The sequence below is a fragment of the Xenopus tropicalis genome, chromosome 8 (assembly GCF_000004195.4).
Source record: "Xenopus tropicalis strain Nigerian chromosome 8, UCB_Xtro_10.0, whole genome shotgun sequence".
NCBI classification, from domain to species: domain Eukaryota; kingdom Metazoa; phylum Chordata; class Amphibia; order Anura; family Pipidae; genus Xenopus; species Xenopus tropicalis.
The window spans coordinates 80,974,948-81,035,895 of NC_030684.2; the positions used below are offsets into that span (position 1 = coordinate 80,974,948).

Genomic DNA, 60,948 nt, shown 5'->3' on the forward strand with positions numbered 1-60,948 from the left:
AGCTGTATTAGTCCACTGCTCGACCTGATAAAATGCTTAAGTGCTGAAGGTCCTCAGATGCGAAGACAACTTCCGGGTCAGTACACACAGGAATTCAAGCACCCTTTGCCTTTTCGCCTGCTATGAAGCAGTTTATGAGTAAAATTCTAAATAAAGCATTTTAAAAAAGAAGGGGGATGTTTAGAGATGTTTTTTGGTGAATAAGGTAATCAAATATTTATGTGTTACAGTTCCTTTAGGGCCCCTGTCCGTGAGTAAAGGCGACTAAGGAGTGTATGTGTGACAGGTCTGCATTGATTTGCAATTCTGTTCCTGTTTGCCAGGCTTGCTTTTAAAGATTTGAAATAATATACAGTATATAGTACATTTTCTGCTGACATTAAACCTAACTGAACACTGATGGCATGTTCTGCTGGAGTTTCCTTCATCTGTATTATTATATATGTAACAACACTCATTTTCCTATTCACAGGTTGTACTAAAACAGAGCCTCTGGTGACCAAATTATCATCATTATGAAATGGTGGCTAGGCTTTGTCAAACAATTCTTGTGCTTGTGCAAAGCATCCCTAAGAAATGGTAGTACCTAAGAACCTAGTGATTGTCTACATTTTTTTCCTGGTAAACATTGTAGTGCTAGTGTAATTGCTTTGCCTACCTGCTCTGAACCTGTAGGAACATTTCCATTGACAACATTTTGCAGTGTAATGTCTGTTGCTTTGTTGTAGCAATTACTGTTGAACTAAGTATATAAATAAAGCATGCAGCTATGAATTCTGCAAAGAAGAGGACTGCTCAAGAGGTCCGTGAAACTCTCCATGAAATAATGGATGGAAATTATCCCTAGATCCCCAGTGAGCCAGGTTTCTGAAACCTATTTAACCATTTCCAAAGACCTCTGTGTGGATTGGGAAGTGTCTCTCTATACATCAATATCTCTTTTTGTAATGTCAAAGAATGTATATATCCATGGGGTCCCAGGATACAACTGTAAATACTACCAGTTCCATTTCAGGGGGGAATTATTTTATCCCTGGGAATAATGTCTCTTTTGTAGTGGGAATTGGTTAACCTTTCTCTTTTGTTTGAACAGTGGCCACTCACTGGTGGTTATTTACTGGTCTTATTTCAAGCTACTTTTTACAATGCCATATCTCTAAATGCAAATCTACTTCTCTATATCCTAATATATTTTTGTTTTTTAAACTCAAAAATACATTAAATTTATGCTTAGTTGTTATTAGCAAGGAACCCAAAGCTTTCAATCAAGATCAAATATTACAGTTTTTACCTTTGTTTAGTAAACAGTTTTCAAGGTTATTTCATAACCAAAGACTTATTAATAAACAATTCATACTCTTTTCTATTGAAGTGTTTAATCTATCTGCAATGCAACTGTTCATTCCTCTTTCTTAGTCTAAAACACTCCATAGAGTATAAACACCGTATCAGAGCTTTTCAATTTTTTTTGTCATCAGCTGACAGCAAGGCACTGCTTTCAATGTCGCCTTCAAGGTCATGCATTAAGAAATATGTAATAGCTGGCAAACCATGAGCAAACTTAAAGGGAGAAAGCCTTTGGCTTTCCTTCCTCCATGCCATTTGCTTGTATAAATACCCCTTCGCTGACAAAGTCTCTCATGCCCCCTGCTGGTGAATTCTGAAAAGAAAGAAGCGCTAGTAACCTTTCCAAACTCCCAGCCTGCCGAATCTTTCCTCTGTTCTATTAATAAATGTGTCAGGTTCAAGCTGCTGAGCTGTGAAATGCTGTTCTCATCCTGGCAGAGTTGTGCAGAGCAGCTTATTGTTGTACAAGGCACAGGCATTGCAGATATGTTTCTTTCTTTAATAACAGGGATATAGCCTATTCATAGCATTTCTATCCCCACAGGCAAGACAGTCCAGTTCATGGTATACACAGTTAAAATGCAGTGGGAAACATTAAAATGGGTACGGTGTTGATTTAGATGCAGAATGTAATCTGTAGCCCAGTTGTCTCAATATATCTTTCATGAGTGATATGGAATTTGTTACTAGGTGCAAAGGGTCTCCAAGTGTTTGTGATTTGTGTTGTGTCTGTGTGCTGTGAAACCTGCTGCAGCAGTAGCATTTTCATTTAAACAAATTAACTCCTATAACTTTTTAATAAAGGAAAAGGGACACAAATCTAGCACTGGGGCCCTATATTTAATTTCTTTACCACTGACTCTCTGGCATCTGGGTCCTGTAATTGACAGCTGACTGTAGCAGGCATTAAGTACAGGACTTTTATGACTACACGCAATAGGCATTTCTGGTACAAGCCAACGTGGCACCAACTGACACATTGATAACCCTCTTAAGAAACAATCTTTTTGCTTCTCTGGAATTTTCAAGGCATTTTACAATTATATAGTACATACTTGTAGTTATAAAATGAAATAAAATGAAAAGAAAAAAGCTCAAATATGTTGTTCGAAGTAATATCTTGCTAACATTTACACTGAAGATGTTTTAAGTTGGGTTGTTCTTTTTTTTTCTTTTGCTGTCTTTGGATAAAAACAGTAGTGAAGTGGGAGTAGAATTTATATATGATATCTCTCTTCTGCCATCTTAAAGTAAGGCACAGTGATATCTTCACTAAGGAAAAATGTTCTTTCAAAATACTGTGGAATTTTCTGCTGGAGGTTGTTTCTGCATAAAAATCAATACCTACCATATCTGTGGAAGCCTTTTTGGTTTGGATGTAAATCCTGAATATGTTTTGCTTTTCTTTGTTTTACATCAAATCTTTTCATCCATGCCATGTTTTCTTGCATTATCCAGTTTTGTCTAATGAGGATTTGATATTTAAAAGTAAAATACTCCCAGCTAATATTAGTGTAACTGTCATCATATGACTACACAAAGGAAAGTAAAGCTCTGAGAAATGTCAGGTTAGGGAAGCATATAAAAAGCAATATTCAAGATGATAGTAACATGTCATGGAGACAGCAACAGGTCAGGACAGAAGTCATGTAATGTCTGTAAGGCCTGCAATAACAAATCAGGTTATAACAGATTTCTAAAAGACCAGTAACATATGAGGGCATTTATATAGTGACATCCAAAGGCAATACAGAGACAGACAGGAATGAGTTGCAGATTATTGGTTGGAAGGTGGTCATGGTGACAGACAGTTTATGCTAAGCTGATGCTGCAAAGCTGCAAAGAGTACAACAGGAGCTGGTGCAATGACTGCCTTGTCACATCACTGCATTATATAGCTGATTTATCATGAAACCTTGTGAGTTCGCTGAAGGTTTTGGGCTGGTACATTTGAATAATTTGTTCCTGCTTTATTTCCAGCAGAGAATTGCTTTGAACAGGAAAGTCTAAAGGGAGAATATAATAAAAGGTGTAAAGTGTGCTCAGACTTTGTAACCCATAGCAACCAATCACCTGCTTACTTTCAAACAGGTGACCAATATGTTTTCCCTACTATTTGGTTGCTATAGGGACTAAAGTTTTACTTTTTATTTCATTAAGTAACATTCTTTTTACGGCATTAGGTAACATACCAATAAATGTCTAATAATCTATGCATGAGTACCAGATCAACTCTGATTATTTGGACTTTTTGGTCTGTCAAGCACACTCTCTTTAAATAAAAGACAGCTGAATGCTATTCTTTCTGTAAAGTAGGGGATATTTATTTAATCCTTCAGGTTTTGCCCATTGATTGACCTATCAGAACTTGATTTAAATGTTACGTGACGGCTTTATTTGTTCCCCCCCTTCCCCCAGCAGAAACGTTTTAGAGAATGCAGCAGATGTTGGGTGTTGGCAGAAAACAAAAGAAATGCAATTTCAGCACCAATGACTACTAGCGCCTTGTGGGCTGCACTGTCCAGATGCTGGGGGTGCCTGAGTACATAGGAAATGCAATTTCAGCACCACAGACAGCTCCCAGTAGTGATATGTGAGACAAGAATCAATAAACAAAACTGAACCCAAGTGCAAATGCCATGGTTCCCCCTGGGACACACACCCAGTAATTATCAGCTTGGTGAGCTATTTGCTTTATAGTATATTAACTCGCTGGAATCATAAAAATTGAACATACTTAAATCAAATGAACACTGTTGAATGCTCCAGTCTGAACCAGCAATTTACAACAGGTGCTTCGCCCTTCTTTAAGTTTATCTGCATGCATATTGCTAGAGGCGTTAAAAAGGAAGCCAGGAGAAAAAAAAAACCTATAATCTGCATGTAAATGGCATTGTTACTGACTGGAGGGAGATTGTGAAAATTGTCCCTTGTGCTAAATAATTCAGTAGCATTTGGAACAAACACGCAGAAAGTAATAATCATGTGGGTGCGATAGAGTAGTACACCAACTGCTGTTAGTATGTCTATTAAATTAGCAAGTGCTTGCTATAGCTGCACTAATACAGAAATACTTACTTCTGTGCCTTTTATTGTGATATAACAGTGGATGAAAAAAGGTGCTGTGGTGAACTGTGTCCATTTAATTTAATTTAATTAGATTACTATTTTCCTCATTAATGTTGTCTTATTTAAGTAGCCGTAGCAGGACCTGAAACTAGCGGTAGGCAGAAGAGGCACATACCTAGCGTTCAATGGGGCAATAGGCACATACCAACTCTGTTGCCTACTCCTAGTCCAGGCACTCATTATTTACTTGACCATCCCAGTGTCGGCACAGCACACATGTTTGTTTGCATGTTCTTATTCTTATGTGTGCATGGGGGAAGCAAGGTGTCCAGCCAGGTTGCCTATGGTTTCCAGCTGGCTTGGCCTGGCGCTGGGCAATAGAACCATCCCTCATTTTGGGCAAAGTACAAACTTACAAGCAGGTAGTTATATAGTGCTACAACTTTTATTTGCATGCATAGAAAGCACTTGCATCTTTTTACTATACAAAATTATAAAAGACCAGACGGCTCATTTAAGTCAGCAAATGCAGTGATTAAGTGCAATTTCAAGCACCACCATTTTTTTACAATAATGCACAATTGTTTCCTATAATTTTCATTTAATTTATGCTGTAAATTGGATGCAAATTTCTTTTTTGCATTTTTGGATATTTAAATCTAAAAGGGAAAGCATTGCAAATAGTAAAATGTGAGGGCTACATGCATTAGTTGCAAGTGCTAACCTGGTGATACTCATTATTATATGATTATTATTTGGTTATCAACCATATCATTGTAACATATTATAATAAAAATAGCTAATAAAAAGATGAGGCTTTAAAACAGGGAAAATAAAATCCCATGGTATTAATAATCAAATATTAGTAAAAGGGGGTGTGAGAAGAAATGTCCTTGGGAGAGGTCAACTGACACTCATTATTAAATGTTAAATAACACTATTTTTTACATTTATATTAATATACCATTTGTTAAAAAAATGTACTGACATAATAATTATTTCTACCCATTACATGTTCATTTTAAATTAAGAAGTGTGTTTGCTATCAGTTCAGGTCCTATAAAAATGTTTTATCTGTTAGCTAAACACTGTTGTGTTCTACTGAAATTTGGCTGTGGGTCGGAAGGATCTGCAAAGCAAACTACAAGTATGCTTAAGTACAAATAGCATGCTTTCTGGAAATTAAGTAAAACTAAAATAAAACTATCCTGATAAATATCAATGGCTATAGACTATTTTACTTTTTTGATCACTAACTCTTTAAGGGCAGTTTCCAAACTCTTTTGTGTGCCCTGAAAATTACAAAATGACTTTGATTTTATATGCAAGGAGTTTTTTCCTTTTGGGATCAGAATGTTCTGTGGAGTTATTCCCCTTAAGTGCACAAAATATGTTTTTGTCTTTTATTTCTTAATGTAATACAAATTCACTAGCTATTTTGTTCTCACGGAATAATAATGCAAATGTGGTAGCCTAGAGCATGTAGTAAGTGGGGAACAAGTAGAGAACTATGAAACGCCCAAGGGCTTAGGTAGTACATAGCCAAGAGTGAGCCAGAGGGCCTTGGGAAGACAGAGAGTTATCGAGAATAGGGTATTCCAACAGCAACTGTGCAGCGCTGTTTGCTAATTCCTCCACCACTCAGTGCTGAAAATAGTGAAACGGCATGGAAAGAGACACAAGGAACATACAGATCTACTGCACACAGACTCTAGCAAGCAATATGTTTTGGTCACTAATATTGTATAGTTAAGGTGGTTGGTAGTATGTTCTTTGCCTCTACTTATACTGTTCTATTATAGGGAACTTTTGCAATATGCCATGGATTCTTAACTTATGGGTGAGGACCCAGAAATGGCTCCCAATTCTATTTAGTGGGGTTGCGCGATCAACTTTGATAAGGAAGGAAGTTTCTTCCTTCTACAAAAATTAGTGATTAGTTGTACATCAAGTTTCAGGTCGCAAATGCCATTTAGGACCTCAAAACTTTCTATGAAACAGAATGGCATCTGCAATGGTATCCTATATTCCTCTATAGTCATTCTAGTCACCAAAGTTATGCACACCCACTGCACATATTAAGCAGTGGGAGTGCCGTGAGTGCATGTATCAGTGTGTGGGGAGGGGTCGATGGCTAGGTTCCTGTGTGTGCCGGGCCCCTCTGAAGATTGTTTTTCAGGGGGGCCACCAGTGGCATTTTTGGTAAACCGCTTCTTCAAGCCTAATCCCTAAGTTTCCTGGGTGCTACAGGGAAAGCCCAAAAATACACAGGAGACATTTGCTAGCTGAGACACATTTGCTAGCATGCACACATTTAGAAACTCCTGGTTGCATTGCTGGTAAGATGAAGGTTAAAGGAACAGTAACACCAAAAAAGTGTGTAAAAGTAATTAAAATATAATGTACTGCGCTGGTAAAAGTTGTGTTGCTCAAGAAACACTACTATATGTTATATAAACAAATCTGCTGTGAAGCCATGTGGGTAGCTATTCAAATTGAAATAGGACTTAATTTACCTAAGAGTGAAAAGATAAACTCTGTAAAACACCATTGAATTCTAAAGAGCTGGGTTTCAGGACCCATCATCCCAGTGGCTCCCCAGTCGTCTGTCTGCCCACACACACCTCTCTTAGAACATACTCCCTACCTTATCCATTGTTTTCCCCCACTTCTTCCCTCTGAAATAGGATGCTTTTTCATCCCCTTGTTCTAATTCCCACTATCGGCTGAGAGAAGCCATGGACAAGGTGATAACTGAAAATTCAACAGGCAATCAATCTTCCATATTAAAAGTGTTATAGTCAGCAGACATAATAACAGCAACACCTCTAATGGCTGTGGCAAGACTAGTAGCCAGCTGTCTATTAAATAGTTAAAGTCATGATATAGCTTAACCATAACTTTTTCCTAGTCAAAGGTTAATTTATTTTAGGATGTTAGGAAAGAATAGTTAAAGATATATCTCCATGTTCTTATAGTGAGAGTTTGTGATTAACTTTGTGATTGTTGTAATGATTTCCATTGACCCCTAAGCTTAGATTGTCAACAGCAGCCCAGGGCTCAATGAGCACGTGCAGTGTCCACTGACACTCAAAAGATGTCCTGACAGAATCCAAGGTAGACAACTTTTCAAGGCATGGATAATTACTGTTATATGGCTGCTGAACCTCTAGGATGGTACAGTGGGTTCAGTACAGTATATAATACAATAGTTCTAGTCACATTTCTTTTTCATTGTTATCAATCCTTTAACAAGTTTTCATAAGAAAGGAGTTAAGTGAGCTGACCTGGATGCTGTAGTAACTTAATGTAATTTTACTTAGTCCTAGGGTAGAGCAAATTCCATTAAATCCTTTTGTGAGTGAAGGCCAGATAAGGATTGGTACCAGGCAGTGGTACCTGTGCTGACACCAACAGTGCTGTACAGACAGGTGGCTGTAATACGGTAGTAAGTATAGAAAGAGATCTATGTCATTCAATGATCCCATGTAGACAGCTTGTACCCATGTACAATTTCTGTGTAGCTTTATTATGATGGTTTAAGAGCTAATAGAGAGAAACCTGTATTGAAGCCTTTCTTGCAATGGAGGTTAATTATTTATGTATTTCATCTATTAATTGTGGAATAAGACTATTGAAAGAAACCAACTAGTATATATGATGGATGAACAAACAAACTTGCTAAATTGTACCAGTGCAGTTAACAGTAGTAACCAATCAAATCTTCACTTTCATTTTCTAATTTGTACTAGACTGTTCAAAGCTAAATGCTGATTTGTTGCTACTAGCAACTGCAGATTAGCAAAGTAGACATATAAATAATAACATCCTGCAAATGTGTTCTATTTCCTAAAATAGGAGACCCTTCGATCCATTGGTTTAATTCAATCTGTTACCAAACATCTCTGTTTGTTCTTGAATAAAGAACTTTTTTTTTTTTTGTGCCTAAACTCTATTCACACAAAATGATATGCTTCAGGAAATGAGGCGCACATAAAGGGAGGTATAAACACAAGAAGAGGAATAAAGGAAAAAGCATTTTACAGCACGCTGCTGAGCAGAACTCCCCCAGGCATTGCCTTTGCAATAAGGAAATCTTTTTATTGCTCATTAATACTAGATTGTGTTCAGTGATACATTGCTGAATCAGCAGCGGGGAAAGCTCTGTGCATGAGCTTTTACTGGAGCATTAGAGAAACCTCTGAGCAGAAGAGTGGCTGCTGGGATACATTTCACATGGGTAGCAGTGCAATTAATATTGACATGAAGCATGAGCTGCACATAGTGTGTTAGCAGAGGGATTACATGCTTGCTTTTAAGAAGTGGTGTCACTACATCACTTGTTTTGTCTTGTTAGTTAATACAAATGAGGGTACATCACCAGAGTGCTGTAGTTTGGCATCATTGGCACCAAGAACCTGCTGGTGCCTACAATCTGCTTGCCAAAATGGGGCTCAACATGAATAACTTCTTGTTCTTGACCCATTTGTAAACCTTTGCTTTAATCAGGGAAATTTGATGGCCTTTGCTATTTTGACTAAACAGGGCAAACAGAGAAACTGAACAGGGATTATCAGTGCACTGGAAACCTTATTATCTACTTCACGGGGAACATGGAATAGCTTCAATCACAAATAACAAATGTAAAGTTATACATAGCAGAGATTTAAGGGCAGATTGTGTGCAAAACTGTCCTGATCTTAAAGAGAAATTAAAAACCATTGTTTCTCTCATATGAAAGAATATTTGTTTTGTGTATATGATATATGATTACCATAGTGACAGCGACGCTTCTACAAGCTGACAACTGAAATTGGAACACTGATTGCTCACAGAGAAATATTTACATATATATTCAAAAAAGCAGTGGGAAGCAAGCACTAAATACACAAAAACTTCAAACTTGTTGATGTTAAGAGAACTTTAAAACCAATCGTGCCAACAAACAACTAAACACTGTTAACATAACCTTGGTAAACACCATGTATAGTACATGGCAAATAAAATTAGTAATAAAAAATTTACAGCAATAAATTAAGACTTGAGCCACAGGCTCCCATGTTGTTTTTGTTTCCCTAATACATGTCTCTTCTCTTCAGTAAAACCTGTCAGCCACCCACTCTCCTTGGAGGCAACACTGATTCAGTCAGCTAAAACTAAGTATCTAGCTCCACTGAACTAACTTCGGCCTAATATTGTTAGACAGGAAATTGTGAACCTCCCGAGGAGCAGTATGACAGGGGCAAGTGTAGGTTTGAAAACCCCAATATCCCAGGTATGCTTAACTACCTGAAATCAATACTTTTTAAGCTATTTCATAAACACAAATATGAATAAGGAAAATAAGGAGCTGCTCCGAAATGAACACTGTACAGGTATGAGATCCCTCATCCGGAAGCCCATCTCCCATAGACTCCATTTTATTCAAATAATTCAGAATTTTAAAACTGATTTCCTATTTCTCTGTTGTAATAAAACAGTACCTTGTAATTGATCCCAACTAAGATATAAATAATCCTTATTGGATGCAAAACAATCCTATTGGGTTTAATTAATGTTTTATTGATTTTTTTAGTAGGCTTAAGGTATGGAGATCCAAATTATGGAAAGATCCCTTATCCGGAATACCCTTGGTCCCAAGCATTCTGGATAACGGGTCCTATATCTGTACTTCTTTTTATTCACATGACTTCCAGTGTGAATCCAAAAGAAAAGCTTCATGGAAACAGACAAATGGGGCAGCATTAACAAATGTTAGGAGGTGGATGCCAGCCTCAAGAGTCATTAAACGTAAAGCTGGTGGCACTTACAATGACTTTGATACCAGCGTGCAGCTTGATGCTCCAGGTAATATAGGCTGGTCCAATTTTTCAATACATTGCCATTGTTTAAAGGAGAAGGAAAGGATAATAAAGAGTTAATCTCAAGCTGCAGGCATACCTTCAGTTGTCTCAATAGTGCCCTTAAGTCTCCCCATATTTCACCTGTTCAGAAGATCAGAAGCCAAACAGGAAGAAAAAACGCCCATAATGCCTCACTCCTGCACAGACACCCAGACCAAGTGAACATGCTCAGTTAGTTAGACTATGGGGCTGATTTACTAACCCACGAATCCGACCCGAATTGAAAAAGTTCCGACTTGAAAACGAACAATTTGCGACTTTTTCGTATGTTTTGCGATTTTTTCGGCGTCTTTACGAATTTTTCGTTACCAATACGATTTTTGCGTAAAAACGCGAGTTTTTCGTAGCCATTACGAAAGTTGTGTAAAATCTTGCGATTTTTCGTAGCGTTAAAACTTGCGCAAAAAGTTGCGTTTTTTTCGTAGCGTTAAACCTTACGCGAAACTTTGCACCTTTTAAGTTTTAACGCTACGAAAAAGGCGCAACTTTTCGCGTAAGTTTTAACGCTACGAAAAAGCGCAAGATTTTACGCAACTTTCGTAAAGGCTACGAAAAACTCGCGTTTTTACGCAAAAATCGTATTGGTAACGAAAAATTCGTAAAGACGCCGAAAAAATCGCAAAAAATACGAAAAAATCGCAAAATACCGATCTTTACGAAAAAAACGCAATCGGACTCATTTCGACCCGTTCGTGGGTTAGTAAATGTGCCCCTATGAGTCAGCTTCCTGCTGATTGGCTCAGATCCACATTTCTAAGGGGGGGGGTGAGTTCTTAGCATTCTTGAGGGAGGGGGGAGCAGGAGAGAGCAGAGAGCAGAAAGCTGCGTGTCTGTGGCACAGGAATTACAGACACAAGAAATCTTATTTTCAGAGAAGTCAGTGCAGCATTTCTGTGAGTGCTTATGGCTGTATTTACATAGACCTTTCTGATAAAGCTTACTTAGTTTTTACCTGTCTTTCTCCTTTAATGCTGTGCCCTGGGTATTTTGAGAAGCTAGCAACATCTGATTTCTGTGTCCTTAAAAGAACAGTAACACCAAAAAATTAAAGTGTATCAAAGTAATTATGTACTAGTGCCCTGCTCTTGAAAAAGTTGTGTGTTTGCTTCAGAAACCCTACTTTAGTTTATATAAGTAAAGCTGCTGTGTAGCCACGGGGACAGCCATTCAAGCTGAAAAAGGGAGAAGAGGCACAGGTTACATAGCAGTTAACAGAAAAGCTGTGTAGATTACCATTGCATTCTGGGCTTATCTGTTATCTGCTACATAACCTGTGCCAGGCAACAATTCTCCCACTAAATGCATTCCCACTGGCAATAAAGTGAATCGCCAGTGACAAAACGTACACAGTGTTTAGTTTTCTGAAGTTTCCTCACGAGGAAACTTTGGGTGACTTCAGAAAGGCAAAGCGATGCATACGTTTTCCATGGTGATTAAGGGCAGTGGCACATAGGGAGATTAGTCGCCTGCTCCCCGACATGCCATCCCACCAACAAGAATGTAAATCGCCAATGGGATGATATACAGATCGCTTCGGTCGCCAGATGTTGCCTCGCAAGGAAACTTCGGGCGACTTCAGGCGACAGGTATACCATCCCACTGGCCATTTGCATTTTTGATGGTAACTAATCTTCCTGTGTGCCACTGCCCTAATATCCCACAATAAATCTCCTGTAATACAGTAATACTCCTGTCACAAGACACTTCTCTGAGTGCTCTAATAGAACTCTTTCCTACCTCTCTACTATTGGCATTGATGAAGTAAATCCAGACCCCCGAGGGGGTAACACTATTAATATCCTAATTAAAAAGGAAACTAAATGGATCTTCTATTTACATACCAGACAACCAGAAGGATTGAATTTTGATTATGATGTATCTTGCTATGTTTAACTTTACTTACTTATAAGCTTTATCTATGGGTTTACAGTTACTCTAAAAACTGAATATTATGTATGTATACCTCTCTAATTTATAGAAATGTATATATTTATACATTGATTAGCACACTGAATCTTCTTAAACTTGTATTTCAGAACTATTGTACTTTAACTTCAATTACGCTTTCACATAGAATGCTATTTGTTCTTCCTTTCTTTTACTGCAAATCCTGTAATTACCAACTTATTACATTGTTCTTACTATTGGTCCGAACTAATGGTTCTCATTGTATGCTATGTTATAATTGGTCAGTACTGCCACCCTGTGATTGGTCAGTCTGACTTTAAATACTGAGTGCTTATAGGATACCATCCAGCCTATGATTAAGTACCCTAAATGGTACGAAACGCGTAAGGCTTCTTTATAGAATGTATGTGTTATTAAAATAAAGTACCTTTGATTTTACTTCAATTTTGAGCTTCTACTCTACCTTTATGGACTTCCGGAGTGCCTGCCCTTCCTACTGAATGGTTTCATATATGGCTCCCCTATGCTGAGGGTCTGGGGCATGAGCACCTGGACCAAACCTGTAAAATGGGTAAGCTTGACCTCCACTACTATACCTTTATACCCTCTCTGAGTTTATATTTGCAGAAAGGTACAGACAAACAACTTTCAAGAAAGAGAGGAAAACTGTCACAGCGTAAGCAATATATCCTAAAATAATTATTTTTAAAATAATTAAAATATCAGCTGATCCAATTAGGACCTCGAATCCTGTACTGCCTTCTTTAGTTCATTTTCATCTCATTATCCAAAAATGTGTTCCCATGAATTTATTCATCTAACCAGTCAACTGTGTGGAAAGACTCAGATTTGTGGTAGTAAAAGCAGAAAACCTTTCTGGACACACCTGATTGTCCTACTTATTTCGGCCTGCATTCCCACAGATTCCCCACCTTGATTTGGTATGGTTAAAGTAACTTTATGGTGGCATTTTTGGCTTAGAGTAAGTCTGATTTTAAACATATTAACTGGAGAATAGAGCAAATGAAATTAAGCACAGGTTCCGAGTCATATTTATCGCTGAAGTCACAGTACTATAAAGCTCCACAGAATTTTTAGAATTAATTTTTTGATATGATGAGTAAAAATGCTATATTTTAGCTTAATATTAACAACCTATACATTTTTAAAAATTCTATTGCTGTAACAAGTTTGATTTATATTTAGTCGCACTGCCTAAATATAGAGTTAGGACTTCCCACCCATAACCACCCCAACAAAGAATGCATGCAATCATATTGATAAGTCGCCACCGAAACCCATGCTAACATTCCTACATTTATCCATTGCCCCAAACCAGGTTTCCCATTATCTCTTGCAAAGCAATGTTCTGAATTCCGTACACTGGAGTACCAGTAGCAGACAGATGTGAGATGTAAACAGATGTGAAGCTCAAGGAAGTTGGTTATCTAAATATTTTATTACTGTTTAAAAATTGTGGCCTGTCCTATACTGTACCTCAAGCACATCAATTATGGACTGTTAAAACTACCTTCAGGATAATTGAATTAGTTTGCTCTATACTTCAGTTAATGTTTTATCTTTTTATAAAATGCTTTGTTGAAAGTTTTTGTTAGCCCCTTATTCCAGAATGGGTAGATCCATTTGCACAGACAGAATCAAGTGACCTACTGGACAAATATATAATGGGAGAAGCACTTTGTGTGGCTCATACCTGGAGGGTTGGTTTTGCCGAGGTAGAGGCAAATAGTATGATGCACATGTATTATAATAACACATGATAGAGTCTATGGGCTGTTTACAGCTCCACTCAGAAGAAATAGTCGAATTAGTATTCTATTGAAATGTGAACGTCACTTTCATTATACCTTATCTAAGTGTAAGCATGGGTCTGTACTGGGTTTCTGGAGTCTAGGAATGTAACCTGTGCAGTATAAGCTGGGAGGAAGCAAGAAAGTTACTGAAATCCTCCTGTTTTATTCTGCAACCATTCTTTGCTAATTAGCTCTATGGCTACTGTTAGGTATAATATTACTGTATAACTATGAATTAGTATAATGTTACTGTATTTGGTAACCTGCTGTATGGCTACTGTTTAGTATAATTTTACTGCAAAGTGCTGTGTAACTGAAGCTATATAAATAAATGATTAGATCATAGTCATTACATCATATCCTCACCTAGATATGCAATGATTGTCATTTACCTATTATAATGGAGCCAAAGCTTAACACAGCCTGTTAACTATAAGATGCTGATTATTAACCCCATTCTTTTTTTAATTTCATCTTTTTTTTCTCTCATTCACTTACTATATAAATATTTAAACAGTTTTTTTTCAACCTCTGTCATGGCAGAATTAAGCAGTATATATTGGTAGATTAATGAGCCACAGACTGTATTTTTGCCCCTGGCTTCCTAATGTGAGACTAATGTAGAATAGGATATTACCTGAGTAAGCATGGAATTACCATTGCCAGTGATGACTGCCCCAGACACCCATTAAATTCAGCACAAAGGTTTCATATATTTTACAGTCTGTAAAAGAAAGAAAATTCTCAAATATTTATGGCTGTTATAAAAACATTTTCAAACCAAAGCAAAATGAATTTTCTGTCTTGTGTCATATTTCCTGAATTTTTTTTTCAGGTTTTCATTTCAAATCATAATTTGTATTCCCCTTTATTTTGTGTTGTCTGATATACAGTGTACCATTGAAGCCATATCATCAGGGTAAATGCTTTAATAAATATAGATATCCACAAGCCTCCAATAGACAGCAATAAAAATAATTTATAACCTGAATTTGACTGTGTCAGGAGCTTGTGTAGGCATTACACAAACATTAGTCATGTTAAGCCACATTCTGCCTGCCCAGTAAACAAGTTGCAGGCAAGAGAGGCCGGCTCATCGACTGAGCATCAGTAGTTACTTACACACACTGGTGTGTGCTTCAATGCTTCCCGCGGCTATACTGAAAGGAAAATTTACTGCTCTCCCAAGTAAAAAGTGAAATAAAGCCAGTCAAATCAATCGGAGCAAACTTGCTCGGCACTGACACACACTACAGATCCTTTTTTATGGAAAGGACACCAAGGAAATGATGCCTGTTCACCTAGCAGAGCTCTTTGATTGCAAGTTTGCTCACATAGATGGCCCAGACTATATTTCTCCCTCTCAACCTGAGTGCCATCATTTGTAGCTTTTATATCTGAATAAAACTAAGCATGAGAGCTTGTGTTTCTGCTTGCTACATCGCTCACTGATACAGCTCTATTGACAGCAAACTCTAAAAATAAACTGCTAAGCAATCTTTCCATTTATTTTATTATTTTAATAGATCACATGATTTAAGTATTCTTCCATTATCCAGCTTATTATTATTACTATTATTATTAATAACTTTTATTAATAAGCTTTTGAGAAAACCTTTAATGGAGGAGTTAGGGCCAAAGGCAATAAAAGGAGAGAGACACTTAATAAAATGTACATGCATACTAAAGTAAATATGTTTTCAATGTTTTGAGCAATAACTTTCCAGTCAGGAGAAAATTCCAGTATTCTGAAAATGTAGATATTAGGACTCATTTACTCAATACAGGGCATGGTGCAAAAAATAGACTCAAACCAAAAAGGTTTTTGTACATCAGCACTCTCTCTCTAGGCAAGGACCTGCAATTATCCCATGAATGCAGTGCTGCCTGTGTTTGGCAGAATTGTATTCATGAGGGGCATGCTGGGGTGGCACGTGGGCATCCCCTGTAATGTCTCCTAACCTGAATATTATTCAAACACACAGGTTATAGAGTGCCAGCAGGCACAAAGTGCCATGCATTAACACCTGCCTGTGGCAGGCATAAAGCAAAAGGTTGCATTGTGCCGACAGCACTGTGCTTTAAAATTCAGTATGATGGTATTCTAAAATAATTTACAATTCGTACTTTTTTTTTTTTAAATTGTTAAAATTTTTTGTTCTGCAACTGTTAGGCTTATCATATTTTGCGAGCAATTAGCAGTTTGCCAGTTGGAATGAAAGACAAATAATAAAAAATATAAATAACAATAGAATAAGTGCCTCACAATACATCAGGTTTTGGAAAATATTATAAAAAGATAAGAGTACAAACCCACGCTTCGCTCCAAAGCCAGTTATAAAAGTTCCCCCAAACTTCCTACTTGTGTATTTCAGCAAACCAGTGCTTAAATGCAGGAGAAAAGAGAAAAAGAAGAAGGAAAAAAAAGAAGAAAACAAAATATAGTGTAGTATTTTTCTGTTAATGCAAACAAACTAATGATATTATTATATACTTATTGTGCTTTTATAATACATTTCTAGTGCTCTATTTACCAATAACACTTTATACAGGGTACTAGCACTTTATAAGCCATTTAGTATCAGAGTTTAGGTGTTGTATAATGTTATTTGTTCTTTTTTTTCTCTGAATCAATGTAGAACCTACATACAGTATAGGTCCAGATTTATCAAAGGCCAAATATCGGATTATTAAAAGTACCATTGCAAAAATTTAGGATTAAAAACGAAAATTTCTGATGTGCGCCAATTGCGCGAAAAATCATATTGCAGTCGTTCGAAAATATCATGGAACGATCCGAAAATTACAAAATCTTCGTAACCGAACGATCGTAAACGGTGCAAAAAACTTTCTGACTTTGATCCTACAGTGCATGGTTTTGGAAGCCTCCCTTAGGCCTCAATGGCACTCTGCAGCTCCAACCTGGCCAAAGAAAACCAAAATCTTTCCAAATCCAGTATTCTAGTTCAGCTACCTCATTCAGGCAGGCTATCACTCCTGTGCTCCTGTTGTAGCACTAATTGCATGTAGACATCATATAAGATAATGGAGGACACCTGACAAGGCAGGGCTCTGCTGCAAATTAGTGTTTATTAGTGTGTTCCACTACATATTTCAGGCAAAGCCCTTTTTCACTTGAAAAACAGTTTTGCCCAAAACATGTAGTGGAACACACTAATAAACACTAATCTGCAGCAGAGCCCTGCCTTGTCAGGTGTCCTCCATTATCTTATATGATGTCTACTGGCCAAAGGAAAGTCACGATACCGAAGCTTGAATGAATAATGAAACTTTCGTACTCGTTGTGACAAATATGATTCTGACGCACAAATTGACGCAAAGAACTGAAAAGTTGCGTAGATTAACAAAAACATCGTAGAAAATACGCACAGTTCTAAAAGTACATTTTTGTAAGATACGTCTAACTTTATAGCAGATTAGACAATATGTATAGAGATGTAGCGAACTGTTCGCCGGCGAACTAATTCGCGCGAACATCGGGTGTTCGCGAACGCGGAAATTCGCGAACTTTTGGCGATGTTCGCCATTTTGGGTTCGCCGCGTTTTTTTTTGCGCCGCGTTTTTTCGCCTCGGTTTTTTCCGCCGCGTTTTTTCGCTTCGGTTTTCCGCCTTTGCGTATACATAGGAATAGCTTGCGTTTTTTTTTTTTAGGGGTTTTTTTTTTGGCGTTATTTCTTGGCGTTTTTTTTGGCGTTTTTTTTACAAAGTATTTTTCAGAGAAATTTTTGCTTGATCCCCCTCCTGCATGCCACTGTCCAGGTCGTGGCACCCTTTAAACAACTTTAAAATCAGTTTTCTGGCCAGAAATGGCTTTTCTAGGTTTTAAAGTTCGCCTTCCCATTGAAGTCTATAGGGTTCGCAAAGTTCGCGAATATTCGCGAGTTTTGCCGAAAGTCCGCGAACGGGTCCGCGAACATTTTTGGCGATGTTCGCTACATCCCTACATATGTATAGAAACAGTAACTATTTTTCATGGAAGATGGAACCATTTTGAATTTGTTTCAAGAAGTATGATTCATGCTTAATCAGAAGAGGGGGTGAATGTTTGATGTTGTCTGTTATTTCTCACAATATTGTATTTCTAAGATGTAGAAAGGGCATTGCAGCCTTCACATAATGTATAGAGATTCTGAACCTAAACTAATGAATAATTAAACTGAGGGTGATTACTTGCTTGACAGGCAGATAGGCTGAAAGGACTGTGGAGGAAGCGCCATTACAGGGTACAGACCAAGTAGTTATGTAATCGAGGGGGTTACACCACAGTGAATTCTAGATGTCAGGCACAAGTTATGGACCAGGAGGAATAGCATGGCGAACAATATTTTAAAGGAGAAAGAAAGGTAAAAACTAAGTAAGCTTTATCAGAAAGGTCTATGTAAATACAGCCATAAGCACTCACAGAAATGCTGCACTGACTTCTCTGAAAAAAGATGTCTTGTGTCTGTAGTTCCTGTGCCAGAGACACCTCCTCTCTCGTGCTCCCCCCTCCCTCAAGAATGCTAAGAACTCACTCCCCCCCCTTAGGAATGTGGATCTGAGCTAATCAGCAGGAAGCTGACTCATAGGGGCACATTCATGAAAATGCGAGTTCGAATCCCGAATGGGATAAATTCGGATTGGATACGAAAATTTCTGAAGATCGCAAATATCACGAATATACTTATGAAAATTAGCCACGAAAATATCGTATCGGCGATCTAAAAAATAACCAAATTTGCAAGGTACGAAATTGTTGCAAAAAATACGCTCATTACGAAAAAATCGCGTTCGGCGTGTTCGGAACGCTCGTGGATTAGTAAATGTGCCCCATAGTCTAACTAACTGAGCATATTCACTTGGTCTCTGTGTCTGTGCAGGAGTGAGGCATTATGGGAACTTTCTTTACACAGCTCAGCGTTTTTTCTTCCTGTTTGGCTTCTTCTCATCTAAACAGGAGAAATATGGGGAGACTTAAGGGCACTATTGAGACAACTGAAGGTATGCCTGCAGCTTGAGATTAACTATTTATTAGCTTTTCCTTCTCCTTTAAGTAGACAGCCATACTTTGTCACCTACTGAGTAGAGGCCTTACACCAACTATCAGCAAAGGCAGACCCTGCAGATCCTTGCAACCTTGTACAATAAAATACAAGGACAGGAACTAATAATTATAGGCTGCAAGACCCCACAAGGAAGGAGTGTGAAGCCTTAGAGGAGACATAAATGGTATAAGAAGCAAAAAAGTCTTAGAAATCTTGGTCTTAGAAATTATACCAGATAAAATGTATGATGGGGACAACCATATCCTGGTGGGCCCTGGGCAAATATCCTTTTTTGTTCATTATGTAAAATGTTTCTGGAGGCAATCGTTTTAAAGGGAGGAATAATAAAAATGTGTCTGCTGTATTAGTGAAGCGAGCAGCAGGACTTTATGCTCATTTCAAACCCAAAGACCTGCGGCTCCCTTTTCGAATACATTGCTAACTGCATTGGGTCAGGAGCAGTCCACATCCACTTCCCCTACGGTGATAAGGACAGGTCTTAGCTATGCCTCCTGATGCTGCTCTCTACAGTCTATACACAGCTTTTGTGTTACCTAGTGCTCCTGCAATTGATGGGTGAAATTGTTCATCAGGTTTTGCTGCAAGTAATGCTACTAGACTCTAATGTATTGTAAAATTTTTGCTAAGCAAAACAGAACAGATTCGCCCATACCTAGCTCTTGCACTTGCAACCCCAGGGGAAGTATATTAGCCTTTTGGGATACTCCAGTTTCTTATGACGTGTGTAGAATGTTATTGGCTACGGTGCTTTTCTGAGTAAAGAGGCCACTCCTCTAAGGCCAACTTCAGGATAAATATCTCAAAACTGAAGTGGAAATAAGCTTTTTTTTAAAGGAATCAATGGTCAAGAATGAGGACCAAGATAAAGGCTATGAGTGAGGATGACCCTTGACAAACTGTTTGTAATAGTTGGCAAAGGCAATAAATCATTAGATGGTTTTGGTGCAGGTAGGTAGAAGCCAGTCTAGGATGGCTTTAAAGGGATACATTTCAAAGTCTTGCTATGAGATTTCATAACTCAGAAAGGAGATCTTTAAAGGAGAAGGAAAGGTAAAAACTAAGTAAGCTTTATCAGAAAGGTCTATGTAAATACAGCCACAAGCACTCACAGAAACACTGCACTGACGTCTCTGGAAAAAGATTAGTTGTGTCTGTAATTCCTGTGCCAGAGACATGCAGCTTTCTGCTCTCTCCCCTCTCCTGCTCCCCCCTCCCTCAAGAATGCTAAGAACACACTCCACCCCCCCCAGGAATGTGGATCTGAGCCAATCAGCAGGAAGCTGACTCGTAGGGGCTGATTTACTTACCCACGAACGGGTCGAATGGAGTCCGATTGCGTTTTTTTCGTAATGATCGGTACTTTGCGATTTTTTCGGATTCTTTACGAATTTTTCGGATCCAATACGATTTTTGCGTAAAAACGCGAGTTTTCCTATCCATTACGAAAGTTGCGTAAAAAGTTGCGCATTTTGCGTAGCGTTAAAACTTACGCGAAAAGTTGCGCATTTTTCGTACCGTTAAGTTTTAACGCTACGAAAAATGCGCAACTTTTCGCGTAAGTTTTAACGCTACGCAAAATGCGCAACTTTTTACGCAATTTTCGTAATGGATACGAAAAACTCGCGTTTTTACGCAAAAATCGTATTGGATCCGAAAAATTCGTAAAGAATCCGAAAAAATCGCAAAACATACGAAAAAGTCGCAAAATATTCGTTTTCAAGTCGGAACTTTTCCAATTTGGGTCGGATTCGTGGGTTAGTAAATCAGCCCCGTAGTCTTACTAACTGAGCATGTTCACTTGGTCTGCATGTCTGTGCAGGAGTGAGGCATTATGGGAACTTTCTTTACACAGCTCAGCATTTTTCTTCCTGTTTGGCTTCTGATCTTCTGAACAGGTGAAATATGGGGAGACTTAAGGGCACTATTGTTACAACTGAAGGTATGCCTGCAGCTTGAGATTAACTCTTTACTAGCCTTTCCTTCTCCTTTAAAACTTAGAAAACACATTTTCAGATTTGAAATACAATTTATTTTTTCATCAAGCAGACATCTTGAACATGAGAACAATGGTTTGTGAAGTCCTTAGGAAAGATTAAAATGACATCTAAATAGACAACAACAGAGTTCCCTAAAAGGTCTTTGCAAACATCATTTATGAACTTTTGGAAAACAGCTGTGACTGTGAAGCACTTTGGCTCTTATAATGATCAAAGAATCTAAAGATGAGTAGGAGAGCATAGTGATTTTTAATCTATTTATCTATTATATCTGATGCAAATGTCGAGACCTCTCTCCTTCTTTTGCATGATGAAGACCCAGCTCGGCATGAGTGTGCGTGATGGCCTCTGGTTTAGACATATTAGGTCTGGTTGAAATATTGGTAGGACTGGACTATGGGTTGCTTAGGGGCATCTTTGTGATTGGCAAGATTTCTGTACTTCATTTCAAGTAATACTGATCAGGGGCGGATTTTCATTAAGGCCTGGGGAGTAAGTAAAAATGAATGAAAACAAACAAAAAACACCCCGAAAGATATTGGCTGGGCTGTGGTCTGCTTACCAGGAAGAAGTAAGTGGAAGGTATATTGCAAGCAAATGGACAGCCACTCTTTCTGCTGCATGACTGGATGGACAGTCTGACAGGTGGGACATCAATGGGGGCTGTGGGGAGAGGGGGGGGCCATATTGATGTTCCTATTAAACATACCTTAGAAATATTGTTTGGGGAATGATTTGAAACTAAGTGATGACAAGTCATATATTTAGGTGGCACTGCCAGTGGCAGTATGATGTTATGAGTTGTATATAAACATATACTAGTTACATGATGTGGGGAAATGTACTGTTGCAAGCAAAACTCAATAGGTATTTGTGTAAATTACATTGTGCTACTGTATGTTGTACTAAAATACTAGCAGCCCCAAAGTAGCAATGTTTTTTTGGCAAATTATATTTCTTTTGCACATAGAGGCATGCGTTTTTGTACAGCAGGTCTGCTACAAATAGGGTTGCCACCTGGCCAGTGTCTTACTAGCCTTTTAAACATATGGGTAGGCCAGTATTTTTTCCTGAAAAGTTGCAGCCTTAGCTGCATAGTAAACTGAAAAAAGTATTTTTCTTACAAAAAAAATCAATAATTTCTGCTAGTGATGAGTGAAAAGATTCACGAAACGCGGAAAATGACGCACGTTGTCGCACACAGGAAAAAAATGACTTTTTTTGCTGCGCTGCACATTTTTTTTCTCACAAATTTTTCAGCCCGTTTTGAGAAATAATCCACCAACGGCAAACCATAGCTAAGTTTACATTCACCCTGCAACCCATCAGTTGGTAATCCCAAATGTGGCACCTTCAGCCTTCCTAATCAAAAATCTCACCTTCCGCCTATGACTGACACCTATCTATGATAATAAAAATGTAGTACAGAAGCCTCTGAAATCGTGGCTGCACTGACCATGTTTCTTTCTTAATTTGGAGTTCTTGAAAGCAGTAATCAACACAGAGCAGTTAAGTGATTGGGAAAATCTCATCCTTAAGTTTCTCAGAAAGTTTCTGCCGGAAGGCTACCAACAAGGCCTTGTAGTTCCAGCCTATTGCTGGGAAGTCCAGAATTTTTTTTTTCTTTAAAACCTTTATTAAAGATTTCACAATATATACAGAGATACAGTATATTGAAAAGATTGTATTACAGCATGGTTTTGTAAAATAAACTGATGCATCTATTTATTGGTAAAGTATTTAGGGGTAGGCAGGGTTCTTTCCTTTTTGGATTCCTGATCACTTGTTACTTTTTAGTACGCAAAGTAGAAAATATTATGTTCAGTAACATTCATAACCATTAATTGTTCAATTATGCATTTGTATCAATAGAAATCTTCCCAGACAGTAGCACAAATTTCTTCTAAGGGTGTACCAGATATAAAACAACTCATACCTCATAGAACATAACAAACTTACAACCTTAATAAGTTTAACAAGTGGTGCCTCCTTTTCACTCCCTATTTTTACTGGCGATGTGAATAATTCCTGTCAAAGCAATTTGTTTTTACATATAGTCATAATCGTGAGGGTTGTCCATGGACTATTGATTAGTGAAGTTATTAAATATTATCCAGAGTACTGGAAGTTGTTTCTTCCCGTCTGGTTATATTGTATCCTTGTTTGCATTAGTCAGCTGGAGAGGAGGGCATGGTTCCTACTGGATGGTGCCAGAATTTTAAGACGTACAGGTTGACAGTGCACTGGTGAATTTGCATGATTTGAGAAACAAGAACAGAGGCATTAAAACCCTTTTAAGAAAGGTGCTGGTATTAAATACAATTGCTTTATTCTATTCCAAAAGCCGATATACCCACTTCAACAAGAATATGTTGGTAAGGCTGAAATTAACTTCAGTGAACTGGTAGTAAGGGAGACCTACAACAGGGTCTGTATGGAGCTTGAACAGGGCTATCCAACAACTCAGCATCATTATGTCAGCACATTGGCACAGCTGGTCTACTTCAAACATATTCTGTATCATTTCCAGAAAAAAAAAATACAAAACAAAACATTTTATTAATATAGAACAGTATTTTACTTTTGCTTTCTAGAGCTATGGCCCATGGGTGGCTCTTTGTTTATGTAAAGTATAAAAGATGTATGCTATAAGTAAGAAAGTATGGAAAAATAATGCAAAGAAATTATGAATACAATTTAAAAGAAATTACTTTAATTAGGCAGAAATAGACAACTCTTTCTGTGCAATTAAACCCCCTTTTTTTCAATAAAGATGAATCGTTATATTGTTTTCTGTTAATGACCCTTAAAATATACATGCTGTTAAGCACAGATTCTTCAGCAGCAGTAGTGCATCTCTATGGTCCATGGTACAGGGTCACATTATTTATGTGAGGGGGCATGTGAGCCCCTGTAAGTCTGTGCATGAAATGGCAAATGCTCTTTTTGCTAAGCAGCGCACAGATGCCCAGAAGATCAAAGCACGGCACTATCCCTAGTGCTGAATCTCATTCCCCCTAACTGAAGATAACAAGCACTTCTCTTTAATGGAACATGCAGTGATTTAGGCAGCGAATCCATGTGTTTATATGGAGCTGCACAGCTTCTCTCAGCAATGAAGAGTTAAAGCTATTTGTCACTAAACTGATAGAACTGTCCTTATCTGGGCCAGCATTTCCCAATGGGAGCTGCCTGTGTGCTGTGTGAGTGGGAGGAATGTGTAATGACTTTTGTATGGATATACACAGGTCAGCCAAAGAAGCCGTAATGTATTGTTAATTGATTGGGCCACAGATCACAGAGATCTCATTACAAAAAGAAAGGTTTTATTATAGTTTTAGTTCAAGCATATTATATACTATATATATAGTGTATATATATATATATATATATATATATATATATACTGTATATACACACTATATAAAAAACAAAGAGCGAGAAAAATTCTTTCCTAAATGCAAGATGGCAATTAGACCAGTCCCTGGATTAACTTGATACTAAGAGAAGTTTTTTAAGCAACCCCAACTTGGCCATTTTTTTTAATAACTGAGACTTGACCATACCAGCTTGATAAAAGGCCACACATGGCCTGAAACGTTGTTGTAATTCCCTAAGATGTGTGCAGTAAAGGCATTTTAAATAAGAATACAAGTGGTGCTGTTCCCGACTGTTTTTGCTTGGATATACCGATGGGAAGTGGCCATTGGGGAACCTGCACTATTTAAAAACAAATTCAAGGTGCCGCGCTGACTACTATCTACAAATCTTAATAACTGAGACTTTCCACACCCCTTTACCAGCATAGTCCCTTTTTTGTACCCCCTCTTAGTGATATCCCTTTTGAGCACTGGAGACCAAAACTGCAAGGCATATTCCATATTGGGTCTTACCAGTGCTCTGTAAAGTGGAAGAATAACCACCCTGTTCTCCCGCGAATCTATACCCCTTTTAATACAGCTGAAAACCTTGTTTGCCTTTGCAGCTGCTGCCTGGCATTGCTTGCTACAGCCAAGTTTATTATCTACAAGGACTCCAAGGTCCTTCTCCATTATGGATTTGCCTAGTGCAGTCCCATTAAGGGTATAAGTGGCTGCATATTTTTACATCCCAGGTGCATTATCTTTCATTTATTGACACTGAATATCATTTGCTGCCTAGATTGCGAGTTGGTCAAGATCCTGCTGGAAGGATGCCACATCCTGGATGGAATTATTTGAGCTGCAGAGTTTTGCGTCATCTGCAAACACTGATACATTACTTGTAATACCCTCCCCATTAATGAACAAACTAAACAAAAGTGGACCCAGTACAGAACCCTGAGGGACCCCACTGAGAACCTTATTCCAAGTAGAGAATGTACCATTAACAACCACTCTGTACCCGATTCTGTAGCCAGTTTTCTATCCACGTGCAAACGACTTCAATAAGAGCAATAGACCTTAGTTTAGAAAGCAGTTTGTGGGGCAGTTTGTGGGGCACTGTATCAAACTCTTTGGCAAAATCCAAATTGATCACATCTACAGCACCCCCCCCCCCCCCCCATTCAGCTTTTTACTAACCTTACACATTTGTCTCACATAAGGATTATAAAATATTGGAAATACTATCCTGTCACAGAATAGTAATGCAGATCCACAAGGCTGAGGATTATCTTTCTATTAGTACAGGTACACATAAATGAAATCACGTTAATAATTATGACCTTGCATCCAAGCAATAAAGAGAACATGAGCTTATAAGGAGCAAAGAACTGAATTAGTCAGCTTAGCCCACCCTCACATGGGGTAGCTAAGCTTGTCAATATTTCTAACTAACAGGCTGCAGTGGTTCTAAATAAGCCCCTTAATTCCTATGTGTGCAGCGTCAGGCCTAGACTGGGATTCAGGATAGGCCCTGAAACAGCCCCCACCAGCCCACTAAGTAGTGACTGTCTATAGCATCCTACAGCAGCCACTTTGGCCATAATGAAATCAAATTCCTTGTTGCTGTGGATTACATCACTGATGCATATTTGCACCTAACTTAGAAAAACAGGGCAGGTGTTATAAAAGGGGGGGAGGAATTTGTAGAGGTTAAGGTGCACAAAAGCCACACTGGCCAGTAGCACTAATGAAAAAATATGTGTTCCTATAAGATGCAAAATGTAAAAATAATTAGATTATTACAGAATTCTACTCTGATTAATCTCCCAGAGCCTCTGTGGCAGCACTGTTAACATTTCTTAATGACCCAATATACAGAAATAAACATAGTAAGGTAGGCTTGTGTAATTTTTAGAAGACAATTTAAAGCAAGACTTCCACACATGGACTTGAGCCTACGGTACCACATTCCTGGCACCTTTCTTACAGAGACAAGTTCTCTGCTGTTTACAGAAGCACTGTGCTGAATTATTCACTTCATTCCAAGTGCTAAATAATTGATGTTCCTGATCCATAGGAATCCTCTTTTTACAGAGCTGAGATTTTTTTCAGTCACTTGCAGCTTTAAGCAAGTGGGAGTGAGCTGGCTGAATTACATATGTATGAAGCTGAAAATACTCCCCCACATCCAGTTTGCCAGACACAGGCTCAGAGGAGGACTGTTCAGCAGCTGCAGAGGAGGCACCGCAGGACTGGAAATCTGTGCTCCGGAATCTGTATGCACAGCAAAGATGAGATCCACAGCTGAGATTTCAGAGATTTAAGGCATCCGCACATGCACAAACACACGTGAGAATTTCTCCAGGGGGCAGAAGGAGACACCTAGAATGTGTCTGGGAATCTGAGACACTGCAAGTGGGCAGGGTACATTTCTTTGTACCCACCCTACCTGTGCCAGGGGCACATATCCAGCTTGCCTGGAGCCATCAAATTGAATGATAAGGCAAAAGAAGATAAATAATCTCAAATCTTGCTCTTTCAAATAGTAGGCATTAGGGTGTAATCCACAGATGAAGAGACTTAACAGTCTGTCTGAAGATCCCCAGCTCACCTTCTCTATTACAGTTTGCAGTTACCTTGTCTGATACCAATCACCCTCCCTTACGCCACCCTGTGTTGTGCACAGGACCTTGTGTGTATTCCAAGCAGGAGCCAGACTGGCTTGTGGTGCAGTTTGGGAGACCACTCTGTACTCTTAAGTGCAGAAACCTCTAGCCCTCCCTCCTGGCAACATTGAGATTCAGGACTTGGCCACATGATGGATTTAGAGCAGATTGGCACTGATAGCCTGAAGCATCTCATCCAGTCTCTGGAGCTTTGATGGAGAAATTGACTCTGAACGACACAATCAGCTCATTAGCCAGTTTATAAGTGATTCATCTACTTCAGCCCCCAAGACTCTAAGTGCCTCTGCATATGGTGCATCTTCTGTCCCTAAAGCCATGAGCTGACACTCAGGACAGGACTGCAGCTGAGTCCTGTGCAGCAATGGAGCAGTGACACACACACAATCACTTACATGTACACACTCACATATACCCATGCAAACAATGTGAGAGGCAAACATCAGGATTTTCAGGATTCCCCCCAGCAGGTACAAATTGATTATATACTCATTTTCCACCCTTCCAAATGCAACCCCCTCCTTATCAGACCCCCTTTTTTGCACATACTTTCAAGATTCTGGCAATGTTGGAATAGCATTTAATGCATAGTTAATTAGAAGGCTGCCAATTCTATTGTTTTTAGGTTGTCAGACTGCTTGGAGAATAGAAATTGTGGTACCTGTATTTTATAGAAGAGGTATTATGCCTACTTTTTTTTACATTATAAGCACAGAAAAGGCAAAAGATTAGTGGAATGGGTTTAGGATCCAGTATTGTACATGAAGCAGTGGGGTTTCTTTATACGAATCGGGTGTCCACTTTTTGAATGCAGGAGATTTTGGCTGCCCCCATAATCCCAAGATAGGGATCACTCCCATAGTGTGGAGGGCTGAATGAATTCCTTTCTTTATATCTCCAAGCCTGGAGCCCACCCTCTGGGTAGAGAGATTATCTGCTTTAATGAATTTAACTGAATCATCTCTTCTCAGCTGAGACTTGCTATGCTCTCTGAAAGGATGGATAGAAGGAGTGAGATAGTAGAAGTGGCACAAGTGAAAAACAGAAATAACACACAGTTAATTAGACTGAGCGTTAGAGAGATAAAAAAGCTGTTGATAAAAATATGATGTGTTTTATACTCCCCAATCTAAAAATAGCGGAACATTATTATAGGATCCAGGCTGATAGCAATGCACCTACTTTTAATTTGGTACCCAGAGTTAAGGGCTATTGGACTGCATCTTGTATGTAAATATCCCTATTTATGAGTGGCTTTTTATCTTCATGATTGATCATTGCTGTCTAAACATAATAGCATCTGACTTCTAACTGAAGAAATGGAACTATGTTATTGTTTGGGAAATAAAGACATGATGCATACACATAAGATTGGAGCAGATGCTGTAACTGCCTAGTTCATATTGTAACATCTGGAGGACCTTACCAGTGAAGGGTTGCAGGGTCTGCTGTATGGTTTGGAGGGAATGAGGGGCGGGTCAAAGAGGAGGGACGGCGCATGCTTGAATTTGCGAACTGGGCCCCTGAATATTTTTTTTTTGGGGGGGGGGTACCAGGCTCTACTTAGTTATGACACTGGACCTTACCAGCTCAATTAAACATTTTAATGCAAGTGTAATGTGCAAAGTGCAGTTTAGCATGTTTGTTTTTAACCCAGAATGCAGCATTATCCCCCATAATTCCAGTAGAATTGCAGCAGGGAAATTGAGTCCGATGCAATTGTGGCCAGTGTGCCAAAATGTGCTTAATTGCATGTGCTCATCTTGATGAACTGGACACTATTATGGTAATAATTTATATTTTTCATGCTCAGTAGAGACTGAAGCCGCTGCATCTAATGAGAAATGTATCAACTATTGTATGAAACCATAAGCTTAGAGTGCTGCAAACTGACATACTGAGCTGCTAAGTGCAAAGCAACCCTGTCATTACCACCATTACCTGGGAAGTGCCAAGAACAGGGCCCCATTGCAGCCTGTGCCACCAGCAGTAACTATCTTACGCATCTAAAGGATGCAGAAGTGCTGACCAGACAGCTCCAGCAAGGTGCAAAATGGTGGATTTGGCTCAGTTTTTGCATTCTGCTCTGCATATAGTAAATGACCCATTGTGAAGGTAAAATGCCCTTTTAATCACTATGCTTTCCATCAAAATGATTATATACTTAGATGGAAGATGGAAGAATAGATGCTAGCATGTAAATAAAAGAGACTAGGAGAATAAAGAGGTTGGGTGGAGAAAGGAGGAAAAATAGTTTCGAGAGTGGGCCTAGGGTCTAAGGTTTTCTGGTGGGTCCCTGAGGGCCCAGTCCAACACTGTGTATGTATGTATGTATGCATGTATTTATCTATCTGCCTAATCGGTTTATTTACTCAGAATTTCAAATTTCCCAGTGAGAGACTAGCAAAAAAAGCCTTCTGATCTTCAATATACCATCTCTATATAAAGCGATAACAGAATTAATAGAAGTTAATGGGATGATGTAAGATATTCATAGTAGACAAGAGTTAAACGTAGTATTTCTCAGGCTTTATTTCCCAGTTAAATTCTAAATTCATTGTGCTGAAGCTGCTATCAGATGCTATTTATAACTCTGCTGATAACGCTAAGATATGCAGGGTGATAAAATCAGAACACAATGTTGCTTGTTTGCAAAGAGATCAGTACTAAGTAAGATATTGTACAAACACAGGCAGATTTCGGAAGTAGAAATAAATCAAATAAAAGTGTTTTTTTTTAGGTAAAGAATTACTAAAGCCAACTTTAGAACAGTATTTAAAATTAGGCTGCAGTAATGCCTAGTAAAATATCAGCATAACTTTAAAACAGAATTCACGATGTTGAGCCATCGCCTGTGAGTCCTACCCGAAGGTATGGGCTCCGATGCTCATGTGTCCAAAGCTTTTGCCAATGAACAGCATGTGCGGGCAGATCCACCTTCACCGAAGCTAGAGTGAGAACCACCAAGTCTTGGCCTAGGGTCAAGCCCAGAGGACTATGACACCTATCCAGGGTGCATAAATCAAACACAAAGAGTGTACAGGTGCAATGCCATTAATCACCTTGGAAAGGCTGCAGCTGGCAGCTGGAAAGAATAAAAGAAAAATACCTCCCGCCCGCCTAATGGCCGTGGCAAGGAAGTGAAGCACGATTAGGCATAATGAGCATGTGCGAAGCCCCCGACAAAAAATAAGTCAGCAGCTCTTCCCTAATGGGAACACAGTCCCTCCACTTTCATCAAGCTTCAGCTTCATCACAATTAGCAATAATCACACCTCGGTTTGACCTCATTGGCTATGATACTGCCACTACGCAAAGCACTTTAAAACAGAATTGCTACACTTAAAGGTGCCCTCCACCCAAAAACAGTTTTTTGCATAATGAAAGTTAATGTAAATGTTTTTACTATTAAGGCCTAAGCCCCATGGAGAGATTAGTTTCCCACAATAAATCTCTGCAACCTCGGGCGACTAATCTCCCCAAAATGCCTTCCCACCAGCAATAATGTGAACCGCTGGTGGGAAGGCATCGCTAAACCACCTGTAGTTTCCTGACAAAGGAAACTTCGGCGACTATTTTTTCCTGTTGTTCATATGCCTCTCTAATCACCCCACAATCCTTTTATTATTAGCCTCCAGTAGTAGAGATTTATCATGGGCGACTAATCTCCCCTTGTAGCATTAGCCTAAAAGCAGTTTCTAACTCCTAGAACAAAGTGCAGTAGTCAGCTAATAAACACACAAGAGCTGACTTCTTCTACACTGCACTGTTTCAAGAGTTCGTCTCCCAATATGCTCACCTATGGTGGGCAATATTGGCATAATTCGAACATTTGGCCCTAGTTATATGGGCCGTCAGAACAAGCCAGTGCAATCCCCGATCTGATGGGAAAATCAAAACTGCCCAACTGAGATCTGCCCAATTTTTGGCCAGACATTGGTTGGGTAGGCCACTTGGTGGTGCCCATACATGGGCAGATAACCTGCCAAATTGGTCTAAAGGACCAGAACCAGCAGCTAAAATCTGCCCCTGTATATCCACTTTTAGAACCAGAGAACAATAAAGGATATATGCACACTGCTTAGAATTAAATTTTCCTTCCTTATGGATGGATGGAAGGTCCCCATACACGGGCCGATAGTAGCTGCCGATAACGGTCTCCCGACGGGCCTGCTCGACCGATATCTGGCCTGAAATCGGGCAGATCTCGATTGGGCAGGTTAGAAAATCTTGGATCTTGGATCTTGGATCAGGGACCGCATCGGCTCGTTGATGCGGTCACCGGACTGACTTTGCCTATGCCCGTCATTATATATTTGCACCTTAAGACTTGCCAAGCGAGCGGATATGCCTTTGTATGGGGACCTTTGGCTATAGAAAAAGATACTCTGGTCAGTTGATACAGTTTGTTTAAAATGTAGGCACTAGTTTATTATAACAATTGGTTGGCTTATTACAAATAGGACAAAGAAGCGCCACATATATAGTAAAAGGGATGAAATAGTAATAAAACCCTGTTGAAAGGTAAGAGGGGAGTCTTAAGGTGCAAATGAAAATATAACAGGGGATTTGTACAAATATTTCTAAATTCAGAATAGTGTATATCACCCCTATGAGGATCATGACAAACAAATACTAAAAAACTTAGCTATACAGGGAATCAGGTGCCACCAAATCCTGCAGGTTGTGTTTTCCTTATGATTCCCTCCTGTTGCTGGGGGTCACTGAGCTCTCTAGCATTTGCCAGGACTGCACATTGAACTGTAGGAGCATGAGATTTCAATGCTCAGTCATTCCCTGTGAGCTTCCAAGGGACAATATGACATGCCATAGCAGATACACTGTAGTTAGTCCCTCATTGGGTCTATCTGCATCAGATCACCATAATAGCAGAAAACTCTCAGAGAAAGAGTCAGTGATCAAAACGCCTGCAACCATTGCTAAAAGCTTTCCATTACATGCTATGGTACTGTAGCCAGAAGGCTTGTTATGATATTTGGGTAGAATACTTATTTGCTGTATTATATATCCTTGGAATAGAAAGACTGATATGCCATTCTTTCATATCATTCACAGTGGTCTAAACACAGCTCAGCAAGTGCTTTGCTCTAAGCTAAATAAAGCACCTTGCAAAATGATTCAGACAACTGACCAATTCTCTCACTTCACTGAATAAAAAATCCTACACTGAGATTTTGTTTTCTGTGATGTTTTTATTTCAAAGCACTAAAACGCAATATCATTTTGTAGCTATAACAATTTAAGGGTAAATGCGCAGCAGCTTTGCAGACTGTTCCTGAGTGATTTAGTCCGGTTATTCCAGGCAGAGTTTTCCTAAGATGCTCAGGTTATTTGTGTGAGGCTCATGTACAAACTGTGAAGCATATTCTCAGCTGGACTGTGATCAGGGCCATTGTAGGACATTAACATTTGTTCTTGAAAAGGAGTCTCTCCTTTGTGTTTTAGCCATGTGTTTGGGATCTAAGATGGACTGTTGCCCAGACTTTATTTTTGTAGCAGACAGAAAGTCGTTTTCTTTCTGTATTTCTCTGTATTTGACTTCATCCATTCTTTTTTCAAAGTTAACAAGATTCCCAGTCCCTGCTGAAAAATAACCCCCAAGCATGACGCTACTACTAACATACTTCACTGTAGGTATGTGGGTATCAAGAATTCTGCATAACACATTATAGGAGGGTGTCTAAAAACAGAAGTCATTACCCAAAAAGAACAATTATAGGTACATTTGAAAGCATAAGAGTGCCATTATTGTGGTGTTTGAAAAGGTTTTGTGGTCAGATGAATTAGAGTTTGTTCTGTTTTTACCCTTCGATCTTTATGACCATAACAATCATATTTGAATGGATAGAGAGCTGTGAAATTTCCCTCTGGTGGACTGTGGTGAGCTCTGTTTTCACTCTCCTATATATATATATATACAGTGTATATATATATATACTCTCCTATATATATATATATATATATACAGGTATATAGCCAGTCAAAGAGCTTTTTGAATTAAATTTTACTAATCCTGTGCTTTTATGCTTACGCAAAACACCTAACACAGACTGCCTCAGAAACATAATGGCATATTGACCAACCCAGTGCACCAAACAAGTGTATCTTGCACTCAGGTGCAAAAAATACCAGCTACAACTAACTATTTGTGGCATAAGCACAATCATGTAAATATGCAGCAGGTCAAGTTTTGGTGCTGCAGACTCAGACTTAATAAATATATTCTCTTTAGATTGACATAAGTACATTACCAGCCTTTGTTGTTTACCAAGCATATTCTACTTGTCACTGACATGACACAGTGGCATCTTTTTGGCACACGATTCATGTGTTTTCTACCCACAGATATGTATTTGTTACTCAGCATGCTGTGTGTCTGTACCACTTTTCAGAAGCTGCAGAGCTCAAGGCCACTAATAATCACTGATCCAGAAAATAACCCATTGACGCTTCATAAGATCTCTGTGACCCCAGTTAGAGCTTTATAGATTCCACAGACTGAAGAGCTGATACTATTAGTAAAGAAACAGACTGCACTGAATAGACGAGGGGAATGGAAAGCATTCTATTAAATCTTTTTTACATGGCTGTTAGGTTTCTTCCCTCTTCTGCATTTTTTTAAAAAACATTTTGCATTTATTTTTCAAGGGAAAACTATACCAATAGAAACAATATTCTATAACAATGAGTGAGGATCCCCATTTTTTTGCTCACTAATAGAAAATGTAATTTTCAAGTAACTTCACTATATATATATATATACACACATATATATTTAAATCATGAATAAAGTACCTCCTTTTGTAAAACATAAGCCACCAAGGAGCTCCATGACTATATATTTATTGCAGGTCATGGAACTCCAAGGTGACTTCTAACATCCTCATATTTTTCAATAGAGGGTACTTTATTTATACACAGTTTCAGTGAGTCATGTGAAATTACATCACTGACCAATAATTCTAACTGATGACATCACCAATCACAATTTATATAGATTAAACTTAGATATATATATATATATATGTAAAAAAGATTATATATATATATATATATATATAAATGTGATAGTTCTACATTAATGTGTAATCAATTTCAAGTGAAACTATTTGTTTATCCTTTTATCCCTAATGTAACAGAAGTCAGTGTAGGGTTGATACCACATGGGACTGTTTCTCTGCCTTCATAATAATGCTTGCCGAGAATTAGCCCTTTCATTGGCATCACCTTCCTACCTGGCCTGCCCCCAGAAGCATTGTGTGCAATTACACATGGCAGATATTGGCAAGAAATGCGAACTCTCAAGTTTGCTGATATCTGACACATGTGCCTGCACACAGTTGTCTGAAATATGTTGTTCTTTTATATAATAACCCTTCATTTAAAATATCTTTACACAAAGTGAAGAGGGTAAAATCATTGCCCTTTTTCCTTTTCATTACCCCTTTTGCCTATTTCAGTATGTAAAAGCCACTCACCCTTGGAAATGTTTGCTTTGTCTTTATCAGAAAGTACAACTTCATCCCTTCTTTCTCTCTATGGCTCCCACGTTGCCTATTTCAGTCTATAGATCAACTGTTTTTTCTCTCACTCTGTGAAATCATCAATGGGAGGGATTGTTTCAGTTTGTACATTTCTCTCTTCAGTCTGTTTATACCTTTCCCTGCTCTCCCTCAGGCTGTGAATCTCTCATTATGTATATCTCAGGCTGTACCCTTATGCCCCCCTACACACCTTGTCTGTAATTATTCCTATAGTCATTCACATTATTCCTGTAGTATTTAGTCTAAGACACCGTTTCAAAGTAAACATTTTTATTTATGTTCTCCTACCTGTACAACCAATTGACATTATCCTTTGCATCTGGGTCCCACTCCCTCACCACCTCTCTCTTAATTGATATATGTATCTCCTGCCTTTAATCCTTCTTTTTACCACCCACATACATTCTATGGCAAAGTGCTTCTTTCCTTGTATTTCTCAGACCTTCCTTTCATCTCTCTTTGTTCCTCATCATCCTATTCTGCATATTATAATATCATTACCCTGGATGCTCTTTTTGTCTGTTCACATCTCCCACCCTTCTCAGTACTTCCACCTGTTTTTCTTTCTGTCTATGCATCACTCCTCCTTTCTTCTCCTATTAACTAGCTCCAGAGGAACAAAATTGCAGCCATTACTCCAAACTCTTCATATTGAATCACATTTAGCTCACAAATAATTTTCTTGTTAGCCTCTCATTACAGGCTTCTGCTGAGTGTCAGCATTTGGGACTTAAACATTGTATTTAAAAGATTTGCTAAATTCAAGCAATGGTTTGATTATTAAAGCTACTTATGCTGCACAATACATATATATTTAATGGCTGAATTGTTCTCTGGGCATTTTATATAGAAAGTGGCATCAGACATTCCTTTATTAATGCTACTGCATTAAGTTCAATGGGATGGGTTGTCAGAACACAACCTGTAATTTGTGTATGCAATCCTAATATAATGTTGGAAAACTGACATACATTTTGTTTCTCTAATATTAATAATAGGGTGTAAAGCAGCTGCCCACTGTGAAGCATGTTCCATTTCACTCACCTCAGATGTAATCTTCTCATTGTGCATAATTAACTTTTGAAATCATTATAGACCCGTTGACAAGTCTACAGCTTTTTAAGGATTGTTTTTTTTATCCCTATGTAATCTTTAGCTATTGAAATTTCCATGTGGTTTTAAACAAATGTTTTGTGACATGTCTGTTATGTACCATCTCTGCAGCCTGTGCACCATGGGGGCTTTCTTCCTTTTGATGATCACCCTTACTGCAGGAGTTGCTGTTGCACAGATTTGCCCAAAAAGATGTCTGTGCCAGAATCTGGCTCCATCCTTAGCTATCCTGTGTGCCAAGACTGGGCTGCTCTTTGTGCCATCAGTCATAGACCCTCGGACAGTGGAACTCAGACTCACTGACAATTTTATTACAGTCATCAGAAGGAGAGACTTCACAAACATGACCAGACTGCTTCACCTCACTCTCTCCAGGAATACTATCAGTCATATCACCCCATACACATTTGCTGATCTCCGGGGGTTGAGAGCATTGCATCTGGACAATAACCGTATTCTCTCCATGGGAGATGAGCAACTCAAAGGTCTGCAGAATTTGAGACATCTCATTCTTAGCAACAACCAACTCAGCACTATTTCTCCAGGCTCATTCCAGGATTTTGTTGGCACCCTGGAGGATCTAGACCTTTCATACAACAACCTGGTGAAGGTCCCTTGGGAGACCATATCTAAGTTGATGAATGTTAACTCCCTGAGCCTTGATCACAATCTAATTGAATATGTTCCAGGGGGGGTCTTCACCAACTTGCACAAACTAGCTAGGTTAGATATGACCTCCAATAAGCTGAAGACCATTCCCCCTGACCCTTTGTTCCTACGAATTCCAGTTTATGCCAAGTCAAAAGGATCACCTTTGTCCTCACTTGTACTTGGATTTGGTGGAAACCCATTGCACTGTAATTGTGAGCTGCTGTGGCTCCGGCGCTTCACCAGAGAGGATGATCTGGAGACATGTGCTTCCCCATCTAACCTTATGGGAAAATATTTTTGGAGTATTTCCGAGGAAGAGTTCATGTGTGACCCACCAGTTGTAACTCATCACTCAATGCGTACATCAGTTTTGGAAGGAGAAGGAGTTGTGCTAAAATGTAAGGCTGTAGGAGACCCTGAACCCTCAATTCACTGGGTGTCACCAGAGGGTAAAGTGGTATCAAACTCATCCAGGGCTGTCTCATATGAGAATGGAACACTGGAAATCACTATCACGACTGTAAGAGACTCTGGCTCCTTTACTTGCATTGCCTCCAATACAGCCGGGGATGCCACAGCATCTGTGGAGTTGGTTGTCAGTCCCCTTCCTCACCCAGCTAATGCCAGCCAAAGGCACCACAGGCTAGACAAAGGGCCTTCTGACATTCTCACACCAGCAAAACCTGGAGCTGCACAAAATGAATCCAGCAGCCACTCAGATAGAAAGGTGGTAATGATGCATCACAGTCACAACTCAGCTTTAATTCAGTGGTTTTTGGATCGAAATATACCAGGGATTCGCATGTACCAGATTCAATACAACAGTTCTTCTGATGAAAGCCTCATATACAGGTGAGTTCAGGATTAGGACAGACTGGTACTACAGAAACAGATACTGGGCAATATGCTTAGTTATGGTGCATAGTTACAGTGTGCCACTTACTCAAGGTAAAATACATTTTATAAATACTAGTTATTATTTCACTATAAACATGCAAGCATTAATGATTAAGTAGCAACAAAAATGTTAATACAGGTATAGGACCCATTATCCAGAATGCTCGGGACCAAGGGTATTCCGGATAAGGGGTCTTTCCATAATTTGGATCTCAATACCTTAAGTCTACTAAAAAATCAATAAAACATTAATTAAACCCAATAGGATTGTTTTGCATCCAATAAGGATTATTTATATCTTTGTTGGGATCAATTACAAGGTTCTGTTTTATTTCTACATAGAAAAAGGAAATCAGTTTTAAAATTCTGAATTATTTGATTAAAATGGAGTCTATGGGAGACAGGCATTCCGTAATTCGGAGCTTTCTGGATAACGGGTTTCCGGATAAGGGGTCCGATACCTGTATTTGCATTTACTAATATCAGTGTGCTTTGCTACTCTGCTCTTCCACTTGCTCTGCCAAGCACAAATCATCTAGGAACATGTAAAACAATGTCCATAATAGCAATTTTATAAGCAAAATTGTAAGAATGCTTGCTTGTCTATACTAAAAACTACATTTTGGACTAAGACTTTTACCCCATATGTAAAAAAAAGGCACTAAGTTTGCCCAGGAGAAGTAACCCATAGCAACCAATAAGATGTTTGCTTTTAAACAGGTGACCAGTAAATTCCACATTCTGATTGGTCGTTATGGGTTACTGCTCCTGGGCAAACTTAGTGCTTTTTATTATATAACCCCATTAGTTAGCAAATAAAACAAAAACTTTTGTCTTAATATTGTAATGGCACTTAATGCCAACATGGATTAGTTATCCCAATAATTAGCATATGTTTTTTTTCAGTAAAATGGCGACCAAGGCGTGAAACCAGTATTGTCAGCATTAGCGGCTAAATGGCCACACTGTAGTTGGTGATGTATAGCTACTGTACTTTTCTTGCAAAAAACTGCGATCATCTGTAAACTACACAAATATATCATGCCTTGCCAAGATATGTACTAATGCAATAACATGAGTAATGTTGCAGTAATAGCAGTGGAAATAGCACCTATCACTATAGTTCTCATTTGCAACATAACTGGTTTATTGACACATCTTGTTGCAGCTGAGATTTCTGCAAAGTGTGCACTTTCCATAACTATTGTTGTTGCATGAATATTGGTATTTTTTGGTAGGGCACTGTGGTTAACTAGTGTGAGACTTTACTGTGTGCTAGAGATACAAATTGTTGGTTGATTAACATAAGTGATGTTATTAAGAGACAGGCTAAGTGAGAGCAGTGTATGTTATAGAGTAGGAGACATAAGCTTTGTATTTTGTAAAGAAAGGGACAGAATAATAATTAACTGTGTATATAATAGAGGGGAAGGGGGGCAGAGCAATAGTTAATTGTGTATATTATGCAAGCCACAACTAGGATATAAAATAGGCCCTGGCATTTCATGTACACGAAGGACCAAACAGTTCCCGACCAGCCCTCTACATAGTGTCTATGGTATCTTACAGCAGCCCTTCTGGCATTTGCCAAAATTCCCAGATAGCCAGTCCGGGCCTGACAGTATGTTACAGGGAAAAAGGCAGATTGACATACAGTTGTTTATGTTATAGGACAGAGTATATTATAATGAAGCAGAGTAAAGACAGCTATGTATGTTATAGAGAGAGAGAGAGACATTTGTGCATCCTGTCCTTGGGCTCAGGCATCAGGCCCCCTATTGCGCTGCATACACAAGATTTTGATATGATGCAAAGCTTGCTTTAAAAACAGTGTACACAAAATGGCACCTGTCTGCTTGCTGTGATTGGGAATTCCAAGACTAAAAGAAAGAAAATTTATATAATCTATATAGTGATGTTTATGTGGCTTGACTAAAACCATAGAAAAGAATTTGGAATTATTTCTTAGAGTGATAGTTTCCTTTTAATAGGCAGGTGCATATATTACAGAGAGTATAGAGTGAGAGATAGCTGTGCATGTTATAGTCTAAGTAGTAGTCAAAGATGGGAAATGATGCTTAGAAGAGTTTCATAGAGTGAAGTTTTTCCTATACATAATAGGTTCTGTATTTCTGGCCCTAGGGATTACACCATTCCGCTTTAATTTAATCTGAATGCCATTAAGAACTCATCATGCCAAAGATCCATTCCCCTCTCCCTGCTCTTTGTTCAATTCTCTTCCGAAACTCAAACCAAAAATCAACACAACTGCAATTAGCTTTCAAAGAGCAGTATCGAGTTTGCGTGATGTCCAGCTCCAGCGCCCCTGATGGGAGAGAATAAAGGTTTAAGCAGAGACAAGTCTTGTTTTGCTCCAGATAAATCCATCATATTGCATCACTTACTTTCCTGGATCTATGGAAATATAAGGCAAAGCTAGAGGTGGACAGTAGTGGCCAACAAATGTTATTTATTATCATTTTGTGTATGCTGGGAAATATGTGCTCATCTTAATGGGAACAGTAAATATCCCACATTGTGCTCCATGGTATAGATATAAACCCTGGATGACATCAGTTGCTGATTTAGACATTCTTAACCAAAATGCAAAGCCATTGACCACATGAGACTAAAACATATATCATTATATAAGCATGGTTTGTTCAGCTAACAGAATGTAAATCAGCCACTGCATTAGGGGTGTGTATGTAGTCAGCCTATATTGGCTTTTTACTGGCCCCAATTATTGATGATTTGCATTAGGCCAAATAACATCCTAAGTTATGTAGGTGGCCAGTCAGGTAAACATCTACTCCTTTGGTGACCTGGTAGATCTTTTGTATGTATGGCTAACAGGGCTGGAATTAGGGGTAGGTAGAAGAGGCAATTACCTAGAGGGTAATACTCTTTGCTCCGCTATTAAAAGGGGTAAGTGGGAGCGGCACATGGGTGAGTGAGCAAAGGTTGGAGTGTGGGTGGGAGGGGGTGCTGGCAGCAGCTAGACAGTTGACATGGGTAGAGAACAGGTGTGGGGACAAGAGGTGCCTTGGGCGCCAGTACCTCCTAGCCTGGCTCTGATGGTCAGCTTAAGAATATATAAATAAGGATAAATAAACTTTGTTAAACAGGAGCCTATTTGCCTCTTATATTGGTTATTGGTTGTATTTTGTATGTACTATAATCTATATATTGAATGTATTCACCCTTATTTTGTAGAAATAATACACGTATACAAACACAAAAGCGTCTAATGTAGGCAGTAGGCAATTACTAGTGGTAGGCCTAATCCTATGGTTCCCATTCCAGTACCTGTAGCAAACTGTAACTGTGCACCCCTGGTACCCTGAAAACAGGTTAAAGGAATGTCCTCTTAAAGTAACATTACAATAAACTGTTGGACATGCTTATAAACCACTCGAAATGTATGCAGATATGAAAGTTGCTTAAAATGGTATTTTTTTAATTGTGGATTTAATTTGGTTGAAGGACCAAATAAGTTATATAGGCAACACTGAAAAAATAAGCAAACTATGCCATAAAGAGAAACAAGTCAACTGATTCCAAACTCATATCAGAGACATGTGCAAGGTGTCACACTATTATTAAATAATACAATAAAGAATAAAGAATTGATTAGTACACAAAAAAATTCACTTAAAGAAATGGACAGAAATTACATATGTGCAATTAAACAAAGACAACTTTTTTAATGTTTCATGTATATATGCACAGTACATAGGAAAAAAATGTTAAAACCAAGACCATAAAAGGGTTGTTCACAGAGCTATTGCTCTCAGGTCCACAGATCCAATGGGGTGATGGTTTGATAAGAGTGGAAAGGGCATTGCTCTAAGGAATGTTGGTTTCAGGGGCTCCTTTCATTAAACCCATTGTGCCAGGTGGTTCCTTGTCCACTGAACACCTAAACACACAGAAACGCATGCCTTTCTAGGAAAATACTCTCTATCCATTGTATTTCCAAACTCTTCCCCTCAGAAATGGGATACTATTTCATCCCTTTGTCCAATAATCTTTTTGGGCTGTTGGTGTAAAGAAGTAGACATGGTATGACAGGAATCACATTAGGGGAGCTTCATAATAAAAGGTGTTAGATTCAGCAGACAGAATGGCAGTGCCTCTAAGGGCTGTAACATTAATTTTAGCCAATTTACAAGTGTCTAATTCCCCCTTCTACAATCTGCAACATTGAATCATCCACATGAATAAGAGTTATACTATGAGTACAATAAAACTAGGAATAGCTATGACAAATCATTATATAAATAATGCTCGAGAGTGGTCCCATCCGTATAATGCACTAGAAAATAATAAACCTTCTAAGTACCCATATTGCATCATAATGAATATAAAATGGATAGAGGGTACCCTTTTTAAACAACATAATGAGTCAGCATCCATCAAATATAGGGATATAATTATACTAAAGGGAAACATTACCCTCCTCAGGTTGGAAGGGGCTTCAGAAAGTACAAATATCTGTTCTGGAAGGAAGATAGTTACAAAGAGAATCTGAGATTTGTTAAGGCACTAAATTGATTTTTTTTGTCAGTTTTAAAACCCAAGTAGTGCATCAACCCCCCCACCCCTTGTCAGAAGTTAGAGAGGTTAATATTTCTGTGAAGTTGGTTAAAAAAGCCATAAGACCACACAGCTGGAACAAAACACTTGCGGATAATGTAACCAAAAGTAAGAGACTTGCACTTATAGGTAATTAGATACCACAAAATGCATTTTTGGAAACCCCTTGTCAGGGAAGAACTTTGTTAGGGGCAGAGAAGAAATATGTTAGGTAAGTCAAATATGAATCAAATGAATACTTGAAATTGCAGAGCAATCATTTTGCTTTATGTACAAATAAAGATTAAGGTTTTAATAAAGAAAGGCCTGGCAGAAGGGTAATTATTGATATGAAATTTAGTTTATGTATAGAGAGAATACTGTTATTCTGGTTCATTGTTTACTTTCTGATCCACATAAAGATGTGGTCAAACCACCTGGAAGGCCAATCATCTTGGGGGTGGGTAGTCCATTTGATCAATCAATATATAGATTGGGTGTTTAGACTACATTTGTACACCTTTCCCTCTTATGAATAAGATAAGGTTGTCAAATGGGTAGAGTGGTTTGTTACAGTATATCTGATGAGTATCACTTGATGTGAAAAGCCTGCATTTCTTAATTCCTCACGAGGCATTTTCGGCGATTTGCCGAAATCGCCTGCGCAGCGTGTGCCATCCCACCGACGACTTACATTTTCGCCGGTGGGATGGCAATCCGGGGATATTAGTCGTCCGCGAACAGGGAGATTTGTCACGGGCGACTAATCTCCCCGTGTGCCAGAGCCCTTAAGGCAGCCAGGGGTTTTGTGGAAACAAGGGATTATACATTTAAACAAAACACTGAACTGGTAATTGATTTCTCTTTTGATTTATTTTTGAGAATAATTTCTTTGTGTTCAACTAATCCTTTTACCTCCAGCTGAGGGAGAGTGAGATGGGTTCAACTTGTGCTTCTACCTATTGCATTGTGGGGGGTGTTGGAAATGAGATGCTTTAGGATCTGGCAGTGGTGGTAGGTAGGATGGTACTCCTGGATGGATTTAGGGCACACCCTTTTTGGAAGATTTTGTGAGGTACCTAAACATGAATCAGTTAAAAAACGTATAATTTACATGTAGTTCATGAGGAATTAACATTTTTAGATTAAAGTATTAGGAACACAAAGTATTAACACCCATGGGTTGTTCCACAAGGAAATAGCAACCAATATTTTAAGGCATGCCTGTAGGGCAGTTCCCTAGGAATCGGAATATCTGAAATATACTTTGCAAACGAAACAGAGGTTTTGAAAAAAAAAACGATTTCTTTTTTTTCTGTTTCTATTGCTTTAATTCACAGGGTATTTAAATAATGTTATGGGAGGTTATGCCATTTTACCTGTGTGCATCAGAAGAAGCCATTAGGTTAGTGGGTAAACTGTAGGTTGGAATGTGTGTACAGTGGGCACAAATAGTAACATGCTGTATGTTAAAGATGGAAATTAGTGATGGGCGAAATGTTTTGCCAGGCATGGATTCACGGCGAATTTCCGCGTTTCACCATTGGCGGATTGTTTTGCGAAACGGATTAAAAAATTCCCGCAGAAAAATTCACTGCACGTCCAAAAATTGTCGCCCGCGTCAAAAGAATAGTCACGGGCGACAAAAGAATAGCCGCGGGCGACAAAAGAATAGCCGCGGGCGACAAAAGAATAGCCACGGGCGACAAAAGAATAGCCGCAGGACAAGAGAATAGCCGTGCGACAATTTTTTTTTGACGTGCGTCATTTTCGCCGTTTTGCGAATCTTTTGAAAGATTTGCGAATTTTCCACCGTTTCGGGACAGATTCGATCATCACTACTGGAAGTGGCTAAAACCATATGTGGGCGTAGGTAAGTCACATGACAGTGAGAGGGGTGCCTATGTGGGAGAGCCATTGACAGCAAGCAAGATATATCATACAGCCTTAAGGATTACAAACTTTGGAGTCTCTGATATGCAAGTGTATCTGCCAGTATATCTGCAAGTATTTATGCAAGGTTTTCTTTTTTAACTTTTTACAGTAAAGCAAAATGAAAAAGAAAAGAGAGAGATAGAGAGAGATAGGGTACATAGTAGAGCCAGTGGGTTGTAGGTAAATATCCTACATGACAAGTCCTATAGAATTATCTCTGGGGTGTAAGCCAGTTCTGATATGTGTTTTAAGTGTAAGGCTGTGGCAGACGGGGAGATTAGTCGCCTGCAACAAGGGAGAGTGATGGGCGAAATGTTTCGCCAGGCATGGATTCGCGGTGAATTTCCGTGTTTCGCCATTGGCGGATTGTTTCGCGAAACGGATGAAAAAATTCACGGTGGACAAAATTCGCCGCATGTCCAAAAAGAATAGCCGCGGGCAACAAAAGAATAGCTGCGTGACAAACGAATAGCCACGGGTGCCGAAAGAATAGCCGCGCAACGAAAGAATAGTCGCACGATAAAAGAATAGCCGAGGGCGACAAAAGAATAGTCGCGGGTGACTATTTTTTTTGACGTCCGACATTTTCACGGTTTCGCGAATTTTCCGCCGTTTTGCGAATCTTTTGAAAGATTCCCAAATTTTCGGCGAAGCGAAACGGGACAGATTCGCTCATCACTAGTCACGGGCGACTAAGCTCCCCTTCTGTCATGGCCCTAAGACTTCCCCTGTGTGAAAATTATATATGTCACTAAAGGGCAGATTTACTATGTGGTGTAAAAAACAGAGACAATATTCGCCAGTAGTGGTGAGCAAATTTTTCCATCAGGCATGGATTCGCAGCGAATGGGCACAAAAAAGTTGTGCGACAAATGCGTTTCGTGGATATTTTGCCGTTTCATAGATTTTCTTGTAATTTTGTGAATTTTACAGCGAAGTGAAACAGGACATATTCAATCATGACTATTCTCAAGGCTTTGCTGCATAAGCGGAAAATAAAACACACCTTTATACATTCATCATTTATTTTACACAGCTTTTTACACCATTTTTTTTGTGAATTTCATTTTATGCAGTATAATAAATGGCCCCTTAGTCCAGGCATTTTAAAAGGCACACAAAATCTAATTTGGAATATTTACTTGATTCTGTTTTGGCTCTACGTCTATACTTTTATTTGCTATATCGATATTTTGACTGTAATTATCAAGTCCCCATGCATTTAATTGGTTCAGCGCTGAATATTAAATATTATATTTACTTTTAGATCCGCACATTATGGATATTCAGAAGGATTCGTTTTTTTCTATTGGCACTGGGCACTCTGGATTCTGTAATAATTATAGACTGTTTCATGACTTTAAGAACTTTGCTTTAACAACTTTTGTTTTAAGAATTGTGGAAGTACATATGTAGTGGCAGTGTCAACATTCATAGGAAAACACGGCACAGGTCATTTAGGTCTATTTCTTTGAGTGCAATTTTTGATGTTTATCTAATAATAGTGTAACACCTTGCACCGCTGTTGACTTATGGTTTAATTATGGTGCAAGTTGATTTTATTTTATGCATTAATTCTTCATTTCTTGGTCTTGTCTATATTATTTTTTTAGTCCTCCATATATCACAGTTTTTCTCTCTCATTATACTGTGCATTCAAGACATTTTGACATCAACATTGGTTTCCAGTTTCTTGAATTATCTATGCTTTGCCTTGCCCAGGAAAGTCCATAGGGATGTAAAGCTTTGGGGGATCACAGTCAGTCTACGTCATGGAAGAAATACATTCACATATATGTCACATGCTTGTTAATACTTTTATCATGCCACTTTAAGGCACTTTATTCAGCAACCAAATAGTTAATCTGTATCAGTATTAATATTGAATGAATTGAATGGAAGCTATATTTATAGACTATTTTATGACTTCTATGACTGGAAGTGGTAAAGAAGATCTAAAGGAGAACTAAAGCCTAGGCTAGCCTAAGGCTAGAAATGTTTTGGCTTCTGTACCAGCCCAAGGCAACCACAGCCCTTTAGCAGGGAAGATCTGTGTCTCCAAAGATGCCCCCAGTAGCTCCCCATCTTGTTGTCTGCTGATTCACTGAGATTAGGGACCGTCACACAATATACTGTATATACAAAATGTCACAATATATGGCAGATTAGTAATTTATTCAAATTCCTATTACATAGCAGCTTTGAAACCAATACAATTAGCATCAAAATTTAATAACCCTGTAGCATCAGTTTATATGACAGGTGAACCTCATTTTCTGCTTGATAATTTGCGACATGTGATAGGGCTCATGTATGTCTGCAAGTTCAGTTGCGGTCCCTCCTACTTTCCCATAGTTGCATGTGAAAAAAAGCTTTCCTGCCATCTGTTCTGAATTAATCACTGCTGTGCCTAATGACAGGGGAACCCTGAAGCTACTGCCACCTTGGGACCAGACGGTAGCTCCAGGGTTCCCTTAGTTCCCTGCGTCAATGGACGCTGTTCAATTGCACCAAAATGTCACTCACATGCTGAACACTGAAAATGACACCAGACTTTAAAAAAATTTGGTGCAACTGCACACAATATGCAAAAAGTGCACACACAGTTGTGTTAATTTTTGCAAACTAGATGCAATTGCGGTAGCCATAGCACAATTACATGAAAAGCCGTTTGTGATCGCAATGAAACTGGAATACTGAGAAAAAATGCTGCATTGTGGGAAAAACATGGCAATTGTGCTCGAAATTGCATTTTGCTCACTGCACTTGCGGACATATATGTTCCCTAATAAATTGCCTCTTTAATGATTTTCTTACTGGCACATTTTACTTTGGTTACTTTACCTGTGCCCACTCTCACTAGCCCATGTGCTCTGTTCTGCAGGATGATCAACCCAAGTAACAAGAGCTTCCTTGTCAATGACCTGGCACCGGGACGTGAGTATGACCTCTGTGTCCTTGCTGTGTATGACGACGGAATGACCGCTCTAACTGCAACACGATTAGTAGGCTGTGTCCAGTTCAGCACACAGGAGGAGAGTGGGCAGTGCCAGCCACTCCATACTCAATTCCTGGGAGGTACCATGATTATCATTATAGGAGGAATTATTGTGGCATCTGTGCTAGTGTTTATCATCATCCTGATGATCAGGTACAAGGTATACAGTGGCCAAGAGGAGGTGGGAAAAACCAGAGTAAGCAATGTGTATTCTCAGACCAATGGACATCAAGCTATGGCATGTGCCCACTCTTGTGCCAAGCTGAGTGGAGGTGCTGAGGAGCTGCCCCTTACTATAGAGTTTGCTACAGCAGAAGAGGTGCCATCCAACAAAATAAACAAGCATACATGTGAGAAAAGCAGCTATGCTCCAGAGCAGGGTAAGTTGCAAAGAAATTGGGCAAGAAGTGAAGGAGACATTTTAAAGTTTTAGCTCCCAGTACTTTCCAGACAGCTAATTGACTAATTCAATGTTAATTTTTTGCTTAATTCCTTCAGGAAGCAAAGCATTAGAGGAGAAGAGTACTTCCAGTGAGTGGACAGATATTAACATCTGACTGATGTTCCCAATGAGCGTTGTTCAAGGTATGTCACCGAATAAAATACTGATTGGCTATCACCCTTCCATCTCATAGGATGCAACGCTATGGGATAGATATGGGTAGATATCAGCTCTTACCTAAAATTGTCCTGGCAATCAGGAAAGTGATCAAAGGATTGACACACTTATCAAAGTATATAAATGAGTCAATTCATCAAAAAGTGTTCCACAGCCCCATACAATTTGCAAGGAGTATTAAGGCTGATTCCCCATGGAGTGAGTAAGTTGCCCACAATAGATCTCTGCTATTGCGGGCGACTAACCTTGTCTAAATGCCTTTTCACTGCCAACAATAGGAGTCGCCAGTGGAAAGGCCTACGCATTGCTTTGGCTTTCTAAAGTTGCATGAACTGCAGAGATCTGTCATGGGCAACTAACTCATTCATTTCATGGCACAAAAGAAAGGTTTGCTTTCACCTAGTGGTAGCAATGGTTATCACTTGATGAAAAAAATATTGGATCATTTGTAAACCTGTCCCTAGGTATTGGGATATATATATATATATATACATCTAAAAGAGTCACCAAAGGGGTCATTACAATAACAAATGAAGTGCAAATCAAGTGCAGAGTGCCCAGGGTCATTTCTGGCCCCTGTGGTGGCTCCTCAGATGCTGCACCCTCCTTGGCTCCCCTGGACTAACTTTTACTGCACTGGAGGGGCCCAGGGGGCCACATTGCTAGTGTAGAGAGAGCAATAGTGTTCTCTGCGCTAGCAGAGCCAAGTTTTAAAAACCGGAAATTTGGATCTTAAAGTTACCAGGAGCAGCTTTTTGCTGTCCCTGGTAACTTTGGGGGCCCCTGAGTGTGCCAGCTGCAGCATTTTTACCCACAATTCCAGTAGCATTTTAGCCACGGTTGGACTGGGCCAGTGGGACACTGGGAAAAAAACCCTGTGGCAGTTGTAACTCCAGGGTTAAGCATTGCATGCAGTTTGGAATTGGGAGTGGGATAAGCACAACTATAGAGAAATGAAGGGATAATGTTTGGACACAAGTACCTATAATGAATGGTGTCAATACATGTGAGGACTGCATCCATTTTCGCATGAAGTGAATTGCAGCTGCTGCTGTAAATGAGCCCTCAAGAGTTTACGTAAATGTATCTTTTTATGTATCTGTGTGTATGTATGATGACATCATTAAGCATCTTTTATAAAGATATATTTGACAGGATATTCATGCCTCTTGTGTATTATTGTATATGTTAAGGTGTAGGATCCCTTATCCAGAAAGCCTGTAATATATATATATATGGCTGTTCATGCTGTTTTAAATACACATTTTGTTTTTCACAAGGAATCTCGGTGATGCTGGTCTTTTTTGTAGTATATATATATATATATATATATATATATATATATTAACATAGACAGCAGGAGGCACAGTCAGCAACAGTTTCCTTTTTTTGCCTAATATTGGTCAGTGATACTGTGATATACACTGAAGGGCTAATATCCCAGCATCAGTGAACCATACATTAATATGTATTTAAGCCGTATCTATTTTTGTCTCATACAATCCATGTGTACTAAAGTGTTTTTGTGCATGAAGCATCATCTCACACACAGAGACATCATCACACATCATCACATTGTTTGGAGGTGATAAAATCTGGTACTATAAGTGCAGCTTGCAGCATGTAAGGGAGACTGCAACAGAAAAATACAATCATGCTGTTATATGTTATAGAATAGATCATTAGCATCACATATTTAGATATATATATGCTCTTTTCTGGTTCAAACTTTCTTACACAAAATGAAAAACCTATTAAAAAGGGCAGCACAATGGCTCAGGGGGCAGTATTTTCTTATAGCATAGGAGTCTGGAGTATGGTTCCAACCAGGGCACTCTCTGCAAAGCTGTAGCACATTTTCCTTGTGGCTACCTGGGATTGCCTGGGTGCTCTGATTTTCTTCTACATTTAAAAAAATACTGGTGGGTCAAATGACTCCTGAGGAAAATGACCCTAGTTTACAAACAGCTCTACTTGGGCAGAGACTGAATGATGTAAAATGATAAATAAATATGGCAGTGCTCTATAAAATAAGGATAATAAAAATATTTTTATATAATAAAGAAATCAGCCAAAACCAAGGGCCCAAAAACTATGCCTAAATCAGCTAGAGAGTGCATCTTAAAGTTGCAAAGCTAAACCAACAGAGTCAGTAGTAGGTTTTCCAAAAGGCATAAAGGCCCTTCATAAGTAGAGAAACAGGCTATTTGCTACTATGTTTTCCCAGAAGTTTTGGCTTTGGTCTCAGAGAACTTTGTAGCTACTGTGGCGCTGTAAGGCACAGCTCTACTAAATGAATTTTGTTATGCGCCTTTGCAGACAGTTTGTGATCTCCCAAAATAATGCAGCTATAGGATAAGAACATGGTGAGGATGATATAACATGGCCAATTTTGTCTTATGTTATCTATGTTCTATAGCAATTTTTCTGTTGCTCAAAGACCATGTTACAGTATCTCCATAATAGACTTGAAAATGCTAGTCTCTCTTATTATGTAACATACTGTTCTACGGCTTATTCTTCCGCTTTTTCTTATTATTATTCGTAGTGGGAGGAGCTACCAACAGCCAATCAGATTTCACCTATTGAATTTTATTGGTTTGATGCCAGGGTTGCCAAACTTTGCACAGTCAGTCACTGGCTGACTATGTATTCAGGGTTAGAAAAAGTGGGCAGAGCCAACAACAGCAAATCCATTTACACCCATTAAATTTCATTGGTTTATATTTAAACTAATGTGATTATTTAAATATTAATTCCAGGGTTGTTAAACGTTCCAAAGTTAGTCACTGGGTATTTGCTGTTCAAAGTTAGAAAAAGTGGGTGGAGCCACCAACAGCCAATCACATTTCACATATTTACTTTCAATGGTAAAATGTAGTCACTGGGTAACTGCAGTTCCAGGTTAGAAAAAGTGGCCGCAGCCACCAACTGCCAATCAGATGTCACTTGTTGACTTTCAGTAGGGAAATTTAAATTGCTGCCATTCAGACACTATTAAAACTAGGGTCCCCAAACATTGCACAGTTGTTTTTACTATATAACTGTGGTCTAAGGTTAGAAAAAGTGGGCTGAAATTTCTTTCAATGATTTCAGTTTTTCAAACCAACATGAAGTTTGTTCTCAAATTTCCCTTCATAGTTCATATTCATATTCTACTGTGAAATGCCATTTGCACTGACCATTTATGCTTTTGTGAACTTGGGATTTGGTGCTGATCCCTGGGGTTGGGCCCTGGGTTGCCACCTGTTGTAAAACTGAGACAAATATTATCCAACCATGTGACGTGTAACGTCATAGCCCTGTCCCCAACATTACGCCCATGTCCCCAACATCGGTACTGGATCACATATTCTCTCCTTTTCTGGTTGTCTTATGATACCATTCATGTAAAAATAAGATTCAACAAGATTTTTTATCTCCAGACTGCCAAAGCCAAAGGACACTTCTCTATATTTATTCTCCAGGATCTAGCCTCTGTTTGCTACAGTTTGCCATTCTATTCTTATGCAAATGGTCTTTGCTCTTGGTATCCATAATCATGCTGCATCTTGGTGCTCTTTTTTCCCAATTAAATTATCAAGGTTTCTTACTCCTGTCTAGACTACTGCAATTTACTACTATCCTGGACTCCCACCTTCCTCCATGCCAACTTAATCAGACAAAGAAAACATATCTCCTGCTCTTCTCTACATATTTGCTTCTGTACATATGAGGGGGTAATGCATCATTTAATACTAACTGGTGGTGAGGTTACAATTCAGTATAGAGTCAGTCTGTGTATCAATGCAATTGTGTGAGTAATGCTTGAAATGCGCAGTCTGTGAACTTTGCCTTTATATTACATGAAACACTGCATATAAATAATTAGTAGTGGTTTTAAATGATCTAGCATATGGACAAAGGTGGATAAAGGTGACTCACAGAGCACAAAAGATATTTCGGCACTTTCTGCTGTGTTTGAATGAAAGCTGGTAGATTGTATGTGTGTCACCATGTCAAGAACTACCCACTGCTGTTATTAAAAAACCTCTAATTCTACATTTCACTTTGTTATTCTGTCACTATAAATGGAACTTACTCATATAACTAGACAGGTCTGCTTTAGCGGTCTAAATTAACCTTCCAGTATGTTAAGTTAAAAGATTTTAGAACTATTTTGTTCTCTTGTAAAACCTTTTATTAAAACAAAGATTGCCTAAAGATGCCAATGTTTGGTATGAAAAGTTGGCACTGGGCAGAAGGTGATATAGATATATGAAACAAATACAAGAAGAGATGCACATAGATCATGAAAGACAGCAAGCTACAGAAAACTGTGAAGACACATGGAGCTAATAGTAGCAGCTACTTGTTGTGGCTACTAAAATAGTGCTGATCATTTACTGATAATTGTCTCTACGTAAGTTTTAGCCGAGGCAAGTCTCAGTATTGTCTATGGCAGGGTATTTTCTGGCATTTAGTAGCCATGACAAGTAGCTGTTACTACTAACTCTGTGTGTCTTCACTCTTAGGGCTCTGGCTTCACTCTTAGGGCTTCCTCTCAAGGCAACTTCTGCGATTTCGGGGAAATTGCGGCGTCGCGTATGCCATCCCACTGACGATTTACATTTTCGTCGGTGGGATGGCATTTCGGGGAGATTAGCCGCCTGGAACAAGGGAGATTTGTCGCAGAGTATAGCAAACACAGGCAGAATATGGCACATACAGGCAGCATAGGGCAGGCAGAGTATGGCACACACAGACAGGGTAGGGCTGGCAGAGTATGGCACACAGGCAGCATAGGACAGGCAGAGTATGGCGCACACATGCACCATAGGGCAGGCAGAGTATAGCACACAAAGGCAGGGTAGGGCTGACAGAGTATGGCACACACAGGCAGCATAGGACAGGCAGAGTATGGCACACACAGGCAGCATAGGGGAGGCAGAGTATGGCACACACAGGCAGCATAGGACAGGCAGAGTATGGCACACACAGGCAGCAATAGGGAAGACAGAGTATGGCACACACAGGCAGGGTAAGGAAGGCAAAGTATGGCAGTTTTTTTCTGTACTACCACCATTAATTTGGTTATGGTCCTGTGATTACACAGATGTGGTTTCAAGTGGGTGTGGTTTTAAAAAGGGGAGTGGCCAAAACTGGCTTCCATTATTGGCCCTCCACCATGTAGGCTGGAGAAATTCCAGCCCTCAGAACCACAGAATCTGGACAGCACAGTTTTAGACAAACAGTTCAATGTAAAAATGAAACTGGGTAAAAAAAGATAGACTGTGCAAAATAAAAAAATAAATGTAATATAGTTGGTTAGGCAAAATGTAATCTATAAAGGCTGGAGTAGGCAGACATCTAACATAATAGCCAGAACACTACTTCCTGCTTTTAGCTCCCTAACCTCTTAGTTAGCCAGCGACTTTAGGGGGGGGCACATGGGACTGTTTAGTTAGTTTGTGAGCACGCAGGTCAGATTGAAATGCAAACTAACTGAGCAGTTATGTCCCATATGGCCCCCCCTGAAGTCACTGATTGGCTACCTCAAGTCACTGGTTGGCTACAGCTTAGAGACCTGTAAAGTAGGAAGTAGTGTTCTGGCCATTATGTTAGATATCTATCCAACCTTTATAGATTACATTTTTGGCTAACTAACTATTTGGCCCATTTTCATTTTTACACTGAACTGCTCCTTTAAATATGGAATTAACTTTGTACACGGGTGGTAATAAGAGAATCATTGTTGGTATTACAAAAGTTTGATGCCTTTCTAACAAAGGAGACCCATCAAAGGAATTATCTGATTTTGGGTTGAGAGAGAATCTTTATGTGTGCTGTTTAGTGTCTTTTCCCAAAATTCAGTTTGTCATGTTTTGGGATTTTATGCTACTTTTAATTACTTTAAACCCCCTTCAAACAGCATTCAGTGTTAATCCAGTAATTCCCGTTGTCAGGAACACGCCACTCTCAGACGCGTATGACAAGGGGAGGGGCAACAAGGGGTTACACTCAGTCACATTTCACACAGGTTAGACTAACATCAAGCACCCCCAAACACACCACCGCCCCAAATAACTATTCGCTGCCACCATTTATCATTAACAGGCGATAGAAACCTAATGCACAAATATATCACACAAGCTTTCTCTCACTATAAGTTTCCACTAATTCCACAAACACACTAGCAGCCAAAGGGTTAATTTACAAACACACTCTCCTGCTAGCAGTCAACTAGTTAAATAGTCTTTACACAGAACTTGCCTCTACTCAATACACATACAGCCAAGCAGTTAATACATTTAGGCCCAACATTTATACAAGGTATGTTGGGGAGCCAAAGGACATAACTTAAATTAAATTTTATATTTAATATTACAAGGGTAAACAGTGCATTTAAAAAGGTTTTACAAAAAGAGACATACACATACAAACAGTAAATAAAATAAAAGGAAATAAAACACAGAGAAATCCTCCTCTGATGAAACACCCAATGGTGCAAAACATGTAAGGAGGGCGGAGTATGGGAACCATGTGGCACTGGGATGTACCTGTTTGTCGTTTGGTATAGTATGATTTGTTTTTGAATTTTTGTTAACAATTTGAGCAAATAAAAGTTTGCATGTTTCACTGTTGAATCTGTTGGCTATTTATAGAATTACAGTATACTGCCTTAATATTGTGTTTGTATTGTGTATGTTTTATTGTCTATTCTATATATTCAGTCAGTGTATGTGCATTGTTCAGTATCTATGCTTCATATTCAGTTTGTGCATGTGAATTTCTCAGACTCTGGCCCATTATTAGCATGTGTGCATTGTTCAGCATATGGACACCAAATCAATTCATATATTTACCTTCTTTGGTAACTGGTCTTGAAATTCATTTGGCATATGTGCATTGTTCAATGTTCACCTCCAGATTCAGTTTGTATATATGCATTGTTCTTTTCAGATATGTGTCATGTAACAGTGCATAATGGCTAACCAGGCGATGAAAAAAGATGCATTCAAATGCATCCAATAGAAAATACATATCTATTTTCTCTATACTTCTACAGTATGAGCTGTGTGGGATGGGGAATGCGAGGCTGTCGGAAATTAGATTATGGTTAAAGAGAGGGCAAGGAGACGTTGAACTGCTAGAAAGTTCCCATCAGTGTGAGAATACATGCTACAGAATACAGGTGAAAGGTTTTTTCTCTATGGAACTAAAGATTTATGAAGCCGCGTGTATCCTGTGCTCTGGAAAAAACACCTTTGCACTCATTTGTGGGTAAAAGTCCAAAGCAAATGTTTTTCTTCCCCAAGAGGTTTTTCATGCCTCACGTCGATTTTTTAAAGACCTGATATTGTTGTACAATTAGATTTGATATATTAATACTGGTAGCAAGCTTTATGTATGAAAATTCCAGGTATGCAAAGGTTTTCTTACAGGGTGTGTTGTTCCTGATGATCCCTTTCCCATCCTCTGTGCTAGTCATTCGGAGCAGCATTTTTCTGCTCTGTCTTGTTTTTGTGCAGGGAGGAGCTGTGCAGGAAGAAAGGCCTTGATGGAATGAGAAGCAGGTAGGAAAGAGTGAGCTTGAAAGGGAGATCATGGCATGTGGAAAGTAAATAGGGGACCCCAGTGGCAGATATTTTCAGGATATCGAAGAAAAGGAAGCCCTTGACAGGGCTCTGAAACATGCTCATTTCAGGGCATGGAACCCCAAAAACCCCAAAAGCTGTGTCAATTCCTTCCTGTCTGGCAGACTGTATGTACATAAATGTTGGTAAAATTGACATTTTTCCTGCAAATAAACCTCTCAACTTCTTCTTTTTTGTTACTGCAGTTCAGAGATGTTCCTAGGGGCAAGTTTTACAGTCTACTCTGTCCATACCCTAGGTGGAGGCATGCAAAATTATTACTATACCTACTCAAACATATAGCAGAGACACAGCACTACTGTAAAGAGAAATCAGTGTAGGATTTTCCCCAGTTGCAGAAGCAGGGATATACTTGAGGCATTGTTTAGATACAAAGTAGGATTATACAACAGATATGCCACTAGCAAGGACCTTGTGTGGGTCCTAAATGCGAATGTCAACCCATAACACATTTGCAATTTAACAAATACAACTAGAAATTACACTGGATATGCTAGAGAATGTCCTGAGTGGTTGTAGATATTTCGAGTGTACAAACTTGAGAGCAGATGGGAGATCTGCAGTTGTGCAGCCCTGCTCTTTAAAATGGATCAAGCACCAACTGGGGCCATATGTTCTGATCCCTCACAGTTGTCTAACTGTGTAGTGTCCCAGTAGATCTGAGGCATGCTGTTTAGTGCTAAGCAAATTTTTTCGGCAGGCATGGATATGCAGCAAAATTCTACATTTCGCAAAACAAAATTTTCGCCACAAAACAGCAGAGACAAAAAAAGCCCATTGACTGACATTTGGAGTAAGAAAACAATGCCCATTTGGAGTAAGAAAAAAAGTTGTGCATAAAAAAGTCACACACGTATACATTTGTTGCACATAAAAAAGTCGCTTATTGTGTTTTGAGAATTTTCACTGTAATTTTTTTTAGCAGATTCACAATTTATTTGGTGAAACGGGACAAATTCGCTCACACTGATGCAGTTATATCCTCTTTGTGCCCGGACATGTGGATGCAGTGCTTGCAGGACACTGGGCAGAGGACAGTGGATTGGCCTTTTTTGCCAAGTGTGCCACTACCCTCGAAGTCTGTGCCTGAGCCACTATAACAAAATTAAAGACATTTTTGGGCATAGAACCTGGAAGAAGTAGTAGGGGCTTTACAAGTACTAGATGAATGGGCTTTATTATAAAGCATGTATGTCTGCCTGTAGTTAACAGTGTGCTACATTTTAAACCAAATTAAAAAGACTTTACAGCAACAGAGAACACTGACATTCTGACTGCTGCATATGGGAAAACAGCACCCTCCCTGATACTCTGCTCCACCACTGCTGCCCACTAGTGATGGCCAGGGTCGGGCTGGGGGGTGCAGGACCCACTGGGGCTTCTGCCTCAGGGGCCCCTGCACCCCCCAATGGCCCCCGCCGCCTTCAAACCCCCCTCCCCCGCAGAGGCGGCCCAGTCCATCTCTGGTGATGGCTGACAGACTGTATGTTCAAAATCTACAAAATCTTTCCTAGCTTGCAGTTGCTCTGTTGTGGCAATATTTTGTTTTATGGATCTTTTAAATCCCCAACTTTGTGAGACTGGTCATTATATTTACCTGACATCAGTAAAGAAGTCTAAATAAAAAAAAAATATGCATATGAACTAGGAGGAAGTATTAGTATGTGGCAGGAAACTGGTAGGCTGGTAGGATTTAACATTTGGCCATTTGGTCTGTGAATCAGTTGTTCAGATGACCTGTACTTATCTCTCTTGTGCCCACCCTGAAAAAAGATAAGCTATGATAGAAATCCTCAAACAAATTCAGCAGGGAAATATTTTTCAGAGTACAACTAGGAGATATAATCGGAAGCTACAGCACTACTACAGAAATATATAGAACAGATTTCCAACAGCTGTGCCAGTCACTAATACAGCATTGTAATTCAACATGCATGAAAGCGACAGAAGGCAATTGTGAGCATGTAGAACAGATACATTTCTGCAAAAACCTTTGCCTCAGGTGTATCATTTTTCATGGGAGCCAAATCTCTTCGTAGATACAGAAAAAATGTTGATTCTCTAAAGTTTCATGTACTCCCATGTGGGCAGCCAGGCAATTCTGTCTCAGGCATAAGAATGTATCACCCCTGCTAAAAGGCAACACAAAAAATTCTCACAAAACTACAATATTTTTTTTTTATAAAGATAAGTTATTTGTTTCTACTGTCTAATTCTATCTTTCTAATAATTATTATAATATAATAATTTCTTTAATATAACTTGGGACAAGCTATAGGTTTTGGTATTCCCTCTATGAAAAGGTTGTCTTGGCACATACATTAGATATTTTAAGAAAGGTTTGGATACATTTTTAGTAAATGAGAAAATAAAAGTTTACTGAAAATGCCACACAAATCTAATCCATGGGCTAGTCTCATAAGGGGTAAATATAATTTGAAAATATATTTCATATTGATTAGTTATGACTATGAAGAGTTTCATTCATCCAGGTCATGGTATATCTAGTAGAGGTAAATCTAAAGCAGCTGGACTTGCTGAGTAATCATTGAAGACGTTTCACTACTCATCCGAGCAGCTTCTTCAGTTAAACTGACTTGTATGGGAAGTCCTTGGCATATAAACTCTTCCACTAATCCAATAACAACGGCTAATTGTAACTCTTCAGAGAGGTGACACCTGAAACTCAAAGAGGTGTGAATGCTGTGGAGTTACTTTGATAGGATTACCAAAGTATCATACCAAAGACAGGTCTTACTTGTTAGAGTTGCATTAATGATGTGTGAAGGGTTCTGATACCGTCAAGGTACAGATGTTAGAACAGCATTGTATGTAGCTGACAGGTGGTGTCGGAGGCCCCTGACTCTGTTTAGGGATGGTTTCTTCCCCTTCATTCATGTTAAGGTACGAATTGTAAGGGGTAGATATGATTTGATAAGTATATTTTATGTTGATTAGTTGTTGTTATTGCTACAGTCACAAGATGGTGTTGAAAAGGTTCTACAGCAGGTTCTCTTCTATGTCATTTAGGAGGGGATTTTCTTAGGTAGTCTGCATAAGAGGGAGAGCAGTCGGTCACCCCCTTGGCTAATGCAAAGAAGTTAAGAGTGGAGGACTCTCACCTCATAGCTATACCAAGGTGAGCAGGTCAGCTCGTGCCAGATCTGTTGAGCTCGCTATAATTAGTGAGTAGTGATGAGCAAATTTTTTAGCCAGACATGAATTCGCAGCAAATTTCCACATTTCGACACTGACGAATTGTCTCACAAAAATTTGCAGCGGAAAAATTCAGAAAAATTCAGCGCGCATAAAAAAAATTTGATGCACATCAAATTGGGCACGGCGGCGACAAAAATAATTGAGTGACAAATGCGTTTTGAATTTTTTCACCGCTTCGCAAATTTTATGGCGAAGCGAAACGGGACAGATTCACTCATCACATTAGTGAGAGAAAGAGGTAGGCCTGCTAGTTGAGTAACTGAGGCTCTGACAAGAAGTTAGGGATCCAAATTTTAGGTGCTAGGTCTAGGAAGGTCCTGTGTTGCAGAGAGGGCACCTTCTAGAAGAAGAGAATAGGTAGCAGGAGAGCCAAGTTACCTGGAAAATCTTGTGCCTTTAATATAATCATTGATAGGAATTGTTAAAACTGAATAAGGTATGCTAGTGATAGTGCCTGCCAGGACACAGGGGCCCTCACTCATACTGACAGCCCATATTTTCCTTTTTATTAAAAAAAAATCATGTTCACGGCATGGGGTCATTTTAGCACAGCCTACCAGCAACCCCAGCAGATGGCAGCGTCTGGAGGTGGGTCAGAAAAAAGGGGGAATTTGCTCCTTATGCTGTAGGAGTCCACCTATAGCTGTAATGTCTATCTCACACCTAAGAATATTGCTTATATGCAACTCTGTGCTCTGTTATTATTATCCATGCCAGCAGTGTTACTTTCTTAGCTTTATTAGTAATAACAGACGTCACTGTTCTCTGTGTTGATCCCACTGTCTAGCTCAATGCTTTTTTTGTTTCTTTGCTGTGTTGGGATTAGAAGCTCCCAGTGATATATTCTCTACTGCATTGGTACCAGCAAGTGCTAGTTTTTGACTGAGCATTGGTGGCTGCCTGAGTTTAACACTGAAGTAGCATAAATGTAATAAATAAAATAAATTACAAATTATACTGGGGTTTGTATAGATCGTATGCCTATAGTGAAAAGGAGAAAAGACTGATAGACATTTACATAGACTGAGCCTACAGGAGATTTTTTGTTGCTCTGGCAGGCAAGTCCGACCCATGCTATGTATAGCTTCAGTATTAATCAGGACAATGTTTGATTCTATACAGCCTCCATATTGAAGGTAGCCTATCTATGTGTTCTGTTAACAACTGGGGGTGTTGGTGATGGATTAGAAGGTACTATTGTTGAGCTGTGCATGTTACATTAGCATTAGGGCATGCAGCTCTGCCCTGTGCTAGCATTAACGTGTGCCAATGTTTAGCTCCTTAGCATTGAAGGTACCAGTATCTGAATCTGTAAATGGTTTAGAATGTTTAATGTGGTAATGTTCAACTCTGTCTTGCAGTATAATACTTTCTATAACACAATGTTCACATTTGCTATGAAGTACTGAATCTCCCACATCTATAACCCTCTGTAATCTGAAGATTGCTTTCTTACTGCATTTATTTGCTGAGTGCAAGGAAACCCACCAGAGCATGTGCGTGCCTTTATGTTCTTTGTACTACAGCCCTGAGACCTTGACTAGACCTAGTTCTGTGGTGCATGAATATTAGAAGATGTTAGTCGTAATCTCCCTGGTGCATTGGTATTAAACCATGATAATGTCTGTGCTGCATTAGTTATTAGACCAGATCTATTCAGTTGTATTCTTCATTTCAACTCTTTGCAATTCTGATCACTGATATATTTCCTGCTTGAAGAGAGAATGAATAGTTTACATGCAGACACCTAATATATTTCTTTGTGTTTGTTTCTGAAAGGATGAAGAGCTAAGTAGACAGGTCTCAGGAAATCCTGACGGCTAACTGACAGTTAATTGCTGATTCATCGGGCGAGATGGAGCACGGCTGTTTTCTGACCCTCTCATCGGTAGTCTGATTGCTGTTGCAGGCTAGTTACCATGGAAATCGGACGGCTGAGGTTTCTGATCCCCTTTTTTCCTTGCTGCGTGACTCTCACATAAACATTTTTGAGCCCCCCTCACTGCTCATCTTCTTCAAAACACTAAACAGAATAATAGAAGAGGTCCCATTTCCTTTTCTAACCCCTCCCCAGAGACTGAAAACCATTTTATAGTTTTTTAAGATATATATATATACTTTTGTAATCTGCCCAGATGTTTTTTAATAAAAATTGCTTAAGATGAACAGGCTCTAGTGCTGCAGTTTTCTGTACACAGAGAACTAGGTCACGTCATATAAAACGACAGATTCTTTGTCTAACAGCTTTATTCAGTACACACCCCAGTGCCTACAATATATTTCTATCTTTTCCAAGGAGAGTAAAATATGCGCACGGAGCTTACACCAAGGGGATAGACAGAAGGTCTTAGTAGCTGTGTGCTCACAGAGACTGGGTCATAATGATAAGCTCTCCAGAATTTTATTATGTACATTAATGAACTTGAGAAATTAAGATGGACTTAAGTATTCATGCTTACAGTTTTAGGAGAACACTGACCATGGGCATCAGACATGGTTACCCCTGCTATTAACTGCAAGTTTTCATTATCTGCTACCCAAAGGCTCATTTATGAATGTAGGTGCAATGTGCAAAGAGAAAAA

General features: G+C 39.0%; 1 protein-coding gene and 1 pseudogene across 1 annotated transcript; one reads left to right on the forward strand and one right to left on the reverse strand.

Annotated features, from left to right (window-relative positions):
* The first annotated feature begins 26,643 nt into the window (after positions 1-26,643).
* lrfn1.2 (leucine rich repeat and fibronectin type III domain containing 1, gene 2) lies at positions 26,644-60,547 on the forward strand. The gene is made up of 5 exons (XM_002940360.5): positions 26,644-27,623; positions 35,943-37,334; positions 46,777-47,270; positions 47,389-47,475; positions 60,145-60,547. Exons 2-4 carry the CDS (start codon positions 35,953-35,955, stop codon positions 47,445-47,447), a joined length of 1,935 nt encoding a protein of 644 aa, XP_002940406.1. The 5' UTR covers positions 26,644-27,623; positions 35,943-35,952; the 3' UTR covers positions 47,448-47,475; positions 60,145-60,547.
* LOC116407393 lies at positions 30,316-30,473 on the reverse strand (annotated as a pseudogene).
* Positions 60,548-60,948: the final 401 nt, after the last annotated feature.

Bases quoted from the DNA above. Each gene is read 5' to 3' on its own strand.
- lrfn1.2 (XM_002940360.5), top strand. From the start codon at position 35,953: ATGGGGGCTTTCTTCCTTTTGATGATCACCCTTACTGCAGGAGTTGCT. The intron at 37,335-46,776 runs GTGAGTTCAGGA...TCTGTTCTGCAG, and splicing joins GATGAAAGCCTCATATACAG to GATGATCAACCCAAGTAACA. The intron at 47,271-47,388 runs GTAAGTTGCAAA...TAATTCCTTCAG, and splicing joins CAGCTATGCTCCAGAGCAGG to GAAGCAAAGCATTAGAGGAG.